The following is a 72089-nucleotide window of genomic DNA, read 5'->3' as shown; positions in this document are numbered from 1 at the left end:
GGTAGAACATGAAAAGTTCGAATTGCTTGGGGAACCCAGAATGAAGACAGTCAGCAAAAAATGAAGAAAATGGCAAACCAACCCTTAGGATGGGATATTGCTCGAGGGGATTGATAATGATAGAGCCAAATGGATCTAAGATGGTCTAAGATCACCTAGGGAACCGTCTGGCAAATTTGACTTCTTTGTAAAAATACTCAGTGTCCCTTGGAGCAAGTGACCATTCATGGGGATACCAATGGGCTGGGATGTAGGCCCCGACGGCCTACTGTTACTGCCATTAATGACATCAAAAAAATAACACAGAGCTTTCTTCAAAAATAAAAGCAGCTAAAGGCTTAGGTAGGTTCGTTTACATCGCCTGGCATGTGCTACTTCTAAAATGGGAGTCGTGAGCACAAGAAAGTTCCCAGCTTCCTTAATGAGAACCCAAAAGTGACATCTTTAACAAAAATGAGCTACATAGAGGTACCTTGAACAGTAAAAAATTGAGGTATAAGATAGCCCCGATATTCAACAGGAGGCTAGCAAGTTCAAGAAGGAAATCCATTGAGGATCAGGACGAAGGAAGCAAGGCTAAAAATTAGAAAAATGGGACCATTCACATTGGAGAGATACCACTCAACTTCTACTGTGTGGTCTCATTAACATTACCTTCTCAATTTCGGTCCACTACTGGTGGTACCTAAGGCCAATAGAAATAAAACTTCTGGGGCCGACACAAATGGGCCCTTATCAGTATTACCCAATAGAGCCAAAAGAAGAAGAAGGGTATGAACCTATAAGCACGCAAGAGTAGAAAGAAGAGATTGCAAACCCCGTCTGCCAAATCACTTTGCAAGCAATACAAGGAAAACCAAAAACGAGCTATCTTGGAGAAACCCAGTATGAAGATGACTTAGTACCTGAAGCCTTTATACATCAAGGCACATTTCGATAAGAGGCCAATGACTAGGGTCCTCGTGGATAATGGCTCGGCAGTGAACATTCTGCCAACCCACATGATGATCAAGATGAGACGAGAGGAGCATGGTTTGATGCCAACCGAGGTATCAATTGTAGGGTTCACTAGGACCGCATCTAAGGTCCTCAGTGTACTACTATTATAGGTTAATGTCGGGACCAAGTCATCATTGACGGCCTTTTTCATTATCAGCATCACAGCACAATACCAAGCCCTCTTAGGTCTGGATTGGATCCATGCTAATGAGTGTATACTATCTTTACTATACCAGATGCTCCTTATGTGGAAAGGAGAGGAGGTAAAAGTAGTCTGGGCTAAAGACAAGCCATTCATAGCAGCCACTGACTTCATGAATATGAGGTATTACAATGCTGATGTAGGACCATTTATGTTTCGAAAGGCTCAAGGAATCCTTTCATCCATTTACGCTATAGTGTCTCTAACCTCACAGAGGCACGAGCCCATCACAGAACTAGTTGAGGATTGAAACAAACAGAGAAAAGGCTATAGCAACCACGACCATTCAAAAGCTATGGTTGCACAATATACAAAAAAAACTAAAAGACTATAGACTCGAGATCTGTGGGACCAAAGTCATATATGAAAATGAAACCCAAAGGTAGCACAACTGTATGAGTTAGACCCTGCACCTTTGAAATTTGAAGACATAGCCCTAAAAGTCCTGGATCCACTAGAAGAAGTAAACCTCGAATCCTTAAAAGAGCTGAGGATCACATTTATTAGCTCACTACTAGATAAAGAACAAAAGAACGCCATCAAGCTAACACTGTTGGAATTCAAGGACTGCTTTGCATGGGACTATGATGAAATGTCAGGGCTACCTAAACAGCTAGTCAAACACAGGCTTCTTATAAAGCCAAATTATAGACTGCACCAACAACCTACCAAGAGAATGTCAGTCAGAGTGGAACTACAAGTAAAGGAGGAAATCAAACGCACCCTACGGGCTGGATTCATATGGCCCTACAGGTATGCTCAGTAGCTCTCAAACATAGTCCTAGTAATCAAGAAGAACGGGAAGCTGCGAGCTTGTGTAGATTTTTGAAACATAAACATGACCACACCTAAAGACGTGTATACAATGCCTATTGTAGACAGGTTAATAGATGCTGTGGTCAGAAATGATTTATTGTCATTTATGGATTGCTTTTTCAGATACAATCAAATATTTATCGCAAAAGAAGACATTCACAAGACCACTTTCAGGTGCCTGGGCTCCATTAGAACATTCAAATTGGTAGTTATGACTTTCGGTCTGAAATATACTAAGGCCACCTATCAGCGGGCTTTGAATGCCGTCTTCCACGATATAATAGGGAAGCATCTAGAAGTATACATAGATGACATAATGATAAAATCTAAGAAGACACATGATCATATTGAGCATTTAAAGACGAGTTTCCTCCAAATGAGGGATGTTAGCCTTAAGTTAAACCCATTTAAGTGTGTTTTCGGTGTAACTGCAGGTAACTTCCTTGGATTCTTGGTCCACCAAAAGGGGATTGAAGTAAATTAGAACAAAGCATGGCTATCTTAGAGGCAAAGGCGTTGAGCAATAAGAAAGAACTTTAAAGGTTCTTGGGGTAGGTCAATTATCTTAGGTATTTCATCCCGAACATTACAAGGAAGACGACAGAGTTTTCTAAACTCTTGAAACTTAAAAGTGCCAAGGAATTTACCTGGACTGAACATCATCAGGCAGCCTTTGACAAGATTAAAGAACACTTGACAAAACCTCCGATCTTAACAACCTTGAGGGAGAACACCTCATTTTTTTTGTATTTAGCTTCTACCGCCACATCTATAAGTTGTACGTTAGCCTAAAATGTTGATGAGGGATGTGAACAGGTAGTCTATTATTTAAGTAGGTGTTTAACTCCCACAGAGGCTAGATACTCAGTTGTGGAAATAGCTTGCTTGGTACTATATTATGCTTGTACTAAGTTAAGGCATTATATAATAAACGTAATTATGCATGTGGTTTTCCATTTTGATTTAATTAAATACATGCTTGATTGGCCAATCATGACGGGCCATATAGGGAAATGAAGCTTGGCCTTGACAGAATTTTCTTTAATATTTTTGTCTTAAAAATTAGTGAAGGGCTAAGCATTAGCAGACTTCTTGGCTGATCATCCCTCAGCCAGGTTCCCTGAAGATGATCAGGAACTACCTATGTTTTCAATAGATTTGGGGCCCTGGGTACTTAAGTTTGATGAATCTAGTACTGAACAAGTATCTAGGGTCGGTATAGTGATAACCTCTCCTACAGGAATAAAATGATACTATCTCTTCAATTAAATTTTGAGTGTACTAACAACCAAGCAGAATACGAAGCACTACTCACAAGGCTCGAGATTCTTCAAGAAATGAAAGCCCATGATATGGTCATAGAAGAAGATTCTCAGTTAATCATCAAACAATTAACTAGTGAGTATAAGTGTACGAGCCCAGCTCTAATGATATATTATGCTGGGGCTTCCTATATTCTAGAAGAGTTCGAAACTGTAATGTTGGCTCATGTTCCTCGAGCTTAAAACTGGGAAGCTAATGAACTGGCTCAAATAGCATCAGGGCTAAGCTGTCACCCAAACTCACTAAAAAGATAATTGTGGTGGAACAGAAAGAACATCCCTTAGTTGCACAACATGGTTTGACAGTACAATGCAGTATGGTCTCACAAGGGTCAGTCAGGGATTGGTGAGATGATTTTAAAAGTTATTTACAAGATCCCAATCAATAATACCCTTACAAAACAAGGATATGTGCTCAACACTTCATTTTAATTAGAGATGAGTTATACAAAAAGGGCCTCAATGGGCTATTACTAAGTTGTTTAGCCTTCACTGATTATATGGAGGTTTTAAGATAGGTATATGAGGGAGTCTATGGGGCTCATTAGTCAAGGCTAAAGATGTAATGGTTAGTGCGTAGGCATGGATACTATTGGCCATTAATGATAAGAGACAACATCAAATACGTTAGGAAGTGCAAGAAATGTCAGACTCACAGGCCAACATAAAAAGTGCCAACATCAGACATGCATCCAATCATCAAACCATGGCCTTTTTGAGGATGAGCTATAGATGTAATAGAAAAAATCTATTCAGCCTCATCTAAGGGCCACTCATTCATCTTAGTGGCCACAGATTATTTCACTAAGTAGGTCGAGGCCGTCCCTATGAAGGAAGTAGAATAGGACGATGTTATTAACTTTATACGTGAACAAATCATATTTTGATTTGGGATTCCTTAAATGATTACAACAGACCAAGGGACAATGTTCACCAAAAGTGAATTTAAGGCCTTCGCCGAGAAAAGTAGGATTAAGTTGGTGGCATCCTTGCCATACTACCTTTAAGCAAATAGACAGGTTGAAGCTTCCAACAAGACCATCCTCGGAATTCTAAAGAAGACAATTGAAGAGAATCCTCGAGAATGGCACGTACAATTGCCCAAGATACTATAGGCATACCGAACATCTAAGAGAGAAGCTATGAGCACAAGCTTGTTTGTGTTAACATATAGGCATGAGGCCATTTTGCCTATGGAAATAGCAGTCCCTTCACTATGAGTTGCGAGAAATCTAGGAAGACCGTCTGATGACTACGATGAAGCTATGATGAATGAGTTAATTCAATTAGATGAAATTTGCTTATAAGCACTCGATCATATGATCGCCCAGAAGAAGGAAGTTTCAAGAATATATAATAAGTGGATAAGAAGGAAACACTTTTAGGCGAGCGAGATCGTGTGGAAACTTGTGTTACCACCTGGTTCTAAAGATCAAACACTTAGTAAGTTTTCACCTAATTGGGAAGGATTGTTTAAGGTTAACGAACTACTTAGAGGGAACATATACATGTTAGCTAGCGTCAACGGGATTTCACATAGACAGGCCATAAATAGGAAGTATTTGAAGAAACATTGGCTGTCATTATAATAAGAAGCAATAAAGGACCCGAGGCTTATAATGGCCTCCAGACATACGAAAGTCACACAATGAGAAAAATTATTTGTTTTTATTATGTTTGAATCGTGTTACAGCAGATATGGAGTACAAGAATAAAGAATGAACAACAAAAAAAATATATGCATATCTATACACAGATACACTATTTACAACGACTGCATATGGTCTCCTATATCACTAAAGTCAAGTCCAGATCCGTAGAAAGGGTCTGATAGCAAGCAAGGGCTGTCTCGAACTCAAGCATAGACCGAAGCTTAACATTTAAAATGGCCCATGCACTGTCTAAAACCTTAGTGGTGATCTCTAGCTTGGGTTTAGCTAGATCATCTTCAGCTTCAGCCCTTGCTAACTCTTCTTCGACTGTTGTGAGTTGGCGCCTCAAGTCTGCCACCTTAACTCGTAGCGCCCGGAGGTAATCTACGCGAGGGGCAATCTCCTAGACTCTATCAGTAGCAGTAATCGTCTGGGTCTTGACGGTCAAATACTCGTTCCTCACTTACCAATTATTCTTCAAATACTCTGACATGAGGGAGAGTTCTTTATGACACTGGCTGATAATGCCATTACACGCCAAGACTTGAGCTCACAGAAGTGCCAACTCAGATATGGAGATCACCTTCTCTATAGCTTAGAGAGCTTGGATCATCTCCTCAAAATTTATTCAGGGATGAGGAATAGATTACGGCTAAGTTGGAACTATACAACCCTCAAAGCATCTAACATAACGTCCATTTCAGGGATATGAATGTGGGATAGTAGGGCGTTAGTAGGAATCGCCTCCAGTACAGCCAGCTAAAGAAAATAAAATAATGTCAGCAACAAAAGATCAAGAAGAAACTGGAAGGACTAGAAAGAAAAAAGAAAAACACGACTATACCTAAATTAGGTCCACGAGTGCTTTGTCTTTGCTCGTAGAAGGGAGAGAAGTACGTGTAGATCGCATTATCGAGTGTAGAGCCTTCTCCACATGACCCATAAGAGTAGACGAGTCAGTTTGACCGTGCACTGAGCTACCTTGGGTAAGGACTAAAGTGACCAAAGCGTTATTCACATACGTCATTTAGAATCCCTCTAGGGATCTCTTAGAGCTCCTAACTTCTTGAATACTTGACAAGTAGAAGGGAAGGATCAAACTAATTGGGGAGACCATCTGGGGGCCCTCGGTAGTAGTAGGACCCTAGACCCCAAACTCCAACTTATCACTCGGGGCTGTGGTGAAAGTCTCTCTCAAATTAAGTGCAGCCCCAATGTCTTTTGAACCGCTTGGGGCTGCAGTAGACAGGGTAGCCCCCATACCTCCATCATGTTCTATCACCTCCTGAGTGACTTTAATCGGGTCCATGGATGTTGGCTCAGGAGTAGCAGCAGCATGGAAAGTGACCATTTGGAGATCTAGGAGCTAAGTCTCTTTCTCCCCTTGTTGAACATGACTCACTTTACCATCGTCAGAATATGCTGATAGGATCATTGTCCGTTGATGCTTATGCGTGTACTTTCCTTTTAAGGCCTGGGGCCGGTCAGGAGAGGGGTAGAAGAAGGTTGGTCGAGTGGAAGGGATGTCGTCTTCTTCCTCTCTTAGCTTCAGGTTAGAGCCAGGAATAAAGGCTGAGTTTTAAGGCCCTGTTTAAATAAGGGTTCGGGCTTTGAAAATGAAATTTTTTTAAAGTAATTGGGCTTGAGGGTTTAGCCTTGATAAGCCTTGTAAAAAAGGGCTAGGCTCGAGCAGCCCTTCAAGGTCTATTATATTATTATTACTATTTTTTCTTTGATGGAACACATGTTTGAAGCTAGTGACCTGCTCACCTGATCTTACATGAATTATATTATTATTAATTTTAATTTATTCTAAAATTAATTTAATATAATTTAATAAATATCAATGTATAGTATAAAATTTTTTATACTTTTTATTTTCTATAATTATTATATTTGTGTATTTATAAAAAATAAACTATTTTTTAACTAAGATTTGAATTTTATTACTAAACTTCTAAATGTGTATTGTTTAATTTTTTAAAAATTATGGAAATTTTATTTTTTTTAATTTTAAAATATTTTAATTAATTTATAATATTTTATTTTATTTAAAAAGGGCTTATGGGCCCGACCCTAAGCCCTTTACATAAGGGCCAAGCTTGAGAAATGGGGCTAAAAATAAAAAATCAGGCTTTAGGGCTCAGGCCCTTAAGGGCCGGGCCCACCCGTATTCCCAACTCTACTTCAAGTGATGGAGATGGAGTCCTTTTCCTCTTATCAGGAATATCTCCTTTGTCGAGACGACTATAGGAGCTCTTCTTAGCCCCAAGCTTTTTGAAGACCGAGGAAGCAAAAACTTAGGAGGAAGCGTCGTCTTGCTCCATCCCCTAGACCACGATCCTCAATGAGGGGGTCGTCTAGGTCTTAGAAGTAATAGGAGCATCAATGTTTCCCCTCAAGAATGTCATTAGCACGTGCGATTGTGTCCAATTATGGCCTACAAAAAATAAAACAAGTTTAGTTTGGGTACCAAGTAAGAAGGATAAAACTAAGACAAATGCGAGAGGTAATACTTACTGGTGTGGCTCTTTATTATGTGCCTAAAGCGTTGGGGCCACCATTTGTTAAAGTGAAGGCTAGTGTCTCTATCTACAAGTTCCACCTTACATTACCTTTGAGTAGTGAGTAGAACAGCTATCTAGTCGATAACCTCCTTGTCCAACAGCTCCACACTAATTTGGCTCAGTCCAAAATAGCTTACCACCAGTTGAGGATGATAAGACTCCAAGTATACCTTAAGAGACTTGGAGGAGGAGCCACTATATAGCAGCCATATCTTCCAGGGAGTGGTGGCTGAAAGGAAGATCTCATCCCTTAAAGGCTTGGTGGGCTTGTTCTTCTTCTCTACCATACACTTATACCAGGTAGGAAAGCGGTGATCTAGGATGTTAAAAGCTTTTAAGGTCCTCCCCAAAGACCAGCTTTGCTGACAGAACTTGAAGAAGTTCTTTGACTCGACTAGTGGATGACCACCCAGGAGACAGGTAAAGGGGTGGTTGGCGTGTGAATTATTTGGGAATGGCTCCCGCCAAAGATTTAGGAAATAGGCCGTCATCCATAGCTTCAAAAACTAGATGGGCCTATGGAAATTGCTGAAGGGCTTCTTGGTCAGCAACTCCCTCATGCCGTCATAGAGACGGCATAAAAATATAGTCCCCAGGGCTATTTGATTGTCGCAGAGTAGGATCCTCAGGTACAGTTGCTTGGGCTTTCTTCCCCCCGGGGTTAGGATCTATTAGCTCAATAGGATCTATATGAAGACCAGATGCTCCGTAGTAGTGACGAGCTCGGAGGCTGGTTTCTCAGAGAACAGCTCTATAATCTTTACGTAGGAGCCTACACTCCTGATTTTGCTCTCCAAATCAGTGGGGAAGGTGGTGTAGGAATTATGCTTCTCGAGGATTATGTAAAAGTTCTCCTCACTAGTGATGGGCAACCCCAGGAACATAAAGACGTCCTATAACGTGAGGGACATCGGGCTGAGCTTAAAAATAAAGGCGTTGCATCCCAGAGACTAAAAGCTAAGGAGGGCCATTAGAAGCTCCATAGGGATGTAGACATTGGCCAGAGATAACTGGATCAGGTCATATAGACCCATCTCCTTCTACTGAGTCACATGTTCTGACTTCAAACACCTCACCCAATTAACCCAAGCATGGGAAGACTGGGGCCAGTTCCTAAGCTTTTTATAAGATGACTCAAGGAAGGGTGAGGTCGTCTGAGCCAAGACCAAGTTACGAATAGAGGTTAGTGGCCATAGGTTTGTTTGAGTGGGAGTGGTGACTTTGGACAAGTCAGAAGATATTGTCAGATACACAATGTCGCTCTTGTTAGAGATTTGGAAAGTCCAAGGTGGAGTGCTAAAAAAATGAAGCACTGTTTGAATACTTTTCAATAAAATAGAAGGGCTAAACACGAGAAGCGAGAAACTCACTAAAAAGCCACTGATTTGTGGAATGATGAATCCTCCTAAAAAGAAATGAATGACTATTAGAATGGAAACCAATCTAATAGAAAAAAGGATTTTTTAGACCACTAAATACATACAGTCACGAGCCTATCAAGTGGGTTAATTGGGTTTCGGATAGTCACTACAGAATCTGGCAGACTACTAGTAGAAGTAGAAGAAAGAGCAGTGGCAAAAGAAACGGCAGGAATGGAGGAAGCCATTTGAAAGTTAGGGTAAGAGAAATGCAGTGGATTGAAAACTTGAAGTTCAAGAAATAGCAAAGAGGGCAAGAGAAGTAACCACAGCAAAGAAATGAGTTTATATCAGCAAAGGGCGTTCAGAAACGAAGCAACATTTTAGTTTTTTCAAATGTGCCACGTGGCTTATGTTACCAGCCATTGGCACGCGGGAGGCATTGTTTGGGCTAAATATGAAACGTCACTCAAATAGGTCATAAGGCTAGTTGGGCTGAGTAATTAAAGCGTCAGGCCCAGTATAAATAAAAGGGGCCAGCCTTGAAGCTCAATAAAGGCCACAACAAGTAAACATGCTGAAATCACATTAGCTGTAAATATTAGACCATTGGCACGACGACACGATCCTAAGTAATGCCGAAATCTATGCCCAATAGTTCAGTGAAATGGGCTGGTTAACAAAATGGAGAGACTATGCTATAAATTTCACGAGATTCCTGATTCTTCAGCAACATATGCTAAGTTCTAAGGAAAAGGCTTTCGCTATTTTGACACTATAAATAAAAAGAAGAAAATATAGAAAAAACTAGTCAACACTCCATCAAGACTCACACATTTTACATTCGTTAGCCCTTTTTTAGTTTTTAGCTTTTAGTTTGTGATATTTTTACAATTCAATAAAATCATACACTTGTTCTACCAAAGTCTTACATCTTTTTACATCCGAGTGAACTATGATAAGGGAACTTTGGACCCTTTTTGTTATCTATTGAGACTTAGCGTCTCTGGCACGCCTGGTATTTATTGTTCAACCACGAACAAATGGCTAATAAATCATATCACTCTTAGTTTTGTCATTAAGTGGCTAAGCATTTTGATTTTTTTTCATGGTACCAATCATTAGTACATATTTTTTTTACAGAATAAACTAGATTCTAAAAAGTAAAAACTATCAAGAAATCACATTCTAATAAAAATTTGATTAGTAATTAATAATACTATTAATGTTTGGTGAATTGAAAAATATTAGCACCATGTTACTATAACATAAGTAAATATTACTCACACTTAGGGGTGTGCAATTTACCTATAAACTCGTATACCTGCCTGACCCATATTTAAATGGCTCAACCCATACCTGTTATCTAAGGAAAATAAATGAGTATGGACGGGTATATACCTGCATATCAATAAATGAGTGGGTAACGAGTTAGGCTACAGGTGGCCCGTACCTGCCCGTTTATAATTATTATTTAAAAAAATCTTTAGTTCTTCTTTAGCAAGGGTTTGGGCTTGGGGTATCATTTAAAAAAAAATAAAATGACAAAACTAAGCCCCTAAAGTAAAGCCTTCGACCTGTGGCTTGGTGGCTCTGTCATCCATGACTCCATGTGCCTTAAACTAGTCTTAAGTAGAGTATCAAGTTAGCTCTCATCCTTTGGTCCTCTCTACTTTGCTTCTCATTTCTTTAGGGTTTTCCTTCACCAATCGCTAGCCACAGCTAGTCACCTATAATATCCTCTACCTTTTAGTCTCATAATTAAACCTAAATCCCAATCAATTAGGAAAATGAGACAATAATACTCATTAAATACAGAATTCTCATTGGTTAATAAAATGGAAACCCCAAGTTTATAAAATTAAACTCATTTCAAGTCTTTTAAAGAGACAAATCAAAGTTCACAAATACGCGAAAGCAAGAGATCATTATATAAGTGAGAGCATTTATTTAAGAATTTAAAACAAAAAAATTCTAAAAAATTTTAAGGTGTGCACTGCGGCTGGTTAAACATGTGCTGCGGCGTGCTTGCTTTTGTGATATGTGCCGTGGTGCAATTACATAAATTTTAACAGTGAATTCTACTATCAATTTGATAGCATTAGGGCTAATTTTCGACGCGCCCTAAATCTTTGTCCGATGTCCGAATGACATGAGTTAGGTGTTTACAGAAAGCTCTTTCCGGACTCTAACTAATGGCATTAGTCTAAAACTCAAATTCTATTTAAAACAAAATTTGAAAACCTTTTCAAAACTTATACTATTACCACAAATTTCATATTCTCAAATGTTCAAAACAAATACCAAGGACCATAAGCCACCAACAACAATATGACCACATACAAATCATCAAAACCAACTCATGCAATGTACCATAACACAAGAAATATTTTTAGATTAAATTTTCAATACTCAATTCCTTAACTCAAAATTATAGGAAGGGGGAGTTTGCTATAATTTTTATCAAGATTTCCCAGATCATCACATAATATTCACTACTCTCGCTTGCATTAGTATTTTGGCCCTATCATCAGAACATATAATAATAAACTCTCTCCCTAAGGCCCAAAATACCATTACAATTTACATTTCACTTAATGCAAGTAAGTAACAAAAAGGAAAATCCTAGTTGGCAATCGAAATTGTCATAAGCATAAGTTACCCAAAATAAAGAGGCCTATTACAAATGGATTGTGATCCTAAGCCTCAAGATGTTTTCGTTTGTCCACACTTCTTGAGCTATTCCCTGTAATATTAAAGATAATGGGGTAAGTATAACTACTCAGTAACCAAGGTCCGACTAGCCCATACTAATGCATATCAATTAGTTTAAATGTAAGTGGCAGTTAATATTAATACTTTAACCCATGTGAGACATTTGAAATTAAAAATTCACAATTCAGCTTACATAATGGCAACTATTTGGAAAACATTGCTTTTAGCGCTTTCCATATAAATAGAGTTGATCACGCAAATCATTGACAAGCATAATAGCAAAAATTAATACTCAACTCAAAATGTTACCATTATCGACTCAATATAGACAACAAGTGCTTTTACTCACTATGTGCATGATCACACCTCCCTCGTATTCTCTTTATTTCTCTGACACAAAACCATGGGCTATAACTCAATGGGATAGTCTATATTCCTTGACTTCCCTAGCCTAAACACTTGTGAGGGGATTGCCTGGCTAAGGTGTACCTAACTCACTTATGGATCATGTTTTACCCTATTTCTCACATCATGGGGTGTCATACGCTCTAAACTAGCTTCCTCATTGAACCGGTGGATAGGTAGTTAGGTTCGAGTCCCTCATCAAACCAGTGGGACACTCCCTCATTAAACAAGTGGGACAATATGAATAGAATCAATTTAGGCAAACCATCACACGTATGGGACCTTACCACATGGATTTTATCGTCTACTCCACTTCCTAGGCAAGCTCCCGCCTCTCAAGATCATGCAATACACATTCATGCCATAATTCACAAATATACAATTCATAGAACTTCAAATTACATATTCATTAAACTTCACAAACGCATTTTATGGAACTTCAAAGCCAAACAAGTCATTGAACTCCCAATTCACAATCATTATACCTCATACTTTTAAAATCATTGAACTTCCTTATTTTCAAATATCATTGAACTTTTCTTAAATAAAGATTCATTTTACTTCTCAATTTGCCAAATCATTGAACTCTCAATAAACAATCATGTACCTCACACTTTTAAAATCATTGAACTTCCCTATTTTCAAACATAATTGAACTTCTCTTAAACAAAGATTCATTTTACCTCTCAATTTACAAAATCATTGAACTTCTAATAAACATTAATACAAAAATCCACCACTATTATTCTCAAGAAAAATTTTGCATTACAAGGCATAAAACTCACAAATTTGGTCTAATGGATTTCTTCACAATTTAAGCCACACTTGCATTTTTTTTATACATTCCTATAATAAATCATAAATTAATAAACCAATAGACACACACAAATATAAGATAGAATTCCCTTGGTTACCTCAAACTTTTAAGAGGTTAAAAGTTTTACCCCTCAACTATTCACTCGAAGCTTCTAAGAAGCTTGAATAGTGCCAATGGGAGTTACACTACAAGTATTTACCATTTAAAATATCAATATCTATTTTGAGCTATTTTTCACTAACATTTCACCATTTCTTAATATTCAAGATTTATTCTAGAGTTATGTAGAAGTGCTCATAAGGCTTCTTAGCTTCCTTTAACTCTTATTAATAACATTGAGCTCCTAAACGAGCATTAATGAAGCCACATTATTCCCAACCACTAAATTTATGAGAATTTCGAACATTTAATGTCCTTCGACTACCAATCATCATAAAATCATAAATATTAAGTTTACTTAGCTCAATTTACTCCCATTAACTCTATTTAAGTCAATAGGTTCTGGCCTATAACTTTTATAGACTGAAAATTACTATTAACAATCAAACCTTAACCTCTATCATCAAGAAAATGGAAGAAGAGAAGAAGATTAAATCAAGAAAGTTTATCTTTGGTGTTTATGAGCTCCAATTTACTCTCAATAATCAGTTCCTTCAAGCACTAACTCAGCTTTTTCGCTACTCTCTTGTTTTCTTTTGTTTTTCTCTTCTTTTTCACTTCAGATTTGTGACTTAATATTATAAAAATCTGATCATTTGCCACAGTGCATGGCACAGAGAGCTTCTCCCAAGCGTGTTGTCACGCATGCACTGCGAAGGACCAACCACAAGCCGCGACGCGTGCCATAGAATTACTCCTTTTAGAAATTCTTCCTCTTCCATTCCCGGATGACTCGATTCTCCTTTGAACTTGTGTTTAGAACCGAGACTAAGACTAAACACGCCTGTTAGACCTTTCTGGCCACACACCTCGTAGATACACTTTATTAGTCTATTTAAGCTTAATTAATCTAGATTTAAAATTGAGGATGTTACGTCACCCTTACCTAGTGCTCCCTTCAGCTGTTTCCCTCCTCTATTCGTGTGAGTGTGGTGGCTTAAGTTGAGCAACATTTATTTGTTTGGGATTTGTTCAGGATTTCAGCTTCTCATTTGTTAGGGATTTCAACTTCTCATGAGTCACACTTTTTATCTCATTTTTCTCTCCCTAAACTTGGTATAGTATAATCATTGAACAAATTTGTATATTTGAAATGACCTCACAAACATTTCAAAAGAAGAGTCAAGTTACAACTATAACTCATGCATGACATAACAATTGGTCCTATTTTAACAGTAACAAAACATGATCACTATAATCTTTTAACATTCACTCTTACAATCCCTTCAACATAATCTGTAATGCCCTATCTGACATTACCATTCAACCTTTCACACAAACACATAATGCAATATAAAATCATTTTCTTTAAAGGGTTGTGATCCCAATATAAATCTTTTGCAAATAAAACCTTCAAAATGATTTCTGTCACACATAATAGCACATAGCGAAAGTAGTCAATTAGGTATATATAAATCTAAAAAGAAACCACTTCAAAATTAATAAAATTTAGACAAAATAAGAGCCATACATTGAAGCTCGTGTCATATACATCGTGGCATATACACAGAATCACAATCTTCACGCTCTGTGTCATGCGCTGCAGCGTATACACTAGATTCTACTATCAAATAGTAGTTTCTGGTGTGAACTTCGGACGTGCACTATTTTCTCATCTGATGTTCGATTGAGGTGATTTAAGTATCCACACGAAGCTTGTTTCACACTTTAACCAATGACATTGGTTTCATTCAAATCTAATACTCCATTTAAAAGTTGTACACCCAAGTGCATTTTGACCATTTCAAGTCAAAATTCACCACTTAAGCATCTCCATTTGAAACCATAAATTATTGACTACTTTTAAGGCCTTGACCACATCCAAAAGGACAACTTACACCTGATTGAACAATTATATATGTCATATTAAAAATATACACACATTTGGCTTGTAAACCACCCATTTCACATATTTAGGGCATAAATTTCATTTCTCATTTTCTTTCCATAAAGTTGGCCAAGTTTTACCCGAAGCATATACAATTCATTTCTACACATTCATATATTCATCAACTAGCCCATACAATCATTTTCACCACATACACACATGTACACACAATAGGCTAGGATACCAAAACTACAATCGCATTTACAGCAAAAAATGTTTATGCACAATTATAACAATCTATATGGCAACTTATATATACATTCATAGCTATTAATGTATGGATTCATTACACTATCTTACAATGGCATTTTAAAGAAATCTCTATTCCTAGCCCAAATCCTTTTCCTTTGCATCACTAGTACCAGAACTTGAAAAATAAAAATAACTACGGGTGAGATTAAAATCTCATTAACCAAGATAGCTCATTTAATGTCCATTAACACAAATAACCACAAAAAAGTAAACAAAATCAAATAATATATATTAACTATAATATAGCTTTTCTCCTAGCTTTTTTAAACATTTCACTCCATTGCATTCACTAGTATGATCATCTATCCATCCATCGATCCTCCAAAGCTCCCGGACATAAAGCTATAGACTCTAATATATCAATCATATATTGATTTGAGCATACCTTTAGTGGTAGAAACACCCAACCAAAGATAATCTGTCCCACCAACGGATTATGGTTGCCCTCATTTCACACATTAATGATAAAGGCGTTATTGACTCCTAATCACATCTTAGTGGGTACTAGGGAGTTGCTAGACTACTCGAATGTCTCATGGTAACAGTTCCAATATAATAATATTGTATCGGATGTCCCATGGTATTAGCCTAAATATAATGTTGCATCGGATGTTCTATAGTGCCAGCTCGACCATATGGATTTGTTTACACCCATCTCTACACACGTACATCCACACATACCTTGGGTGAACTTCTACCCCCTATATCATACTTTTCACACATATTTTACTACTTTTCCACATTTACACACTTTACACACATAAGTACACATACATACATTTTCATTTCATTCAAAGGTAGTAGTTATTCAACAAACTTATTACAATCACTTTTCATGCCAAAACTATTTGCAAAACCATGCACAAGATATGAACAAACATCAAACTAAAATCACACACTTAATTCTACACATTTATAACAGTTAAAAAACATAACAAGTTATATGGTTACCTCAACCTTTCTATTCATAAGAAAGGGTTACCCATGTTCCTGAACTTCCTTAAAGTTTCTTTTGCTATTTAATATGTCACACCCAAGAATCTACATAAAATTGTTAACCATAGTCAATTACCTTATTAACTAAAAGTGCTAATTAGAGCAATTTAGGCCTTTAATTACTATCATTTGCTTTATGTAGGTCCATTCCTACCTTTTACGCATAATCACCCCTCAATTTAGGTATAAACACACCCACTATCAAATTTCTCCCATTACTCTCTCTAAATTAGGTTAATTCAAGCCCATAACTTCAAAACTTTATCATTTTCACTTAACGTAATCACAAAACTCTAATTTAACTTTAGAGATCCTTTCTATTATTATAGGGTAAGAAATCATCTCCTTAAAAACTTCTGAATTCATTTTTCAATAGTTTAAACTAAGAGAAAATAGGGTAAAATTGAAGGTTAAGGTAGTACAAGATTTACTTGATAAGTAATATGTCAGAAACATCATCCTTGCTCCCAAAATTTGTTGCCCCAGTAAAGCTTCCCTTCTTTTCCATGTTCGAGCTCCTTTTTTTCCTTTTGTTTCATGAGCTTAAAACCAAAATTTTGTGCCATGCACCACAGCGCATCCAGCTCTAGCTGCAGCACGTGGCACAGTGAGGGAATTCCTTTCCACACTCATATGCTTTGCTTCGCAATGTCGTTCTCTTACTCTAATATGTTAATATAACATCTTAAAGAATCAAAATGACATTCCATCATCCAAAACCCTAATCTCACATTAAATTACTAATTCATCCCTTAATTAGCATTAACAAAAGAATTAAAAATTCAGGATGTTACATAATCACCACACAATGGTAACTTTGAAAGGCTATATATCTTGAGTTTTTCTTATAAACAAAGGAAACTAATTTAACATGGCATTAAAAGAAATGTCATCATATTGCACAACAAAAGGGCACCTTTGGTGACTTTATTAGAAAATCATCACACTATATTAATAACCTTACAAAAGAAAACATGAAAGACTTGACTAACCATCGTTGCTAAAGATTGATCACGTATAAGGGAAGTTCTTTCAAAGCTGAAGGGGGCACTCTAACACTATCATGGCAGATTATATATTGTCATATTGCAACTGACATAAGAAATGAACCAATAAATGACAACTAATAAAACAAAAAGTGAAGAAGTTTAGCTAAAAGTAACTCAAGGTAAAACCAAAGTTAATTGCTATAAACTCACACAAAATTGACATATAAGTGTAGGTTATGCAAATTAGGTTTGGACCATTTGAATGAAAAGTACTTTAAATATATTCAACCTCACAACAATAAGGTTTGATAATAAATACATTCAAAGTTAAACAACATATTGTTATTGTTCGCGAGTCACGTGAAAGTTTATAGCATACTAATAAAAGGAAAAACAATAACTATAAGCTACATCTTTACTTTCAAGTACTAGAAAATCATCACACCATATTGATAACCTTGCAAAAGAAAACATAATGGACTTGGCTATCAATTAATGTTGAAGATTGATCACATATAGGGAAGTATTTTCAAAGCTAGGGGGCATTCTAACACTATCATGGTAGATTGTTTGTTGCCATATTGCAGCTGACATAGGAAAATGAACCAACAAATGACAATTAATGAAATAAAAAGTAAAAAAGTTTAGCTAAAAGTAATTTAAGGTAAAACCAAAGTCAAGTGCTATAAACTCCTACAAAGTTGATATGTAAGTTTAAGTTGTACAAAAAGTAAAATGGATCACATGAGATTTACAAACTACAATATTTTCACAAAACTAACATAACAGTAGGCATGTAGAAGATATATCAAAGGATTTGCAAAATATTTGAAAAACTATGAGCAATGGGAGGGAAGTTGAAAATTTAAAATAACATACTTCTAAGACTTAGAAATGCATAGGGGTGAGTGAAGCATAGGGAAAAGCCAAAATACATTAATACGGTAATAGCTAAGCATTATACTCTAACCTAGGTACAAATTGACAAAAAGGCAATTCCTTCTACTAAAACTGTTTAAATAGTTAATAGGCCATCAATTACAAGCAATTGTTGCTGATTTTTTTTAATTAAATCAAATAGTAACTATTGTTTTAAATTTGTTAAAGTTTTAATTTTTTTTATATACATAACCTAAATCTTCAAACATGTTTTATATTGACATATGCAATTGACTATAAAACAAATGTTAACTGTAACATCCTAAATTTCTTAATTCTAAGTTTAGAGGTTTATCAAGGGTGAAGTGGAAATTAAAGTAGGATTAGAGATTTAGAGGACTAATTGATATTTTAACTAATTTGTGTGTTGTGTGAATAGATATGGGTAATAGGAGTGTATTTTGGGTCGAAGCAAGTGGCATGGTGAGAAAAAGTCTCATTGTGCCACACGCCGTAACTCGTGCTTCGTGTGCTGTAGCGCCTGGACCAGAATTTACCTTTATAAGTCGTAGAATTTCAAAAATTTCATAAGAGAGAATTTGAGAAACATACAAAATAGAGAGAGGAGAAAGGCTGAGAAGATAGGTTAAGTCATTTTAGAGTGGTAGAAGGTGATTCAGATCGGTAACTTGCTAGGTAAGCTATGTATAACTCTTACCTTCCATTCTACACAAATTTTTTTGAAAATAAGTTATAAAAAATTGAATTGGTAGAATTTGATAGGTTTAATTTTTGTCCAATAGTAATAAAAAGGTTTTTAAAATTTAAATTAGAGCTTTGTGACTGGTTTAGAGCTGAACAGTAGAGCTTTGAATCCGGAGGCTCAATTTTAGCCTTTAGAGAGAGAAAGTTAGGGAAAAATCTAATCTAAGTAAAATAAGATTGGTTGAGGTAATGTAAAGTAGTAATTGTATAGTTATGAACTTAGAATGGATAAATGAAAAAGAGTTTATGAATGAATATAGTCCTGAATAGTAAAAATGAGTTTTTGGTCAAAATGTGCCAAATCACTAAAGTGCCAAAATGTGTTTAGATTGGCATATTAGATGAGTGAGTAGAGAAAGGAAGCTTGAGATAAGCTTGTGTGATAGTAAAATCCACGGGTAACCTTTCTTTTGATAAAAGGGTTGAGATAACAGAATAACTTTCTTTGTTGTAATTGTATGCTAGTATGCTATGTAATGCATGAATTGGTTTTGAATTGAGTATCTTTTGTGGCATTGAGTGATTGTGTGTGTAAAATGAATTTTGGTTGAAATGAGCATTGAAATTGTGTTTTGTAATCTAAAGTGATATATATATATATATATATATGTTATGTATAAGAAAAAGTAAATTGTGAAAAGAAAACCTTAAATGGTTCGAGAAAACATGATCTGAGTGGTGGGAGTTCACCTAAGTATAGGGAATGATAAAGACCATATGGCGAGATTTCCTTAGTACCCTGTTAGGGTGCAGTGTTGGAAACAATTCTCCTTAGTGCCTTGAAAGGTGTTATGTTAAAGAAGATCTCTTGAGTGCCTATTAAAATACTGTGTTGGAGAGGAGAGATTCCTTAGTCTCTATTGTGTGTATTGGGGAAAAACTATAGTCCATATAGTGCGTTAGAACATCTTTGGCTAGGTGATTTTACCACTGTAGGTGAGCTCAAAACTAATGAGAGTGTATATTAGTCTGAGATGAGCCTATGGTTTCATGTCGGGGTAATTTAGAGGACTGGTTGGTAGAGATCATGTTAGTATTTTATGATATGATAAAATATCTTGAGATAGCACGGAATCCTTTGGGATTGATAAAAAGTGAAATATGAAATGTGATATGATATAAATACTACTTTATAAGGTTTTAATGGTATAATATGTTTACTTTCATATTATTGCATGTGATAGTCAATAGGAGTAAGTTAGTCTATTATTGAGATTTTTATCTCACCCCTGTGGTTACATGTTTACAGGATCAGGAAGTGATCAGGCCAAAGGGTGAGAGTTTGGACCGATATGAATTGTGAAGTTGTGTACCCTGAGATTGTGTAATGAACTAAAATAAAATATTGTATATATAAGTATATATAGATTGCCATAGGTTGCATGCATATATTGAATTGAGTTCTTGTGAAATCAAGCCCAAATTATGTGTATATGTGTTGAATGAGACAAAACGAGATTTGATTTGAGTATGTTTGTGTTGCAATGATTATGTATTGGTAAATCTTAAGCCAAAAGATAAATTATGAGAAAATGAGTAATTTGGGGGCTAAAATTATATTGTGATCATGTGTTGGTGAATCTTAAGCTAAAGGACAAATTATTATGAAATGAGTAATTTAGGGTTGAGATTGTATTATCGATATGATTGCATATGTATGAGTTGAGAAATAGCCGAGTGGGCTAAGTTATGCCAAGAAATGGCATAGTATGTTAAGTTAGTGAATTGTGAAAATTAGCCGTAGAAGGGTCAAATTTTGATATATGATTATGATTGTGATTAATTGTGGTCAATTAGGTGTATTAGATCCTTTTAGACTTAGTTCAAGGCCTAGTATGGTCTAATGAAAGAAAGGGATCGATTTAAGTGCTTGGGTGCGCAAAATTTTCAGAAAAAGTGCCTTTTTGCACTTGGGTATCTAAATTTTGATCGGATCGTTAGATCGTGTCCAAACTAGTCTCATTATTTAGTATACAAGCTAAGTTTCACGTGAGTGCTTGAATCACTCCAATCAGATGTCGTATGAGAAATTGGCGCACGCTGGAAGTTCATCATTTTTGTTGTCAAAATGACAGCAGAAATTTAGGCAGGCATGCCGCGGCACATTAAGGCACATGCCGTGGCACACTAACCGTCCACTGCGACACACAAACTAAAACTTTAGTTTTATTTTGTGTGCTAAAATATATGCATTTGAGTTAGGAATGCTGGTGGGTTATGTCCACCATGTATTTGGAAAGTGTATGATTTATTTCTGCTGTATTTTCTTTGATTGAATTGAGATTTAATTGATCTTATTCGGCTGAAGCTTTTGAAATGAATTTGATTATTGTGAATGATGTGAGTTAATAACAACACCGTAGTCTTCTTTTATATTAAGTGGATATATGAGAGGAGGTTACATTGACTAATGAGACAAAAACTAAGACTCTAACTATTTATCTTTGAAAAAAAGATTTACTTATGGACTTAAACATATAAGAATGCAATCAACAAAAAGGAAAAGATTCATATGAGGGAGAAGCATTACGATAGTTATCACAATAGTAATACTTCTTATAAAATAAGTGGTATATAATAATAAGTTAGAAAGTGTAGTTAGACACTAAAGACAATGAATAGATACCATGAAAAGTAATATATTCATGTGAAATCATCTTAATTAATTAAAATCATCACAACTATGCACTTCCTATAAGATTACAGGCTTTTGAGATTTGTGTATTTCAATTTTTTAATTGACAAAAGTTGCCACAAAAATGAGCACACAAAAATAGATAATATTATCACACACCTCAACTAGAGAAGAAACACATACAAGAATAGTCTTGATTACATAAGTTTTAGAAAGCTTTCCCAAGACGGATAAAGTGTCTCAACAGAATGCAACTAACATACAAAAATAAAGCAACAAATGCCAATTAATAAAAAAATTGAGATGATAAATAAAATTAAAACCAATAAAATAAAGAAAATAACTACACACTTGGCAAGTGATAGAAATCCGTGCATTCTAATATCTAGCAATTTAAATATTTGAACAATGAAACAACTTAGTATATAGCACTTGTATTAAAAAAAAAGCTTCAAAATTTTAAGAAAACATAAAGCAGTAGTAAAAAGGAAGCCTTGTACATAAGCTAAACTTATGAAATATAAATTTTTTATTTTACATAAAAAGTAAAATTAATTGACAAATATTGCAAGGATCATGCTAAAATTTGAAATTTTGCACACAAAGCATGTAACATCTAAGAAAAATTTAATTCTGGTTTATTAACCTAATGAGGGTGATTAATTAGTTAATAAGGTGTGTGGCCGGAGGGGCTTAACTTGGCATAATTGTTGTGATTTCAACCCTAGAAGTGGGTATGGATCGATAACAGGCCACTTGGGCAAGGAAAGAGGAAGAAAAAGTGAAGATCTACTCTTTGTGCCACATGCCACAGCACATGGTCAGTCTGCGGTGATGCACAGAGATAAATTTGAAAGTAACGGGTTCCTCTATGCCATGCGCTATGACGCACGACCAAAAATTTGATAAATCAGATACGTTCTATGTGCGAAAACAGAAGAAGAGGAGAAGAGGAAAACAAAGAAAATGCTAGAGCTCTGCTAGGCACATACATTAGCTCCCATTATTGATGTTTTAAATCTCTCAAACACCCAAGATAAGTTTATCATACCTTCTTCTTCCTTTCTCTCCCTCATTTATGATGAGTTATGGTAAGGTTTGAGTTGAAAGATGAATTTTCAGTCCATAGGGATATGGGTCTGATTTCATTGATTAAAATGAGTAAAATGGGAGTTGTTTAAGGTATTAGAACACCACATTAATGATGTTAAAATTGGGTTATCCATGGTAGCATTAAATACCCAAAAATTGATATTTATGAGGTAGTTGGAGAGGTTTTTGTGAATTAATGATGGTTTGAAGTGTTATTAAGGATAATGTGCATTAATGGAACCTAATGAGCCTATTAAATAGGAATGGGTAGTAATTATAGGTTGGTAGAATAGAGTGTATAGAATCATGTGTTGATAAATTCTCAAGATTGGGACAATAATAATATTCTTGTGGTATGAATGTAGTGAGGTTCACTTTTGACACACCATTCAAGCTTGGCAGAAGCTTGAGAAGTTGGCATTGTGAGGGGTAAACCTTTAACTTCTCAAAGGTTTGAGGTAACTAGGGGAAATTTAATCTTTATAGCTGAATGTTAATTGTGTTTTGTGAAATGTGCATTATGATTTAAATTAATGATGTATATTAGCAAAGTGTTTGATTTGTGAAATGGTTTTGGAAAGGAAACCTTGATTATGCCACCCTTTGTATTTTACGAAATTAATTGATTTGTTATTATGAGTAGAGAATTGTGATGTATTATGTGTTAATTATGTGGCATAATTGAATATGGTTATATGAAATTATTTACCCTGAATTAATTCTTGAAATGCATAATATGTGATAAATGTGCATAGTATGATCATTGGTGGGAGTTTGCTTAGGGAGAGGAGTAGATTGGTTAAAATCCACGTGGTACTGGCAGTGACCGTTAGAATTAAAAACTAACCGCAGCACCAACCATTAGAATTGGAAGGTAGCCTTTGTCCCATGGTTGATTTAGGACTTTCCTAATTGTTCTATGAGGAACTCGAACCTAATTAGTCTCTACTGATTCATGAGGAGGCTAGATTAGGGGTATGACACCTCATTGTTGTTAATATTTAGGGAAATTAGATTACATAAGTGAGTAAGTTCATCCTAGCCCAGTAGCTCCTCACAAGTAAAAGGCTAGGTTAATCCATGAAGGATGTAGTCACGTGATAGCCACCAATTTTGTGTTGGAGGTAACAATAAAATATAAGGTTGGCATATGATTATGCATATAAGTCCGGCCACATAGTTGTTAGTTTTGTAGTCTAGCTAGTGTTAAGAGTATATAGTTGTTATTTTTGCGACCCTATATTGTACTTTGTGAAATATCATGATAAAGTGTGTTGTGGTAAAACCGGTCACATGGTTGTTAATTGTTGTTAGTTTTGTGAACCGTGGCTGAGTGTTTATTCATGATATCTGTGCTTATTTGCCTTTTTGCATCTATTTACAATTGATATGCCATTATATGGGTTAGGTGAAACTTGGTTACTGAGTAGTTGTACTTACCCCTTAATTCTCAATATTTTCAAGACCTAGCTCATTAGATCTAAGTTAAGAAAAACACACAGAGGCCTAGGATTGTAGAGTAATCCTTTATATGCCTCTTTTTAGTTGTTTCATGTGTATTTGTTGATGTAATTGCCAACTAGAATTATTTAACATGATATATGCACTACTCGTATTACTTTCTATATAACTCGTATTTTATGCCTTAGGTTAGTGAGTTTTGATTGTAAACTCGTGGATAGGGCCAAAATACTTGTGTAAGTAGAAACATAAGTATTTTAAAAGATTTAGGATGAAATTGATGATTTAGTGCAACATTTCCTCCCCCTTTGTGTTTTGTGAAAAATAGGGTTGAGTAGTGATTTTATGATATAAGTATTTTTGATTGTGTGTAGTGCATTGCATAGGTTCATATGAGTCTGTTGGGTGTGGTCAAATGATTTGTGTGAGCTATTTCACACGTGTGGTTGAGTTAGGACATCCATTTGTAAAATTTTGTGAAAAAATAGCCAAATGAGTTTTAGTGTCTAACTTTTTATAGAGTGACAGTTAAAGTGTGAAACTAGTGCCATTAGCTAGAGTTAGGAGAAAGCTCCATATAGACACCAAAACTATCCTAATCAAATGTCAAATAAAGATTTGGAATGCGTTGGAAGTTCTCTCCTGGTGTTGTCAAATAACAGCACTAATGCTATCAAATTTGTGCAATGCACTACGGTGCATGGCGCCTCACGTCGCGGCACATGGCACAGAGAAGACAAGCCGTGGCGCATATGCCGTAAGCCGCTGTGCACATGTCATTTTCTGCATAAAAATCTATTTTTAAGTTTTAAAACTCATTTTAGGTTCCAATTAATTTTCAAGCTTCCGCATTACTTTTGAGACTTTGATATGAATTTATTAAATAATGTTTGAGATTTTGAATTGTGAAATTTGGATTTCTTTGAAAGAATTTGAAAAAATTTCCTCTATAAATATTTACAATTTGGTAATCCTTTAAGGGTTAAACTCTAGATTACCATGATTTGAAGTTAAATATGGTTCAGTGTTGCTAACCACAAGTGCACGGGTTGTAACAAGTAATATAATGAAAGTAAAGTATCGTTCCCTCGAGGATTTGTTCAAAAACAATGATCAAGCAAAAGACTAAACAAATTCGATCAAGTTGAGCTACACATAGTTAGGTGAAAATGATTTTATAAATGAAACTAACATTAGAAAATAAAGAAAGCGATTGATTCACAAACTTCAAACACAAAATGAAACCTAAGATTATTTATCCCCTTTGCATTTCATAACACTAAAATCACCTCCTCTCATAAATTCTTTTGATAAAAATAAGTGCTAACCTAGGGTTCTAAAAATACTTGGACAAGCTCTCTCAAGTCATGAACAAGTATTTAGTTAAATTAATTGCTTAATCTCTTGTTACAATTAATAAAACTCAATTTTAAACATCGACCCTAATGTGGCTATGCAAGGCTAGCAAGTATATTTCTATCTTACTAGCAAAACCATTTATTCATCACGCAAATATCAAGTCCTTACATAATTTTACACAAGTTCTACACTCAACCTAACCCTCTCAAGCATCAATTAAGTGAACCTAACATCTAAATGGTGGCCAATCACTTAGAAGCATTAAGGAAAGAGTAAAATAAACACATATATATTATTAATCACAAAAGAGGGGAGGAACATAGTGTTAATCCATACAAGGGTTCTAAATAATCCTAGAACAGGTTTAACTACTCATAATCATCCATAAACTATAAATATACAAAATAAGTGGACCAATTTCAGATTACAAGATAGGAAAGAGAAAAAGAATAGAAAAACCAAAGAAGAAGAGCACCAAATGTCTTCAAAGTTTCAATCTCTTGATTCTAACTCTTCTAATGCCCAAACCTTAGTACAACCAAGCTCTAAATGTGTCTAAAAGTCAGAAGAATCTGTTCTAGGTCGAGCTCTCAGCATATATATGTCTTAGCCATCCAATTTTTGATAAATAAAATGCAGCATTTTTTTGACAGCAGTAAAAGTCACGAACGAAAGTCATAACTTTAGGATGACTTTAGCAGTTTTGCACTGTTTTTGCAACTAACAAAAATTATTCATTTTGTGCTTGATTTTTTCATCCAAAAGCCTTCCAAAAACATTCATAAAGCCCTATAAATGCTTCTAATTAAAACTTCAACTAAAATAACATAAAATTAGGCCAAAAATATCAAATCAAAGCTAAAAATACAAACCCAAAATAAAATGCACATTTTCCTAATATAGGCAATAAAAACATATACAATTGAGCCAAAATGGATTAGAATCTAAGAAAAATATGATGAAATAACATGAAATTCTAGATGTTAACATTTAGTAAGTGAGACCTTACAAAGCATGGTAGAAACCTTCTAGTTTTTAAAGAGCTTCAAGTTGGAGGACAGGAATAGAAATGAGGCCTAAGCTTAATTATAATAATTAAAGCATAATTATTCATCAAATCCCATTTCCTTAACACCTTATCCTATATGTTTAAGGTATCTTTGCCACTATGATTGTCTTTAATGAGTACAAGCTACTTGTTAAACATGGTGAAAGAAAGCAAAACAATGTAGATTTCTTCAGACAAAAAAATTATAAGTTGAAACAGAACATGTATAGCAGTATATAGGATGCAAATGGTAGGAAATGTTACTTTTAGTTTAAATACGTGACCTAGGATGGCATAATATGATATATGTAACAAAAGCATTAATCTAGGTTATACTTGAGTAAATTCACATAAATATAAAAATTAAGGTGTTTTAATATCTTAAATATTTGACCTTGATTAATTGATCTAAATGACAATAATTGAGAGAATTTATGTAGGGTGTGTAATTATAAAGCACTATTGAATTTGTTAGCTTGTGATTTCAGCCCTAGGTTTGGGTATAAAGTGAAGCTGGGTCACTTGGACCTCAAAAAGGGAGAAAAATAAGGAAGTGTGGCTTTGTGCCAGATGCCACAATGTAACATCCTGAGTTTTAACCCTTTAGCTGAGTAAAGTAATAGTCAAGTTTGATTAAGTAAAATTGACTTAAAGGACATTTAGAAAGGATTAAAAGACCTTCTAGACTTGTGTATTACCTTAAGAAGGGATTCGAGATGGAATTCATACTATAAGCCTAAGAGAGGGAGAAAATATGAAGTAGGAGTTTTATGCTAAGTCGCGGCATATAAATGGTTCATAATGGTACAATAGGCTAAGAAAGAGAGGGAGAGCCTTTATGTGCCATTTGCTACAATGTAGCAAGTGTCTATCACCATGCACGGTCATAAAACGGTGTAGCTGGGGCACTTAGTGCCACACGCTGTGATGCATGACTAGATTCTTGTAGAAATAAGACACAAACATGTTGAAAAATTAGAAGAGAAAGAAGGAGAAAAATAGATAGCACAGCTTTGCTTTGATAGGGCTTCAAGCTTAAGGAGCTTGGAGTTGTTTTTTTGTAATGCCCTCATTAATATTACCATACGATCCTCTACTCAATCTATTAATTAATTCAAAGTCTTTTATTTTGAAAACCTTAGGATCCTATATAAAATATTTTCAAATTCATATAATAATAAAATTGATTTGTAAAATAATACATAGTGGAAGCACTATACAATAGCACCTAAAGGTCAACAAGAAAACATATGCAATTCCATCAAACTAAGCTAACATAAGGGCAACACATCGTGATTTGTGCCACATGCGCTGCGGCATGTGACATAAAGACCACAGCTATCTGCTCTGTGTTATGCGTCACGACCACACCTAATTTAACTGTCATATAGCAATTTCTAGTGTGAAATTCAGATATGTTCTGTTTTCACATTCGATGTCCGATTGGGGTGGTTCAAGGGCTCACAAAAAGCTTATTTTATAATCTAACTAATAACACTAGTTTCATTTCAGTCTGATACCTTATTTATAAATTGGATGCCCAAGTACATTTTAATTGTTTTATATCAAATTTTGCCACTTGAGCATCATTAATTGAAATTGTATGTCATCATTCGCTTTTAAGGCATTGCCTACATCTAAATGAATAACATACACCTAATTGACCAATCACATATACAATATCATACACATACACACAATTGACCTGTAAACCTCTTATATCACATATTCGAGCAAAGTTTCATTTCTTCATATTCATTCTCACACATATGGCCAATTCCACATACACATCCCACATTCATTATTTCCACACCCAATACCATCCATCCACTATCGCACACTTTTGTTTTCATCATATATATATATATATATAGGGTTAAGGAATCAAAATGACCAAAACTTACTACAATCACAAATTTATGCACATGCATTAAATCCTATGGCAACTTATATACACATTTATAACTACTTATACACAAATTCATTACACCACTTTTTACAAGGCTCTATTGAGAAATCTCTATTCTCGATCCAATTCCTTTCCTTTTGTACTACTATCATCAGAACCTGAAAAATATAAATAGCCACGGGTGAGATAAAATCTTAGTAACCAATATAGTTCATTTAATGTCTATTACCATAGATAACCATGCCAAAGTAACAAAACTAGTGTAATAGCAATTATATAATAAAATATGTAAGAATTTCCTCTTTTCAAACATTTCCACATAGTTTTCCACAATAGCATGATCATCTAGCCACCGAACCTCCAATGCTCCTTGACACGAAACCATAGGCTCTACTGGATTAATCACATATTAACTCGAGCTCACTTTTGATGGTAGAAACACCCAACCAAAGGTAATCTATCTCACCTATGGATTATGGTTTTGCTCTTTTTACACACTTGTGATAAAGGCGTCGTTGACTCCTAACTGCACCCTAACAGGCACTAGGGAATTGTCAAACTACCTAAATGTCCCATGGTAACAATCCTAATATATGCTATATCATATTACCTATGGTGCTAGCCCGTATAATGCTGCATCGAATGTCCTATGGTAACAACCCGACCGTATGAATTTTTCATTCACATCCCCACACACACATGTCTTCACATATCCTGGGTGAACTCCCACCCCCTATGATCATACTTTTCCACATTTCATAACATATAAATCAATACTTTCATAATTTCCATTATATATTCATATATAAATAAATTCATTATAAAATTTGAAATCTAATAAAAGTTCTGTAAACATTCCAAATCATATTGCATGCCAAAATCATTTATGATGCAAAATCATGTAGTAAAGGCAAACTCATCAAAATCATAACTTTAAAACATTCATATTCAATATTCACCTCTACACAATTATAATAGCTAATAAACTTGACAAACTATATAATTACCTCAATCTTTCTGCCCAATAAAAAGGGTTGCCTATGTACTCAAAACCTTACTTTACTCCTTTCCACAATTTTAACACATCATATACAATAATCTACATAATTGGGCACCTAAAGTCAATTTCACCATTGTCAAAAAGCGCCAATTATAGCAATCAAGTACCTAATCACTTTTGTTTCCTTTATTCGCATTCACTTACGCACATTATAGCTAATTTTCATTCACAACATGCATTAACTTCCTCACAATCAAATTCTCTCTCATTACTCTTTCTCAAAATTAGGTCAAATTGTGCCTGTAGCTTTAAAGTTTTATCAATTTTGACTCAAATTAATCACAAAATATTAGTTTAGTATAGGGTAAGAAATAATTTTCTTAAAACTTCTGAATTCAATTTCTCACTAGTTAAAACTAAGAGAAAAAATGATAGAATCAAAGGTTAAGATAGTATGAGACTTACTCAATAAGTAACAGATTAGAAATGTCATTCTTTTTATCGAACTTGCTTACCCTAGCAAAGGTCCCTTCTTTTCTCCAAGCCAAACCTTCCTTTTCTCCTTTTTGCTCCTATTTCACAACTTGTCACACGAACTTATTAGTTAGAATTCTGCACCATGCGCTGTGACACATCCATATTCTACCACGGCGCGTGGCACAGCGAGGGAAATCCTCACTGCATTCACATACTTTGCTTCGGGAATCCACTCTTTCGCTCATATTTGTTCATATAACATCCCAATGAGTCAACATAATACTTCACTGTCTAGAATCCTAATCCCATATTAAAACACTAATTCATTCTGTAATCAATATTGATATAGAAATCAAAATTCAGGATGTTACATTTTTAAGCCATTAAGCCCTAAGAGGAAGTTCCTTAACCCTTTCCTTCTTCCTTCCCAACTCATTTTCTTAAGCTTATGGTTAGGGTTTATTAAAGAAAGATGATTTTCGATCCATAAAGGCTATGGGCCCAAACACCCATTGACTTAAATAAAGTTAACAGCAGTTACTTGAGTTGTTGAAACCATTAATGGAGAGTTTTATGCATTAATAGTGGTGGATAGACATTTATGTTTGAAAATGAGTAATAAAGAGGGGTTGTAGAAGTGGTTTGAAGCTATTAATGGTGAGTTAAACATTTAATAAAGCTAATAGGAGCTAAAGAGAGTTAATATACCCAAAGGTAAGCCTAAATGTGAGAACTAAGGGCTTTGGATATTTTAAAGATTTAAGAAAAGAAGCTAAGTATGTGAATAATGATATTGATAATTGTGTATTTGATTAATTATATATTAATCACCCCGTGCACCATATTGGGTTTGAAGAGCAAGTTTGGAAGCAAGCTTATTAAAGGGTAAACTTTTAACCTCTCAAAGACTTGAGGTAACTGGAGAGATTTTCTTTTGTGTAGTTGTCTGTTAATTGATTTATACCTTTGAAAATGAAATGGTTGATGTGAATGATTGAATCTGTGAATGTAGAGTGTGCCAATAATCATATGAGCTTTATCAAATCTAAATTGGCTATAATTGTAATGACAGCATCGTGGCACATGGTTTTGTCATGACAGTACCATGGGACAAACTTTTGGAGCATGCCATTTTGCCATTTGATGTTCGATTCGAGCAATTTAAACTTTCACACATAGCTCTTAGAGCCATATAGCTATTGGCACTAGTCTCACACCCAACCACTAAACCAATTGAAAGTTGAACACCTATACATAAAATGGTACATTTTCTTTTCAAAACAACAACCAAAGTGTCCAAATTCACATACCAAGTACCAATAATCGTGGAATTACTTAGATAAACTCAAATAGATCACAAACAACTTGTTTGCATATTTAAATAACAACAACATCATTTCATACAAAATTTGGCTATCCAAACCCCAATTTAGACTAAATCCAAAAAAGGGTAATCACATTTCAATAATCATTCATATAGCCATTTATACACAAATCAACATAAAATAATACTTGCACTAGTATCTTGAACTCTCTCAACCATTGTATCACAATTATAATATTCCAGGCTGAGATATCTACAGTCTACAACAAAATTCATGTAAGTGACAGCAAAAATGGCTATATGATCCTTGTTGGATAGGGAGGCATAGCTAAATATTAAACTTATTAAAATCCTTATTCTGATGTGAACTAAACGAACTCATTTAAGTTAAGGTAGAAAGAAGAGTTACCTTTTATTTTGTGCTTCATGTGCATTCTCTTTAAAAGTCTAGATCTTAGAAGCTAACAACATAAATCTACTTCCTCTATTGGTATCTACACAAACAGTTCTAACTTGAATAGTATACTAATGCTCCCAACATTCGTTCATCTTTAAATGTCAGTTTATTTTTTTTAGGGTGTTTCATAATTCTCAAAATTTTTGGCTATCAAAACTTTTCAAACTATCTAAAAACTCTTAGAGCATGTCCCTTTTTCTACCTTATTTATAGATTAGAGTTTTGCTTTCCTTTAATGAGCCAACAAAATATTAGATTAAATTTATCTTATAAATAAAATTTATAATATTATATCTAATTTAAATTTATCTTATAAATTTAAACTATAGAATTAATATGATATTCTCTCATATCATGTTAGTTATTAAATTTAAAACTAACATAACATAACATAACATAACATAACATAATATAATATAATATATCAAATATACATATTATATTTTATATACATATGTCTACACAAAAATAGACACATATAATATATATATATATATATATTATTTTGAATTTTATATATCATATGCATATATATATATATATATATATCATATATAGACACACACACATATGAATATACATATATATTGCAAAATATATATATATATATATATAATTATATTTTGAATTTTATATTTCATATAAGTAGATATATATTTATCAAATAATTATTCAAATATATATATATGTAATTCGTTCACCCTATATTATATTCATTAAATCTAGACATATTTTAGATTCAATAAACTTAAATATTATAGCTCAAGTTAGGCTATTCTTGTGTGCCCTGTAAGCCCATATGAAGTCAGCAATAGGCTAACTATGATATTAACCCATAAGTCACAAGTGACCTCTAGTAAGACATTGCAACTACCCAATTCATATAGGGATAAATGATTCAATGCAAATTATCATATAACTATATCAAATCCCTTTTATCACGCAATATTTTGATTAAGTGTGAGACATGAAACTGTCATTCTCCTTTACCTAACCATTACTTTCTCGATCTTTGAGTGTACTGATATAACAATAGAAAAACTCTTTCCATTGTAGTATGGCCATACATTTTCTCAGTTTTACTCATCGAGGGCCTTAGTAATATCTCTCAATTAACATAAGGGATAAATTTCATCTTGACCACTCGTATTCCTTTGCATGAATATCACTAACTCAATCATAGCCTTTATGATCATCCGATCAAAGGTGACTTTTGACTAGTTCAAAGTTCAGTGGTCATCATGTAAGAATTTATGATAATCTTAATTTAAAGGGCTTAGTGATATGGTTACATATGAGATAAGTTTATGACTTGTACTATACAATTTTCCTATAGCGGGTTGGTCCAACACCTTGTATTCTTTCAAGTGCCTATGACTTGATTTATATCTCTATAATCAATTAAAATCATACTAGTCATGTTTCACCTATGATCCCTCATAGATGACTGACTAAAGACATTTAAGATAATCACAATAGTTTATCCAAGGATATAGTTATCATAGTGAATATGCAATTGATATGATAATAAAAGAGAAATTCATTAAATAACAATGTACATAGTACAATGATTGGCCTTAGGGCATAATTTTCAACAATCCTAAGTTGGCATAAACATTTATAATTCATTATAAAATCAAAAGAAAGAGAAAGGACTATACAAACACAATTCTCTTCAATGCTTAGTAGCACATTCCTTCCCTTTACCCTTATTGAAATATGTAACCACACAGTGATCCTAAGTTGGCATAAACATATATAATTCATTATAAAACCAAAAGAAAGAGAAAGGACTATACAAACACAATTCTCTTCAATGCTCAGTAGCACATTCTTTCCCTTTACCCTTATTGGAGCCTTTAGTTAAAATATGTAACCATGCAGTGAATCAAGGATTCAATAACCAAAAGTCTAATTAAACTACTTATGTGTAAGAACAGATAGTAAGTATGTGAAGTGGTGTATAAAAACACATAGAGCAAGTTACATACTCATACATATAGCTATAGAATGATATGTATGATCAACACATCATCTTATATCCTTCTTATATCTTTTGACTAAATCTATAGGTTGACAACTCAATAAAATCAAATTCATGTAATTAGATTGGCTCAAGCTCACCAATCGTGGGAGGCAACCCTAGCCAAGAGCACCTTCACCCACTATAGATCACAGATTTCCCCTGTCCATGAATACTAGGGGTATTGATGCCTAATTTATCTCACACAGTACTAGGACTTCTAAACAAATATAGAACTGTGCACTGGGACCTTCATGGTGCCAATGTACTATATGGATTTCTAAACAATGTTTCCAACACCACACTAAGGTGAACTCCTACCCACTTATAATAATCATGCCAAACATATGCTTAATGAATTCACACATAACTATAACATATAATTTTCATTAAGAGGATCATTTCCACAAAAATCATAAAATTTCAAATACTTATGCTTGAATATAAGTTTTAGTCTTTAAAACCAATATGTTTAAAACATAATATTTCATTCCACTTCACAAAAAGCTTCTAAATTCATATTCATTTCATAGTAATACTATACTAATATAATTCAACTTTAATAACTACCACATAACCAGTTAAACATGCAAATAGAGAGTTTAGACAATCCGATTATCTCAATCCTTTTATCATCGTGGTCAAACAATGGCCCCTCACGTGTCTACTAGCATAAAAATACATGATCAATATTTAATCTACATGATTAAACATTTAATTATCAATCCACACATTAATAAACCCTTTTTAACATATTTTTGGGTACCTACTATATCCAAAACCTTACTTTAATAATATCAACTCTCCCAACACACTTCATTAATCCCTTTTGGCACCTAAACACTTTAATAACCTTAACTTTCTACTCATATTGCTTTCCATAAACCTAGGTTTAAAGACTTGATTTAACGCCCCAGATCTTAACTAAGGCAATGGGTTCAGTTTTAACCAAAGAAAAATGGAATTTAAGCCCCATATTACCCTAAACCTTTAGAAATTTGTATAAAGGACGAGAGAGTGATATAGGAAGCTTATCTAAAGATGAATCTTGCTCTAAATAGCTCCTAATGTCAAGCCTTAAAAGCCACGAGCATGTCCTTCGTCACTCCTTTTATTTTCTTTCTTTCTCTTGTCTGATTTCAGACGCATTTCTCGTTTGGTTTATGCCAAAATTTGGCCATGCGTAGTGGCACAAGATGCTTGCACCGTGATACATGGCACAATAAGTGCCACATGCCAAAATGGCCTCTCACTTGAGCTCGGTTAACTCATAGCTTATTTCCAGAGCTATTCAAAGGTCCAAAAACCTTATTAGTATTCCAAAAACATTATTAATTCATAAATCACTTATCTTGACCAAATTACCCTTGTAAACACTAAAATTTCAAGGTCTGAAATCTAGGATATTATAGAGAATGTGTATTATAAGTGATATAATGATTGCGTGTTATAAAAAGCATGTGTTTGAGTTTTGAAAGAAAAAGTATTTATGAAAGTATTAATATGCCCACAGGGGTTAGTATTACTATAACTCAATGAGTTATTTGAGTTATGAATTTGTGAAAATGAGTGAGTATTATACATTGTATGATCGCTTGGTAGGAGTTTGCCTATAAAGAGGATTAGAAAAATCCATATGGTATTATATCCTTTCGATGCATGAAGGCCAGCCTTGTCCCACTATTTGTTGAAGAATTTTTGCACAGTTTGTCAAGGGATTTGAACCTATCTATCTCTACTTGTTTGTCGAGGATACTAATTTAACATTTACGACACCCTAGGGATTCAAAAATGGGAGAAATCGTGGTTTAAGAGTGAGTTTAGGGATCTTTAGTGGGGTCACATAGTTGTTTGTACTGTAACAATGTGCCTTGTGATTTGATTTGTGGAAAATAAGAATAGGAAAAATTGTGAAATTATGACTTGTGTTACGTGTGACCACAAAATTTTGAGTAATCAACTCTTATCTAAATGTTGTGTCAATTAATATGAAACTACATGTGATAGATGTACCTTGGTTACTTAATGGTTATACTCACCCCTCTCTTTCAATATTTTACAAGCTCTAGTTTGAGCATGGAAAGGGAAAAAGCTTAAGAGATTTAGGAATTTCCATATTCTAATTGTAATACTCCTAATCTTATTTATTTTTGTGTAATAGATAGAATATTGCCATTTAGATGATGTTTTGTTTACACTTATACTATATTGTTGTTTATAATTTTGGGATGTATTTTGGGCTATAAAATGTTGTACGTAAGTTTGACTAGTGTTAATAGGATCAAAATACTAGTGCAAGTGTAGGAATGTTGAAATAATTCTAATTATTATGATAATATATGGTATTATAGTTAAATTGTTGGAGTTAATTAAATGATATTACAAAACGCTAGATACCCAAGCAGATTTTAAAACCAACGATCTATTTAGTATGACTATCTTTATAAGAATTATTACTGTCTAAATGATTTTCATTTTCAACAAGTCAAAACCAATTATGATGTATGTTACGAGAATGATTAGAAAGAGTCATAGGAGATTTAAAATTATTCAAATCAGCCCCTACCCTCCTTAGAATTTCTATGCCAAAGCAAACTCTCTCATTAGAGAACAATTTTTTGCATCTAGAATATCATCATGTATCCTAACAAACATAGCTAAATAAGATATCCATTTGAATCTTTGCTTTACCTCACACACTTAATCGAATTTTAATAACTTTATTTTTTCCCTTTTTTAATTTTCCATTACTTTTTCTTTTTTATTGGGTTGAATGTGATAGAATTAAGGTAAAAAAATAAAATTTTTTGCATGGACCTGATGTACCACTTCGTCCTAACTTTGTTTGATAAAAACATATTATATTAGGCAAATGTAAATATAAATTGAGTTTGTGATTAATGATGATAGACATAGAAAATATAAAAAAATAAAGAGTCGTTTTATTTTTAAAATAAAGTCATTACAAATAATAACACGAAATATTTTAGGGTTAATGAACAAAATGTTGAAGTATTATGCAAAATAAACTCTGAATCTTGAACTCTTACAATGTGCAAAATGGATCCTTTTAAATTCATAACAAATTAAACCTTACCTTCAACCTTTTATTGATGCCATTACTGTTCACAGTATTATTCATCGTGGGCCTTTGTCAAATGATGATGTGGCAGTTCCTTGTTGATGTGTTATTTGTTAATTAGCCACAGACCGTAAACTATTATTGCATGAGTAGCATTTTAGGCCTTGAACTTTAAAATTTTAAGCAAAGTATCCCATCATTTATGTATAAAACATTGACTATCATGTAGATTAAATTAGCCTCAGCATGCTCCGTTGCGTTGAACGCATCGTTGGTCGTGGTGAATGACGCATAATTTTGTGAAATGACATTTTTTACCTTTTTTGTAATGTTTTCCAAACGATTGATATCTCATGTTTTTATATACTTTATAATTCTAATTTAATCTTATTTTGAATAATGTTTATTTATTTAATGGTAAAAACTTGAAATTCTATTTGAAAAGAAATTTAAACATCATAGAATTTTACAGATGATGAATGCAAAAGTCGACAATTTTATCAACAAATTTAATATTCAAATTAACCGATTAATTAAAATCCTTTGATATTTAAACTTCTTTTTTATTGGGATCCCAAGTTTTTACCATTAAATAAATAAACATTATTCAAAATAAGGCTAAATTAGAGTTGTAGAGTACATGAAAGTATGAGATACTAATTATTTAAAAAACATTAAAAAAAGAAAAAAAATATCATTTCACAAAATTATGGTCATTCACTATGGCCAATGATGAATTCACTACCGCGAGCCACGCTAAGACCAATTTAGTCTATATAATAGTTAATGTTTTATACATAAATGATAGAGCTAATTTACTCAAAATTTTAAAGTTCAAGGTCTAGGACATTATTTATGTAATAGTTTAGAGTCTGTGACACATAAGCAAGGGACTATCACATTAGAATTTAAATGGGGCCTATGGTGAACAATAATGGCATTAACAAAAAGTTAACGATAGATTTAATTTTCTATGAATTTAAAAGTTTAGAATTTATTTTGCACATTTTAAAAGTTCAAGGTTCAAGGTGCTTTTTGTATAATACTTCAGGATCCATTTTACTTATTAATCTAATATTTTGTTTGAATGAACAGCTAAGAAATTCTTGCATAGATTCAATACACTACATCATTCATATTCTATCTAATGAAATTACACCAATTCAATTAAATAAAATTTTATGTGTCATTATTTTTAATGACTTTATTTTTAGAATAGAATGATTATTTAATTTCTTGCATTTTCTCTTTCTATTATCATTAATGATAAATTAATTTATATTTAAGGTATGTGAATGACATGTTTTATTGAATGAAACGTGGATGACGTGGCACATTAGGTTTATACAAGAATTTTTCTAAAGTGGTACAATAGAAAATGTTTTTATTAGACAAAGTATAAATGATGTGATGTATCATGTCTATGGAAGAATTTCTTAAAAAAAATCTTATTAAATAAGATCATGAGTTCAAATTATGTGCATAGCCAAAAAAATGTGTTAAAAATATTACTCTACTTCCTATAATATTTGGCTTTAGATAAATAATTTTGGATGTTGGATACGTGAGAGTTTTACAAATAAATAAATAAATTTGTTAAAACATATTCTTGATCCTTTAATTTTTATATGAGATTTTAGTTTATTTTCTTAATTTTATAAAGTATATTTTGAGTCCTTTAATCTTAACACCGTACTTTCAAAAGATTATTTTTGTGTCATCATTATTATTTTTAAAAAATTAAATTTAATATATTAATATTTGATAATACTTTGTCATATTTAAAAGTTTATTGTAGAAATTTTTTATTGATAAAACTAGCTATCTTGGAATTAAATATTCAAAAAATATTTTATAAAATTAAAAGACTAAAATAAGATCTCATATAAAATTAGAAGATTAAAAGAAAAATTTAGTCTAAATAAATCCATTTTATATAAATAGAAAAATAAAAATAAAATCTCCTGAATTATATAAATGATAATTTTATCTCTTAAAATGTTATAATTTAACTAAAATTTTAATAAATTTTGTATTAATAAATTTTAAAATAAAAATATCATTTTATCCTTATTGATAATTTTTAATTTTTTATTTAATTTTTATAATTTTTAAATAAAAGTTGTTATTCCTTAAAAAAATATTGTGATTTAGGCTTGTTGTTTTGAAAACTTGTTTTTAAATAATAAAAATTACATTTAACAAGTTGTGATTTCTTATTTAAACTATTGTGATTCACATAAAAAAATTTATTATTCGTTAAGTAAAAGTTTTGATTCAGATTTGTTTTCAATAACAAAAATTACATTTGATAAGTTATAATTTTTTATTCAACTATTGTGATTTATGTAATAAAAGTTATTATTTCTTAAGTAAAAGTTGTGATTGCTTATTATTTTTATCAAAGATAAAATGATTTTTTGACTTTAAAATTTATTGATATATAACTCTTTAAACATTTTAATAAAATTATAATATTTTAAAAATTAAATTATTATTTATATAACTCAATGATGCTTTATTGTCATTTTTTCTCTACAAATTTTCTGTTTGTCGTGTATAATTTGGACTTGGATTCTCTCCTTTGAGAGAAACCTCCTCTGCCTCTTCTTTGAAGCAGAGGTTAATCTGAATCATCCAAATTGGTCTAGATTTAATATTTTTATTTTTTATATTTTTAAAATAAAAAATAAATAAAAATTATAAAAAAATTTAATAAATATACTTATTAATCTGATAGTCCATATTTAATATATATGGTCTAAAATTAATATTAAAATTTTTAATAAGTTTAATGTTCTGTTCAAAATATATTTACACTATTCAAAATATATTTGAAAAGTTAATTTAAATTTTTTATATTAAATTTAAATCATCTATATTAAATTTAAATTTTAAATTGATAAGTATATTTATTAAAATTAAAAATTTTTATACAACTTTTATTTTAAAAATATAAATAAAAAATATAAAATAAAAATATTAAATTTTTTTTTCGGTATAAACCATCTGGTATCCTGGGTTCATTACTGATGGGACAACCTCTTTGAGGTTGCGTTAATTATCGTGTTAGTCACTCCTCAAAATTCGAACCTCGCCTTGAGAAATACTAATAGTAGTTCTTTCCAACTCTATCAAGCATCCATTGGTTAAAAAAATATTAAATTTAAACTGTTTGAATTAAATTTAAATGGTCTAAGTCTTAGGCAGAGGAGATTTTTCTTAAAGAAGAGAAGCCAACTTCATATAATTCTTGGAAAGATGAGAAGTTACTGATTGAAAGCAAGATGACAAGGTATTGATGGCCCAAAACAGAAAAAAAAAAAAAAAGGATGAGAAGTTATACATGCTGTCTCGTTCTATTGGCCAAACAGCATCATAATCTCATTTTTATTTGTTATTAAAAATTAAAAATATCTTTTTGACCAACAAAATTAAAAATATCCGAATAAAAGGAAAAACCTCCGCAAGCAACCGGTAAAACTTAAAGCTTGTCACGCGCCTCTCTCTCTCTCGCACGCACACAGCTATTGCCGTTGCGAATCCCGAACCCCTGCTTTCTCATACTGACCAGGACCACCTGCTCCGACGACGATCTGCGCTACAGTTCGGTGACTATACGGCAACAGGTGAGCTCTCGCTCTACTGCTTTCTTAGTTTCTTTCTCCATGTGAATCTTAATCGTGATCATATTTCTTCTGGTGCAGATAAGATTTAAGATCCAAACGGTTTAGTTACCTTCACCTTGGTTTAACTGTTCAATAGTCGTTTCAGGCGTTGGTAATTTTGATTAGGGAACTTTCTCCCATCGTTTATATTGTTCAACTGGATTTTTGTCATTTCATTTTATGAGGTTTGTTTGTTTTGTTGAGGAAAAAGGGATAGAAAACTCTTTGAGAACGTTATATGTGATGTGCAGTAGTTTGAATCAGTTTGGTAGATCTATTGTTTTGTACTACATTAATTTCCATCAATTTTTAGGAATCAATTCCGAATTTATAGGATTGCCCATTTTCTTGAAGAACCACCCCGGGGGGAGGATAAAGGGGCTTAGCTATCAATTTTTAGGATGGCCACTTGTTAATTTGCATATGAGTATTTGCTTTAAATTTGGGCATTTTCAGTCTTGACGTGTTTATGTTCATTCTAGGCCTCAAAATTATAATTAGAAAATATACTAACTACAAGTTATTAATGCCATTCCAAAGTGTACGGAAACCTGAAACTATTCCTATAGAATGCACTAACTCAAGAGAATTGTCTATGCATCATTTGTCTGTCATGTTCGATGTGGCTGGTTGACTATGGGCTTATTGCATTTTGAAATAGGTGGTCATTTGTTACTTTAATAGGTTAAATTTTGTGGGACTTGGCTGTTGTATTCCAGCAATATGTGTGCATGGAGTGACTTTGGCTTTTCTTATTAAGTTTCTTGATATTGTTGGATGTACTTTTGCTTTGCAAGCATGAACCATAACCTGTTGAAATCTATTTATGGATTTGAAAATTATTTGGTGTTATATGGAAGGATGAACTGAAAAATTGACTTCATTTGTTCATTCAGAATATTTACATTTTTCTCTTTATCATTGTAATTGTTGGTTTTTCCATGATTATTTCTGGATTGAGATTGTATCTGCTGGTCATAATGCTCTATGACATTTGATTAGCTGTCCGAGTTGAATATCAAGTTATTAACTCATGTTCATACTTTAACTGAATTTTATTCTTTTGTTATGTGTTTGTGAAGGAGAAGCATTTGAACATCTGAATCATTGACAAAATGGTTACCTTTGAGATGAATGATCGAAAGAGTAAGTGGAATTTCATTGTTTTTTTTTTTTGGGTGTCAATGTTAAGTGAATTTGATATCTGTGCTGTCTCGGGACTTGTGGTCATAGAGCTTGCAATAGCCAATGGTTTAGCATTTACACATTACCTTGGGGAAGTGTAATGGAACTTTGATTTACATGGGAAAAGTTATCTAAATCCTGACCTAGATTGTTATGTAATTGTAATAAATAAGAAAATAATTAATATTTAATTAGGGCTTAAATAGATTTAGATATGATCTATGATTTAAAGAGAATTTAGATCGGATTTGATATTTAAATATATTGTTATTATATTAGTAGGTTTTGGATAGATTAGGATATATATTCATATGATAATAATGCCTATAAATAAGAGGCAATAGAGTACCTAATTTCAAACTTTGATTTCCAATGAGAATTACATATTGGGATTTGCTCTCTTTATCTCTCTCTTTCATTTCTCTATTTCCCCTCTCTCTTTTTCCAATCTAAATTCTATAACAGCTGATATAGAAAATAGGAAAGAAAGTAGAAGAGAGATAGAGAAGTAGAATAGAATTGGGAAAGAATGAGGAAGAACAGAAGAGATAGAGAGAACCAGAGAGAGAGAGAGAGACTAGAGAGACAGATTCTGAGCAATAGACTTCCATTATGTCAATGGGCTTCCTAATACTTATAGGAATGCTGAGTAAAATCATTAATCAAAAGACAACTAAATGACCTAACTAGCCTCAACAGTCAATAACCATCTAAATGGCATATGCTTTTATTATTTTTGTATCATAAATCTTTTGTTTTTATGATGTTTGTATTCCCAAATAACTGTAAATAGCTATCCTACAGAAATCTTAATATTCTTGCATTCAGAAGCATATTGATTTAGTATTAAGATTCTAGGATCTAATTGATCCTGTGACATTTTGGACTTCAGGCTTTTGTTTTCCCTGATTTTAAGGTTTATATCCTCTTGGGTCAAATGAAATGGAAAGAAAATCATAAAATCAGCTATATAAAGTCTCCTTTTTCCTAATTAGTTTGATTTTTTAGTTTTGACTTTATTTGTTGAAGACTGATGGTGAGATGTCATAGCATCAAATGTGTTTTTCTCAAAGAAGGCAAAGTTTTTAAAATTATGTGAAGTGGGATTTGACTCTTATCTTTCTTTTGGTTTTGTTTATTTAATTTTTTGTATGGGCCTGAACAAGTGAAGCATGATCTGTTGCCCCAATCAATTCAACATCCAACATGGCTTATAGCTTAAGCTACTCGGTTAGTGCTGTCACAAGCTCATAGGCCCTTCATTTTCTTGTCACTTTTAGATGTGGGACTTCCTTCAAGGTTTATATCCAACATTCCCCTTCTTAATTGGGTGGCTCACTCTTTTTTTGGTCATGTTCAGATATCATTTGCCTCAACACTTTGGTCTGGTTCTTCATTGTTCAATCCTTTCATTGGAATTGGAACTTTCATTAACTAGCCCATAATTTCTTAGTGGGTCTAGCTTCCAAATGTTCCTGCCAATTCTAATTACCTGGGCATATGTTCTCTGAGTTTTATAGGCTTCAGGTCAGAGCCTTTATTTATCCTCACTGCTTGGTCTTGTACTCTTGAACCTCAGTGGTCTAAAGTCCAACAATTTATTGTTTATTATGGGGCCCTGGATCTAGCAGGGGTTAGCTTTTGATTTTTATTTTTGATACTATGTTAGTATGGGCATGAAGTAAGGAAGTGAAGTCTGGTCTGTCATCACCATTTGTTTACCATCCAAAATGGGTTTTAGGGGTGCCACAAGCTTACAACTTATAAGCCTTTTTTTTATCTTATCACTTTTAGATGTGGGATTTCTTTCAAGGCTTATCTCTTTGTAATTTCTAGTGCATTTTGATATGTTAGTAAATGTATGTTTGATTGCATTACACTTATTCGTTACATGCACTTTTGGACGTGCACATTAAGTGTTATAGTTTAGAAGATTGGGTATTTTGATCTCAATCTGATCTAGTGATCTTTCAAGTTAATTTAGTACCTCAATCTTCACAAGCTTGTATGTGATTATATTCAATTGGCCTTTGCTTATGTTTTTTCTCTACATTCATATTTCTTAGATTTCTTGCTGGGTTAACATGAGGATTGGAAATGACCATGCATGAGTCCCAATTATACAAATATTTTATTTTTTTGTCATTGATGCTTTAGTTCAAAAAATGCTTTTACCTAATGCTGTCAACCATCGTCTATTTTCAACATTATTATAGTTACAAGGCTTGGTGTATGCCATGTGCATCGAGCAAGGGTACAGTTTACAGCCCCTTAGACCTCAGCTTAAATAAAAGCAGTGGGAAATAAGAGGAAAAGAAGAGGAGATAATTTCTGAACTAACTCTTATATGAATAAATTGACTACAGCAGACATCTCAGTTATTTCAACAACTTGATGATAACTGTTTACTTCTGTAGCCAATAATGACGAATGTGGTGGGTTTCAAGACAGCAATTCCAGAAATAGATACAGAGATGAATTCCAATATAAACGACTTCTAGTCAGCTTTGGCCCATCCGAATGCAATTATGCTAGAATGGTTTTAGTAATGTTTACATAATATGATTGACATTCATCATTTAGAAGTTACTGAAGCATATGAGGATCTATCTGCAAATATGCCCATGAACTAAATGCTCATTGTGTATATATAGGTATTTCAGGGCTTCATATTGATTTTCTACAAGTTCTTGGAGGCAGAAAACTGTTCAGATTTATTCGCTTTAGAATGATTGAAGGATAACTTCGAATTATTTTTGAAGCATACACTAGGACCAATGTTTTTGTTCTTTCTTCTTTGCTGGTTGAAGTATATGATATTATCTGTACATTAGTTATTTTTCTACTTTGTTTAGCTGGTATTACATCAGTTTCACATGTAGAATTTTTACAATTCTAACATTTATGCCATTTGATGTATGAAATTGGCACATGAAACAGAGATTGGATTAGGGTTAACTGGCTTTGGTGTATTTTTTTCGTTCCTTGGGATTGTTTTCTTCTTTGACAAGGGACTACTTGCCATGGGAAATGTGAGTTTCCTGATATTACAAGTTTCTCGTTTATGTTGATCTCTTTTCTTTTGTTTAGTGATGCCTTTTCTAATGCTTTGTTATTTTTTGTAACTCAAATTAGATCCTCTTTATTTCTGGTGTGTCCTTAACCATTGGACTAAAATCAACTTTGCAATTCTTCATGAAACGGAGTAATTTCAAGGTACTTATCTGTTGTAATTGCCTATCTTCCCTTAGTGTTTCTTGCCCGCTTCATGGAATTTTTTTATCCTTTCCTATGAATTTTGTTTTGCTGATTTTGCAGGGAACAATTTCATTTGGTACTGGATTCTTTATTCTCATATTCGGGTGGCCTATTCTGGGCATGATTTTGGAGGCTTATGGGTTCATAGTACTCTTCAGGTTTGCTGGAATTTGAAAGAAACTTTATGCTGTAATGAGTTTGTTTGCATGCTTAAAGCTAATGATTGATGATTGATTACACTTTGCAGTGGTTTCTGGCCTACATTAGCTGTCTTCTTGCAAAAGATTCCCATTCTTGGTTGGTTGCTTCAACAACCATTTGTTAGATCGGTATGTTTATGTGGTGAAGTGTCTTATCATTTTTAAGCCTGCATAGAAGTATTTTGTTATGACACTGTATTGTTGATGTTATACTGTTATCGTGTATGGGTGTTACTTTGACAATCATGGCCTTATCATAAAACTCACATAGAAATATATAGTTGCCATAGATTAAAGTAAGTATCTTAATTTCCATTCAAAGTAATGACTTAGACCTCAAATTTGAAAAACAAGTTAACCCTCTAGTTTCACAATATTGGAGCTGGAGATCTCAAGTTTGCCATTACTTCTGTGATAAGAATTCAATTAAGAAAACTTTGTGGTTGGTCATTTGTCATGACTTCTTGTCGTTGGTCTTTTGTTAGCACCAAAGCGATTAGTTTTGTCAGCGTAATTAGTTGTTGTCCAGTGTGCTCGCTCTTCACAATGTTCGAGTCAGTGAACCATATGGGGTCAGATAATATTTATGTAGGATTCATCTTTGGAAACTTCTGCTGCCAAGCTGAAGTTCCTCACGACACAGGAAGCTAAATATGCTTTCCTGTTTTACTAAGCTTGCCACTTCCTCACGCTACAGGAAGCTAAAATATGCTTTCCTCATGACGATCCTTTTTTTTGCTAGTGTTATACCATTTTTGTCTTGATTGCAGAAACCAGAAGAAAACTATGATGTTAATAATTGTCAGAACTTTTAAGTGTGTATAGATTGTTGAATGATATGTGAATGTGGAAGTTTTTCCACAATATGACATCAAGTTGAGACCTTTGGATTTTCGTGCATGATGTTTGTATTGTTCTTACTGAGGTTTCTCATTTTCTGTCAACTTCCAGTTGTTTGATCGCTACCGAGGCAGACGAGTGCCAGTGTAAGACAGGATCCTCTTAATCATAATGTAGCAGCGAGTAAGTGCACTTGTAATTGAATGTAAAGAAAATACACTGAAGGAGGCCTAACTCTTTAAGTACGCACCATGATGGAAGAAAATGATTGTCACTTCTATGATAATAGTGCAAACAAAGGAAATAGAGAGAAAGAAGTTTTGGTTTTGGTTTTGCTAGTTTCCTTGTTCGGGTCTCTCCTTTTGTATTTCATGCCTAGTTGGAAATTGAATTCATTTGATCAGGTCAGTTGCCAGATGTGCGACTCCTATTACCATACCATTTCAACTGGACAAACTTTGGGAAGCATCTAATTTGTACGCAGTATTCTATTGGCATTTGTATTGCATTCATTATAGGAATATAACGACGAATTTAAATGTTTTCATGTGAAACTTACTGTACTAGTTGGTATTGCCCGTCAAATGGTAAAATCAATAAGGATGTTGTTACATTCATATTACACTTTCAAGTTCCAACTGCGACAAAGTCTTTGTTAGGAACAATGATGAATTCATGCAATACCTTGTTCATTACGGCTAGTCTTGTCCAAAATATCGGGTATGATTGGACAAATTTCGAGTAAACTTCTGATTCTGATACTTGGAATCTTATAATTTTTATGGACAAAGTCCCAAACGGTGTGTTTGTGTGTGTGTGTGTGTGTGTGTTTTTTTTTTTTTTGGGTGATACAATTAAATGGATATAACAAAGGGGCCAACACGTTCTCTTACAGCTGATTTGATAGCGTATGATATGATATTCCACATGACTGTCTCAAGATAAAAATTTGTTTTGATGGCTTAATTAAGAGCCTGCTCTTAGCGTATCCGATTGGCCATGTTGACTTAGTGCGAGAATTGCAAGAATAAACTTCAATCGCATAACTAATGACAGCGCCATATATATATTTGAAGTTGTACAAGTATATTAGAAAAAAATAAAACTTGATCCGATTGATTGATAGAAAGAAATAGAATGAGTTAATGGAAAATAAAATAGATTAAAATAAAATTATGAATTTGATAGAAATGAGAACTGGCAAGAATAGTAATAAATTCCTGTTTCTCTGTGTCACTCCATGGCCCTAATATCTGTCATTCGCACTCTTCTATAAATCTATGATCTTATTTTAAATTATTTTATTCTCTATCAATTTATTTCATTTCTTTCTAACAATCAATCGGCTGTTGTTTATTTTTCTTGTTGGAAAACCTTTTTTCATAGCGAGTGCCTCCTGCGTTAAAGATTAATATTCATAGCATGTTAGCCTTTGTTTTCTTTGACATAGATAACCTGTCCATTATTTTCAGGCCTGCTTGCTCGTTTCTAAACTATAGGCCTGTTTGGATTCTCATTTCATTTGGAATAAATTCTGGAAGTGGAATCAAAACCAGAGTTTTGCAAATACTAATCCCAACATTCTCAATTTTGCATAACCCCATATAACTTGTGAAACTTCTTTTTGAAGGTGGTTCAAGCCTATTTGGATGCACACCCAAAATCAATTTTGGATCCAAAAATCATAGTTTCGAAAAATCTTATAACAATCTTGATTTTCCTTTTAAAACTTCATCTGATATAAACTATTTTTCTTCTCTATTAGAGAATCAATTCTCAACATTTTTCATTTTCCACCATTTTTATAATTGATTTTTTAAAAAAATCCAAACATTTTCAATTATCAAAATCAATTTTAAAAAACTATTATCTATACATCATCATGTTTTGTTAATCAATTTTTTCTATAATTAATTTTTGTCAATTGAAATCCACACACTGATATGTGGATGAAACGGATTAAAAATCCATCTCAAGAAAATATTCTAAATTATAGTCAAATCAATGCCTGAGTTTAACCTATTAGCTTGAAATTGGTCTTGAAATAGTATTAGAATCTCAGCACATAAGTGATCAAAAGGCCACAATTTTCATGATTTTGCAACATCGCAGATAAGCAAAATGAGACTTACCAACTCCAAGATAAGTGGGGTCACCTAGTCATTGGATCCTTGTTGACAACCCAATGGCTTAACAAATACGTTCAGACAACTACACAAACTATGTACAAAGAAATCTGCTGCAACTTGAGTGAAAATTTACTCACAATAGATGTTTCATTCAATAAGATGCCACCCAACAAATAATTACACCAACCTCCAACCCCTTTCCCTAATGATACAAGGAATTAATAAGAAAAGAAATAAACTAACAATAAAGAGTAATAGCCTGATGACCAAGAGAAAAAGGTTTCCTCATCCAAACACCAATGTCCTTTTCACTAGCCAAAGAGAAAAAACGAAAACAGAACAAGAAATATGAGACACAGGACCACAAATAATAAACATGTACGCAGAGTCAGAATATACAAAAAAGGTCAGCACAATTCTTCCCAGATGATTTGATGAAGCATCAATTTGACAGGTCTACTCCATGACAGTGATGATGCAATGAAGACATCTGGGGAAGTTGTCTAACCATAGTTCAAGTCAAGGTTATGGAGCTGTTCCATCAACTGAGAACGCCTTTCCTTGAAGAAATCAAGACGTGTAGTTAATTCTACCAAGGTTGAGGATGCAACAGATGGATGTCTTCCGTATTCCATAACCTGGAAACGAAATCATCGACATTACCATTTGTAAGCAGAAAAATATCTAGCAGGTTGTATTATTGGGTAATGGTTTCCATGACCAGAACACTTACCAAGAATTTCTTTTTTTGTTTTTTGTTTTTTGTTTTTCTTTGTTTTTGAAGTACAAAAGAGAGATTCATTATAGTTACAAATCCCATTCAATGAAGACGTTAAATCAATAAAATTTGGGTTGGTCTCTGTATTTTGATTTTGTTTTGTTTTTAGTCCCAAAACTAACGGAGTTAATTTTGTTGCAACTATACTAACTCCTTTGCTCACATAGTAAAAATATACTAACATGGAAATAGTCAAATAGATATGATTAAAGATAAAAGGCAAGGGGGCAAAAAAACTTTCTTGTGCATGTAGATCAAACAGAATGTGGGAGACGAAGACAAGATTAAGTATATGTCAAAAATGGGTTAAACAGATTTAAATATACATCAGCAAAATTAATTCCATTGATGCCAACTAATAGTCCTTTTGTCCGCTTTTAAAACTATAGGACTAACATTGTAGACAGATCAAACTAAAGCAATTGAGAACAATGAAATAAAACCATAGGGACTAAAAACAAAACACAATCAAAATATAGAAACCTACTTTGTATTTTCCCTAAAATTTGCAACGGTCATATTTGCTGAATCTTTAACTCTTACCTCTGCTGCTCTTGATGTGGAGGGTAATGAGGTAGAATCAACAGCGCAGAGCTCATCGACAGACATGCTTGTTGATGCCTCAGTACTTTTAGAATCACATGGACTAGTTGAGTCTACCGGTTGCTTCCAAGAAGGCTGCTTACAACCATTACTGGATGCCAATGCTTGTCCTTTTACAGCTCTCAATTCTGCACCGAACAAATTCTCCTGTTGAAATGAAATCAAGGTTCTAACATTAGTTGCTTCAATGTGAGCACTCAAAACAATTAAAATAAGTTAATGAGCTAAGAGCAATGGAGCAGTGAATGGCATAAATTCCTGTCTTTAAAAAATTGAAGACCATTAATGTCTCACTGAATATAGCATGGGGATATGTGCCACGTGGATTTTTCCATGTTAATGAAATTATTCTAATCTTATTGGACTAGAAAGAGGAAGAACTATGTACCATTACTAATCTCAACTCAGTTGAAATAAGGTTTGGATAATAAACTTTATGTCTAGTTACTAACTTGTTAGCCTCAAAGCGAAATTGTCCATTAAGGGCAAGCACAGCTTAACAGTTAATTTCATAAAATAATCAAAAAATAGTTGATGATGTAAATTGAGATCCTTTACAATTTGAGTAAATTGAACTAGATATTCCTATATTGCAGCTTCATAATTTGACCAAAAATTGGGAGAATGGCAGAAGGGCCTCCAGAGAAGAAAATAACAATGAGGGCCCCATACATTTGAAGGTTCATCTATGCACAACAAAAGGTTCATCGATTCACTTGTGCATAAATTAACCTCCAGTTGTGCAGGGCCCTCATTGCTTTTTTTCTCCTCTGGGAGACCTCACTACCATCGTCCCAGTAATAATTTTTCTTCTTCCATTAAAAATCAGAGGGTGGTGATGGAAAACAAGCTGTTATTTTTTCCATAAACAAGATAACTTACGGCCAATTCTAGTTGAATGATTAACCTCAGCTGTCACAAATAAGTTACATTGTATGAGGAATGGAACAAAGGTATTATTCACACTAACAAAAAAGTTGACTAGAGAAAGATAGACTAGAAAATGTTTTAGGTAAGAAAAAGGAATGGAGCGATAGAATGGAAGAATATAAATTAAGAGGAAAAGCAATTGATCAGGCATGCATACTCCGTGCTTCTTTTTTTTTTTTTTTTGCCAAAAACATATTTTGAATGTTATGAAACATACCTCAGCCCTTTGTTTCCTTTCATTATTACAAAAGGCAAGGGTTGTATCAAAATCTTGCTGAAGAAATCTCCTGCATGAGTCAGACATGTAATTACAAAAGGATGTGGTAACTAACTAGTTTATATAGTTTTCATTTATAGAGAACCAAGAGAAACTGCAGCAGGAGACTAGATTTCAGTCGAGAAATGACAGATTCAATTAGAAAAAGCGCCATGAGATTTAACCCATGTTTTTTTTTTTTTTTGGCCGAGGGATTTAACCCATGCTGGCAAGTGAAGTAAACAAAGAAGCATTTCATGAGAAACCAAGAAAGCTCAAATAATTCAACAAAACAAGAAAAGGAGTCAATGTTTTATTCCTCTTTCCCCTTTTTTCAAGCAATTTTTTCTGATACGAAGTGCAACATTTCCAGTATCAATGCCATGAGTTAACAGTGGCTATTGCCAAGTTCATGTGCAACTGAAACTAATTTAAAGTTCCTCAGCAAATTCAGCTAACAATATCTCCACCAGAAAAAAAAAAAAACTTGGGAAATAGAATCCTGTCGTACAATGTTTTTTTTTTTTTTGTCAACATGGAGTTGGAAAAAGCTGGGTTCAGACATTATTCAATTCAGTTAATTTCTCATCATAGTCAGCAATAGTAAGCAAACTTCAAAGTTAGCACAACTCTAAATACTTACTGCTGAGGAGGATTTTGGATGTGTTGGTATCGCTCAGATGCATCAAGCAGCGAACCATAGTGATGCTGTCTTTGCTGATTCAGCTGATGGTGGAGTTCTGCAACTTTCTGCTTCAACCTGGCCACGTCAGCTTCAGCAAGTGCAATCTCCTCAAGTTCAGCTCTTGTCTTTACATAAATAAATTTGATAAGATTATGTGTACTGAAAATGTAATTAAACAGAAAAAGTAGTAACATCTGCATTAAATTTCCAAACCTTGGAATCCATTCCACGTGAGCCTGAAAACTGTCCTGAAGATATGCTCAAACCAACTTCTAATGCAGCTCTAAGATCCCTCTCAGCTTGCAACTGCTCTTGCAATCTTGAAACCTTTATTGTCACAATCAATCAGATCTTACATGGATAAAAAACAAGAAACACGTAGTAGTATGCATCCACAGAAAACAAAAAAGAAAGGAAGGCTCAAAATGACAGCATGATGGTGGGAGAAAACAGGAAATAGAAATAGGAAGAAATCAAAAGAAGGATATGGGGAAAAAAATAAGCAGTTGCAGGTGACTCTGATAGGGACTAGGTAGCATGGGATCCCTGTTGAGGGGGAAGAACCACTTTCATTGAGAACCATAAACAAACATTTCAAACTACTCGTAATGAGACTTAGGCATCCCATATTGCCTAATCTCTGACAAACTCCCTTAATGAAGAGCAAAATTGGAGAATAAAGAAATTGGTTAGGAAAAGAAAATAAAAGACTAGATTCTTAAGGTAAGTATAGAACTTCCATCTATCCTGCATTCCTGCCAAAAGTGATTTCTACAGAAGGGGGAACGAGGACTAGAACAAATTTGGACAAATAAGTAGCACACCGGAACTTTACTAAACAAAAAAGACAGATTTTGTCAGAAAAGTCAAGGGCATCAAACATATGCCAGCAAAGCGCAGAAAAGCCAGCACAAATCATACTAAAGCAGTCAAAATTCACCAGACAGCATAGATATATCAGTGGAGAAGAGTACATCTTGTTCAAGTGCCAAACGCCGCTCATGCAAAGCTTGCTTTCTTCTCTCTAAGCTTGCTTGTAAAATTGCATTTCCTCTAGCCTAAATAAAAACATGACCAAGTCCATAAATTAATAACACACATTCGATAATCTATATTTCTGGCATAAATGAGTTAAACAATAGTAATATACCTCCTTTGCAATTCTGTGTTGCAAATCACTTTTTGCAATCTCTAGTCTTTGAATAGCAAGCCTACAGACAAATAGATAAGAAAGCAACATTTATATGTCTATTTCTTTCTAGGAGGAAAAAAAGAGAGAACTGAAGCAAGTCATTTTTTGCAATCTCTGGTCTTTGAAAAGAGCAAGCCTACAATCAAATAGAAAAGAAATAAATATTTATGTCTATTTCTTTCCAGGAGAAAAGGAGAGAACGTGTATGAAGCAAATCACAAAATATACTTCTATAGCTTCAGAAAAAGCCAACAAGACATGCAACCAGTCCACAATCCTACCAGGTTGTGGGGACGGAGACAGGAGAAAAATTACTGTGAATTTGGGGAAAAAAACATACTAATGCCATAGTCCAAGGAGAGCGAGTAACCACTATAAAGAAACAGCAACAATAACAATATCAATCAACCAAAAAGAGGCCCTAAAAGCCAAGGATTTGATTGTGTTAAATCTGGAAAGTGGCACACATTATAAGCTTTTCACTCTGCAGTAAAAATAAACATAAAAATCTTGCTGGATAGCATTTTCTATTTAAAAAATAATAAAACAATAACCATAAGCTTCTTACTCTTCTTCTCCAGAAGAATCAACAGACTCCACTGAGGGTGTCCTTTTCACCTGCATAAATCATCAGATCACATTAACAGATGCATAGAACATCAAGTTTAAGGACACAATTACACAAAATGCATAGGAAATTGTACAGTGGCATTGTTGCACTCGTGAAATTAATTTATATCAGCTGCTGCCATATCAAGTTGACATGTTTAAATTGACAACTCATTTAAATTTATTATGACATGACTATATGTGAAGTATAGATTGCATTCGATTAAATATAACATAATAACATCATCCCATGATTTAGCTTCTAAAACTGTGAACATTTTGTAGTATAGTCTAGATTAGCAGTTTAAAGATATAGAATTCTTATATATTGTAGATAAGATGTTCTAAATAGTCAGATCTTTAGATAAAGCACCATAAACAAAATAATGAGATAAAGAATAAAATGATGATATTGACAACATAATGCAGAACAAAACAGAAATATAGAGGAAAAGGGGGAGAAGGAGAAATAGGAGGGAGATGTAGAAAGAAATAGAGGGGGAGGAGCCCCCAAAAAAAAAAAAAAAATTCAATGATCAATAAAAGGCTAACTGACCCAAGTAGGCCTTCATAAAGAGCCCAAGAGATAATTCCTAACAAGATAAAATATGATAAAAAAAAAAGACAATTTACAAAAGGATATCACATAACAGAAGAACAATTAAATCCAAAATAAAACTAATTAAATAATTTCTAGTTCCCATCTTTATACCAAACCCCTATTACAAATATTATTAACATCACGCCTAAGATTCTTTTCCCAGATTTCCTTACAGTGACCAGCCATAAATTTGACTGCTGCATAATATGCAGTAGTAGCTCTGAAATAGGAAATAGGAGCTACTTTTGTTAATCATTTATGCATTACAATTGTACTCCATGAAGTCAACTGCTGCATGATTTGCCAGATTTCATTTATAAAATTGCTCACCTGCCAAGTACGTTAGGTTTGGAGCTACTTTTTTTTTGGGGGGGGGGGGGTTTAGCACCTTTGATTGAAGCCTAACACAAGAATCTCTACAAATTTTCTGTCTTCACCTTTTTTGTTAGTAAAACTAGCCTCACAGCTTCAGACTACAACAATAAGAAGAAATCTAATCCCATTAGGCATGATTAGTTACATGGATTGAATGATGTCATTGTGCTCAATCAACAATCAAATCTTTGGATATGTTAAGTAACCAAAAGGCCTCATTTAATATCTTCATTGAGTATTCTCTTAGATCTTCTTATGCCCCTCTTTGCAAGACTTAAAACTATCTAATTCACCCTCCTCACCAGCACCTCCTATGGCCTTCCTTGTACATGTTTAAACCATCTCAAATGATTTTCTACCTTTTATCCTTAATATATGCCACAACAACTCTTCCTCATATATAATCATTATGAATCTTATCTTTTCTTGTATGCTTACACATCCATTTCACATCTTCATCTCCACTACGCCAACTTTATGTTCTTGTCACTCTAACACATCACATAACGAGTTTTATAACAGTTGGATAAAACTTCCTTTTAAGCTTTTTAGATACTTCTCAGTCATAAATAGTTCCTGTAGCCTTTCTCCATTTGAATCACCTTGCTTGTATGCTATGTGCAACATCCCCATCAATTTCACCATCATTTTTGTATAATTGCTCCAAATATCTAAACTTTGCCACTTGTGGTATGATCTGATCCCTAATTTTAGCCTCCAAATTATTGCTACCTACTCTCTTATCAAATTTGCAGTGCATTTATATTCCATCCTTTTGGATCCTTAACAGTCTAAAAATTCACAACCTTTTTAAGGGGTTCACCATGTCAAGAATGCAGTGCAAATCAGAGGCTTTATTTCATTAATGTGTTTTTTATGTTCCTATAGTGTTTTTTGTTTGAGGATGACATTCCTATACAACTGCATGTTGTTTGAACTCCTGGAAAAATTTCCTCGTTTTGCTTAGAAAAAAGGGGTAACATGAACAGGGAGTTGTGTTCAATCTGTAATGAGTTAAGGAATTATTATTTGAGGCTTTGGTTTATTAAAGTTTCCTGTGAAGATTAGGAACACCTGATAATCATGTTAAGATTTATTATCCTAGTAGCATTAAGTGGATACACAGGTTATTATGTATCCAATTTAAAGACATAAACGGTGATTGGTTACTTTGAAATATTTGAGCTATACCATCTCTACCTTCGCTCCCCTACACTCCTCTTTGATCAACATTTACCTTCTGAAATATGAAAAATGATAGAAATTAAAGAACAGTGCAAGACAGTGCACACAGCCCATATTGGTAAGTTGTTAAGAGCAGCGATGGTCAGGGAAACAAAAAAACAAAAAAACAAAAAATAACTCACATTGCTCCTTCCCCAGAATGCTGATCGTTTAGAACTGACATTGGTGTTACTAGATCTACCAGTTTGCTTCCCAGAACCTGGTTCATTTCCAGGCACAGAAAAGTGATTACCAGGATCCATTGAAGATAATATTTCACCCATAGAACGATAAGACTCAGGGCCAGGCAACATATTTGTAGCATCCTTCTCATCAGCTGAATTTTCGTTTCCCTTCTGCTTGTTTGGATCTGTAGAATGTTTGGCATCAGTATCAGCATTGGAATTTGCAATCTCAGCCTTAGCATGGTAACCATTGGAGGATCCAGCATCAGAATCGTCACCACCAAATACCTGCTGATAAAAAGAGAAGGCTGATGATTACGGTATGATTATTCTCCACACCTCAGTCATTTCATCTTGATTAAAAATACTAATCAAAGCATTTAATTTGAATCATGACCAGGAAAAAAATGGAAGCTTGAAATTCTTTAAATATTATTCCCCTCTTTTGTACTTTATTTAAGAAGAATGAGTTCGAAGGAAAATAGTGATAATAAATAGGGGGACTAAATGAGAGAGAACCTTGTAATCGTACAGATCACTGCCAGCATAACCACTACTTTCACTCATTTTTCCACTTTGCACACGAACAGCATCATCATCTGTCTCTTGATCAACTTCATTCTCTGCATCATGGTAACCATTGTCTTTCACATCGACATTATTATCGTCAGTGGAATCCTCAGTCTCACTGTTTTCAACCCTAGAGTCTGCCGAAATGGAGCATCTCTGTATAATTTCATCCTGAAACAACAGCAAGAAGCTAAGCGCCTGATTCAAATTGGAAAATATATATATATATATATATTAAACAGGCACTAGGTTAGCAAATTTAAATTTTTATCAATTCAAATTACGATCTGATCTTAAAAATGCAATAACAACACGCAGTCACACGCTAGTATTGAAGATAAACAAACCCTAAGGCTATCAATCACCATTTCTTTTTAACAAGCAATAAAAGGTTGACTGAGAGTATCTTACATAAAAAATACTATCATACTCTTCCAACAAAGTCGTAATGATTGCTTGAGCATTATTAGCAGCATTAGCAGCTGCAAGAAGCTGAGCTGAACTATCACCACTAGTATCAAATTCATCCTCCAGTTCACATTCTCCAGCTAGTAAAGGTCTTAAGAGCAATGGTGCCATGCAAGCAGCAATAGCAGATGGAGTCATTCGGTTCTCAAGAGAATAAGAAGCAATTTTATGCATCATCTTCAGAATTCTGCATAGGTAGAGATATCAACATTTATTACATTCCAAGACATGTCATTATTAACATTTAAATATTTTAATAAACAACAATTATTTTATCTCTCAAGGGACATCACAATGAATAACCAACAAGTAGTATTTCTAGTTCATTTCTTATAAATGACACGTTACATGAAAATCAGTGATTTACTAGGAATGACTGTTGGTTAGGACTTAGGAAGCTCCTATTAGTTAGTATAAATAGGAGGAGGTGTTAATGTAATGAGCATCTAATGAATGAATAATACTCTTTACACTCACAATGGAATAATGATTGACCTCCAGAGAAAAATTAAGAAGCTTTCTCCTCAGATCCAGTTGTTTTAACAATTCTACCATTGTCTTTAATCAATATCAATATAAGCTTATAAATTCAAGACAGTATTCTTCTGAAAATTTCCAAAACCTAAAATAATAATCTCTCAGATGGAATTACAAATTTGGCACACAATAGAATGACATCATGCACATGGATATTTGTGGAACATATCATCAATCAGAGTCTAGAGGGGAGCCACAAAAGCGAGGGTTACCTCTGTAATAAACGTCGATTAGGCTCTGGAAAGGTTTCCAGTATAGCAGAGCGCATCGCGCTGATCCTAGCTTCCCTCCTATCAATTTCTTGCCAAGTAAAAAAGTACAGAACATCATTAGTGTTACATGTAAAATGTAAAGGTGGTATTATTCAACCAACAGACACATTCTACATACCTCCTATTCATACTAATAGGAGAGTCCCCTCATACCTCCTATTCATGTCCCTTTACTGCCTAACATCACTATCATATAACATTGCTTTGCTAGTCTTATAGCCGTTCAACAAAACTTCTCTTTTAATTTATTTAGTATCTTCTGATCACAAAGAACCCCCAATACCCTTCTCCATTTTAACCATCCAGCTTGTATTCTATGTATGACATCCCTATCAATTTGTATGATTGATCCTAGATAGCTGAACTTTGTCACTTGTGGTATGAATGAATCCCCAATTTTTACCTCCAGATCATTTCTAACTTGCCACTTATTGAACTTACAATGCATATATTCTGAGTTTAAGATCTGGTTTTTCACAAAATCATTTGCATTCCAAACACAGCATAATTCAGTGCTTCTAGATTTGCAACAAACAACATTGCATGTCACCATGTGGCATTTTCTCACTAGATCAGAAGTATCTGCATCTTCTCATATGTATTATATCATGAATTCAATAAACAAATTTGAAATACTTGTATACAAATTCGAACATAAGACCTAATGCATTGATCAGCAATTATCAACAAAATTGGATGATCCATTCAAATTTTCAAGCATTCTTGACATGAAAGAGAAACAATATTCAAAATGTAAAACTATCCAGTACAACAAAAAATGAGAAAAATAATAAAAATTTTGATGCAAAACAGTGAAGGAATGGGAAGGAGAAAATGGAGAAAGATTCGGAGGATGATAGAAATTTAGGGGACGATACAGTGTTGAGGGAAAGGTATAATAATGACAAAATTCTCAATCTTTATTCAGGTCACAAGAAAGTCTAACATCAAAATAACCTTAGCACTATTTATGAAGCCCAATATAATCTATTATCTATATCTATATATAATACAAAAAACTCTAACAACTACTGTTCATGAGCCATGAACAGTGTGATTCATTTTTTAGACTCCATGCAATGTAACTCATACTAGCTATTCAAATGACAATAATCTAAACCTAATATAATCCTAAAACATAAGATAAAAGATAAATTCTATCCTAATTTGAAATTCAAAATAAATTAAATCCTGAGTTTTAAAATGAGGATAATGACAATTCTAACTAGGTTTTTCCATATATTTCTAGCATCACATTTTTTAATGTATTAAAATCCTTTCTCAATTCAAGTTTCATACAAAGCATTCAGGATTTTAGAAGAACACATGGCATCTATTGTTAAAAGCATGGCAAGAAAAGAAATAAAGCACAAAACAAAACTTACTATAAGCCTCTAACAAAGCAGTGCAGCATGATGCTGGAACTGGAGATGAAGGTAGCTCCCTTAATACATGCTGTGAATAAAGCAAGAAAGTTACGATACAAAATGCTTAAAAAACAGACTTTTTTCATAGTCCAGGATTCATATTTTATCAGTTGAATAAAAAAATACTAACTATTTCCTGATTAAATTCATTAACCCTCAAAGTTAATGAAATGATGCACGATTGATCTACAGCCTCAAGTTAGTAAGGACCGAAAACTAATTGAGAAGCAATAGGCCAAATATCTGAATAGTTCACGTAGTTAATGAACTTATTAAGTGTTTGGACAGGGGAAAGGGTAAGGAAAAAACAGCTGAGGAAAATCGTACATTCAGCAATTAAGACTTACTAAATAAATTCCAGTTGTTTAGCAGTTCTTTATGGTCTACTATATGCTACTTCAAGAAGTTTTTGGAACCTTAGGGCACACAACACAATTTTTATATTGATGTCATTGTCTGCTCTTGCTTTTACAGTTTCTGTCACATGCCCTTCTGTGGTGCTTGAGATAAATATCTTAGGCTTTGTAATCTTCTTTGACTCTAATTAAATTTCTTCTTTCATTTAAAAAGGGAAAGAAAAAGAAGTCCTCACAAACTTAAAATCTCCTATACAAAAAATTGACCCTACTAAATTCAATTTTCATGGTTGAGGGATTTGTAGCTTACATAACATTCACAGGCAATCCTACAGCACATGTAGAATATTACATAGTATGCTACAGTGTGTTCAACAAATAATTTGGTTCTGCATTCATGTACTTAAACTGGATAAAAATTCAATCAGCAAAAGAGATTTTTCTCCTCAATGCTATAGTATGTTCACACACAATTTGGTTCAGATTACATTTACTTAAGCTAATAAAATCAACAAAATATAAATACCTTAACACAGTCACCAATAACATGAGCATCCTCATCAGAAGAAAATTCATTCTTGCCTGAAAAAATGAGTAAAAATAAGGAATTTGGAATCCATGCTTGAAAAGAAAAATAAAAATAACTAAGAATCTAAGGTCGAATAGCATTTTTGCTGGTCTTTCATCTGCAACAAGGTTGAACCACGGAAAAAACCTCAAATGGTGATTCTGATTTGGCTATACATACACCAACAGGATCAACAGGCAGTGAACCATTATTAGTACCTTGCTCATATTCTTGAACTCTCCGATCTACCTCCTCAACATCTGCAGATTGCCGCAAAATTCCTTCAACTTTAGTTCCTGCAAAAAGACATGATAAAATGAACAAAACCTCTTAACTAAAGAATAAGTATAACACGTTCCATGCATTATAATTCTTTTGCCCTCCATTGTACAATTGGATGTATTTCCAATATGCTTAGCAACACAAAGTGAAAGGCATTTAAAACTTAAAGCAAATCAAATGATAAACAATTCAAAGTTATAAGCTGAGGCACAACTGTAAGGATTTAGATGTAGACCAACAACAAAATTAAGAACTGCGTTTCACAACCCCATTCAAGAAAGCCCAACTCAATTCTGTCAACACAAATCTGAACAAATTATTGTAAAACAATATAGTTTCTACTTTCTAGCCAACAAACCTCATATTGTGCAGACAACTCGTGCAATTTAAAAAAAAAATGGTTGACAAACTCAAGTTTCTTAATAACCAGGTGGTTAAATTTTATTTTTTTTTCAATCAAGAGACCTGAAATAATGACTAAAAGCTGAACTAACTGATGAATTTTTACCTTGAATTACAGATTGCAAACTGTTATTATGTTGCTGACATAAAAAAAGCCTTGACTTCTGTCTTAACTATCAATGCAAGCATTGACTAAAATAATTTAAAGTTAAACTCATGACTTCTTTCATTGAATCTCCTTGTTAGACATGCAGAGAAACTTGATATCTTGCGTGCTCTATTATTTTGACATCCTTTTTTTTTTCCAAATAAAAATGTCTATTATTGTAGCTTTCCTAGGGTTAACACCTTATTTTCTCCTCCCAGTAGAATTCCACTAATATCAAAAGAATGTCTTAAAATGTCAAACTCATCCCATAACGCACAGGAAGCTACTTAGTTTATGTTTTCTTCTGTTTATCAAGCATAACATTAGCGTAAATTTAAGTTGATAACATAAAACTGGAAATATGGTAATTGGCAAATGAAGATGTTTGCACACACGCACAACTCTCAGACACATTATGGCAGCCCCTCTCCTCTTTACCTATGGTAATAAAAAGATAGAGATCAACTAGAACATAAACTTACAATGAACAACACATAATTAAGACTCCTACTCCTAGCAAACTCTCAGACTCCAAACAATGATAAACTTGAAAATTAACCCTCTCCGAAAAACTCTCCCTGGAAAAAGCGCGGCAGAAAAAAAAAATGGAAATGCGCAAATGAAAATTGAGGCTCTCATTATTAATCAGACGCTCCAATGCCATGTGAAATGAAGTGATGATTTCTTGTAGATCACAGTGAGCGTATTTATAATAATAAGAGGCTCCAGCACAATTAATACTAATAAATACATACATTGGAAAATCCCTACAAATCTGCCTATGTAATGATTCTATACTCATTGTAAATAATTTCTTTAATTACATGAATATTCTCTAGCAATAAATCTATCTACATTAGGACACCTAGACACCTCATCCAATTTAATAGTTGAATAATATCTACACTAGGACATTTAGACATTGCACTGTACTTCAAGAATTTCACAGCAACTAATAATTCATCTACTGACATCCTTTGTACACATAGCTCTCAGAATTCTTGACTTGCTTCCCTTGAGCTGCCTCCTAGACATTCTCCCCGTCATACTCCTTGGCTACATCTAATCACAACAACACAATAACACAACTACCAGATATCTTCAAGCTACTTCTCTTGAGTAGTCTGCTTGACCTTCTTTAGCTAATCTTCACTACTTGAATACCCATGAATCTTGAATGAGCATAGGCTAGAGCTATTACAGAGAAGGGAGGATTATAGCTGCCTTTTGGGGAGTTAATAAGAGCTCCAACCCTAAAAAACACTCAAGTAATTACACATAATCATACACATATACCTGCTCCCCTATTAGTTTTCGCTTTTAAACAAACCACATACGAAGGGGATAAATACATATCTCCAAATGATTACACAGGGAACAATAGGTGAAAAGAAATGCATTTGCACCACAAGGTTATGGCAATCAAGCCCTATTTTAAAATCATAACTTACCATGCTTCTCTAAAAACTGAAGAGCTTTTTCAAGGAAGGATGGACCACCGTCAATATCTTCAAGTGCAAGTAGAATTGGTCTTCCAACAACCAATGACTTAACTGGACGCTTATCTCTCCCTAAAGGCACAATATAAATTCAAGTGACAATAAGAATGACAACAACCTTGACAAAACAACAAATAAAATAGTATAAAAAATAAAAAAACAATCAAAACCAACAAAGAAAAACACAGGGAAGAACAACCAACATGATTATAGAAATCAGTTATTACTTTAAAAAAAAGAAAAAAATGTAATGAAGAATTAGAACAAACATTGATGGAAAGACCCTTCAACAGAATCACTCGCATCACTACGAAAGATCCCATTTTGTCCCATGACAAGAGCAGCACTTGGTGCTTGAGCAAGAGCTTCCTCAAGTGCTGTCTTCCATTCATACAAGTCTTCTGATGTCTCAGCCTGATGTTTGACAAGAGAATGGTGGAGAAATTTATATAAAAAGACAATTTTAAAATGGCTATTACATATCACAAATAATTATAATTGAAGCTCATTTTGTCACTTAAAAATTTTATTGTAAATAGAGCACCTTAAGAGTGAATGCTCGACCATCACGTCCATCCGGAAACAGTACTGTGAGAAGCTTTTTATCTTCTCTAACAACAACACTGGAAGATGTATAACTCAAGTTATTATTAGAAAACAGATAACCATAATGTTAAATAAAAAATATGTTAATTATCTTACGTACCTCCCTGAATTGTTTAAGTCAATACCACCCAGTGTTAGATTAACTTCACCACCTCTCTGAGGAAGCGCGCTCTGCATAATCAATTAAAATAAAAACAATTACAAATACTAACATCAAAGTTGTAACTCCCATATATTTCAGTTGGAAGGAGTCACACAAGTGAAGACTGAAGATTGTCATAAAGCAATCCAGCCACTCCGACCTTATGATAACAACTATTAACTAAATGAAATGTCATTTACCAAAAATAAATTGCACAATGCATATTCATATTCTGATGTTGATAGGTGGGCATGGTTTAGGCAATCGCACCTTACTTTTCATGTGCAAGTTCATTGTACATACCCAAATATCTGCTTATTTTAGAGCAGAAGCATACAGAAAGAAAAGAAATAATTTGACACGAGAAAAACAAAATCCATGTTGAGACAATCAAATAACTTGAAACGACTTAGCCATTTATGTGACACTAACAGGGTCGTTTTTGAAAAAAACCAATGATGTCCGTGTAAGTATGAACCAACGCTTCTTCCAAGACTTCCAGCCTATTCCTACAAAAATTCAGAACAGTACAACAAAGATAAATATTTGTATGATTCAATACATTTGGATATGTAGTCTAATAAAAAAACATTAAGAACAGAAGAGCCACCTCAGAAAATAACCCCTTTGTCCTTATAAGAGAGAAAGGAAAGTAAGCGAGGAAAATCTGTAGAATAACCAACCTTTAGAAGATATGAAAAGTGGGCCACTTTTAAAAACCTGTCACAAATCACCAAAATGTTAGAAAGCCAAACAAATAACCACTTGATCACTTCTAACTAAAACGCATTTAAAATCAAGCAGCTATTACTTGTGATGGAAATATTTTAAGAATTTCCACCAGCTTTATCTTGAAAAGTAGCACCAAATTTGGAGAATAAAAATGCCATTATAATCCAGCAGAAGAAAGACAACACAAAAGTAAGATGGAAAAAAATAAACTCAAAATTATCAATATTAAAGAACAACATGGCTTATTTACCTCTTTTTGGATAAATAAACAAGCAAAAGTTTCATAATAGGATGGTAAATTATATGATAAAAAAGAACAAGAGAAGAAGCTGTATGAGGCCTCTGATCAGCAGAAAGTCAAAAGTGCTAATCTACAGTGTCCAGATAAACAGCTTGACCTTTGAAGGAGCTTTTGATTTCCAAATTGCCTTGTTAAATCTTTCCCTAGCACAAGAGTGCATACAATAGATAATGTAAGGTTTGCTTACTACACGCTGCAAAGATCATTATTCCAAACTCTCACCCAGAGTGAAAGAAAAGATGGTCTCAAAAGGAAGCAAAAGGATTATCATTCTATACTCAACCTAATGAATCCCTATTAAAATGAAAGTTCAACAAAAGAGAATATTCCCTCTGGTCCTTAATTTAAACAGAAAATCACATAGAAGCCACATGTAAGGAATTTAATTACTAATAGGTCCCCTTTACATGTCAACATGTGTTATAGTGTTATTTACATGTCATCCTGTGACATTTTGCACAGAATGGGACCTATTGATAATTAAGTTCCTCAACGGGACTTTCGATTTTCCCTTATATAAATCACTTTTCAATACCTCACCAAAACAAAGAAATAGATTGAGGGCATTTTTGGAATAAAGCAAGTAATGCTCCAGAAACTATTTCAAAATGATTTACATTTTGGACCATAAAACTCTTCTGGAAAGTGACTTGTATAAAGAACCAGAGGGAGGAATCCTGAAAAGACCAAAGTTTTTGTACAAAAGAATTACGCAAAGATGAAATTTGATAGTCTCAAAAAGGCATAAAAAAAACGAACATTTCCCGCCCAACTACTCTCCCAAAATCTAATAAGAAGGCTATCACTCACCCTAATAGATATTTCTGAAAAAGACAAACCCTTGAGATATAAATCTCCATAGAGCGCATTAGTAGCATTGATGGTCAGGTTAGTATCCTACCCGTTCCAATTTAAGCCACTCTCACTCTAAATGACCTAATGCCATAGACTAAAGTATCAATGGCCATGGACTACAAATTGTCCAGAAGAATTTGAAAACTAGAGAACAAAACAATCAAACAGTAAAAACTAAAATATTCAATGAATACCAATACAATTTCAGATAAACAAGAAAATGGAGTTATAATAGTGAATAGTAAAACTTAAAAACAAAAGTATAATGCTTAAGTGGGTATAAGTATACAGATAAATAATGGATCTATGGATATATAATTAGTTCTCTAAATGATGTTTTGCCAAAATAAAATTGAAAAAGGATGAATAAAGAAAACAAGATGACCAAGTTCTAACTTCAAAATATCAAACCATCTCTGAGGGAGAATGAGGGATAGACACATATTAAGTTATAAAATATTTAACCATGCACAAATAGAAGATCGCTGCATAAATAGAAACCCCACAATAAAAATCCAGAAGACAATCATCTACCATGATATATCATTTAACTAACCATCAATGAAGGAAATCAACACAGTCCAACTGACTGGACTAGGTCCCTTCTCAATGGGCTGTGACAGAAAGGACAGTAGAATAGATTCACTTTACCCTCTACATTATTCTTCTTTGCAATTCAAGCTTATAGTTAGGTCATGCAGCACCCTTTAGTTCTTTTTCCAAATACTGCAAATAAAATTCCTCTAAATTCAACTGCTTCAGTCATGAAGTTCCTTTTTATGCCAATGCACTTACTTGTTACCATCATCTATCAAGGACGCTCTCATCTGTTAACAGACACCCCTCTTTTCAAAGCCATCACCATTTATATATGTAGGCAATAAGACTAGTGGCCCCAAGAAAACGGTCCAAACTTTTGGAAACAGGTATTCATAGGAAATTTAAAAAGTACACTAGAAGGAAAATTCTTTTCCACCCCTCGCCAGAATTTGAAATTTCAGAAATCACTAAGGGGTAAATACATCTTGCACAGAATTCCTCGTCAAATTCAACAGTTAAACGCAACGAAAACTCAGCAAGGCCTTACTTAACTTTCTTGAATATTGTCTTCTGTGACTACATTTTGAAGGCACATAAACGCTATATAATCAAATACGTTCACTTTAAAATCGCAACCGTTCCGGCATGTGATTCAACTCTAATTAAAATCCATAAAGAAAACTCCTTCCCAGCTGGTATATATCCTTCATACCAAGAAGAAACATACCGTGTTGGAAGCGGCAGGTCGCGGCCGCTCAAAAGAAGCCGAAGAGGCCGACATTTCCACAGGGTATCACAGAAGAATCAACTTCATTGTGACTGAGTCTGAATCCGACCATAACCATCATCCAAAATTATCAGCATTTCAAATCCGCGAGTGAGCTCCGACTCCAACAGCGACAAAGACAAATCAGAGAGATTTGACTTCAAATTTCCAGACTTTCAAACCTTCGACTGAGATGCGAACATGGGATTCATCCGTCACTTCAACCTCCCAACCAGTTCCCCAGATGTCATTTACTCCAAAGACAAAAAAATTGAACGAATGAACTATCCACAGAAACCCCACGAGACAAATTCTTCTCCACCGGAAATGAAGGGTATCTCTATTTTCTCTTGTCTCACTTTTTCCGGTGAAACTCTCTCACTTTTCTATTAGATTAGGTAAAGGGAGCTATAGTGGTTGTCACGGAAATGCGAAAATCTGAAATTGTGCTTTGCTTTTCACCTACTTCTGGTCTCTTTGCGCCAAGGAGAGAGAGGGAGGGAAACAGAAGAGGAGGAATAGAGTGAGGGTGAGAGACCGGGTTGGGTTGGGTCCTCTATAGTCAACGTTGAATCTGTTGAAGTCAGGATCCAGTAATAACAGGACACGTCAGCAACATAATTAGTATGAGCCTCTAGATTTCATGAATGGATATTACTTCCCTTAAGAAGTGAGATTTTGAGGAAATATAGAATATTAAGGTAAAAAAAAACAGGGAAAAACAATATAGGAATATAGGAACTAGGTAGCTAGCATCTCTATATCATTCCGTGAACAAATCGTCCCTGTTCTGCACATGACTAGATGCTTGGTAATTGTTATGATTAACCTCACTTCCATCGCACAACCTTGTTGATTGAATCATTCCTTCCTGTTCAAGGTGTAAGCTTCTTCTTTCTTCTTTTTTTTTTTTTTTAATTTTGAAGTTAATTTTGATCCAAGATATAATAAACTTAATATTTAAAAAATTATTTTTTATTTTATTCATGGTATTTGTTAACCCAATTTCTTGATTTTTGCCATCATCATTCTTAATCTATGTTTAATTTAATTTATTATTAGTAGTTGGGTTAAGGGCAAAATAAATCACAATATATTTTCATGAAAATAAGAATATAAATATCTTTTTATTTATACTTGAATTATAGTTGAAAATTGTTTACATTGTAGATTGAAAGGAGTATATTTTTTGCATATTTATTGATTTATTGATACTGATATGTTTTTTACTTTCTCTAAATCACAAGTCATACCTAATCATATTTCACATGCTGGATGAAAAAAATGTTTCTTTATTCACAAAAGAAAGACATTTTTTGTCTAAATATATTTTTTCTTTTTACCTTTAAACCTTTACTATAAGAAGTGAAAAGAAATGTTTAGTGAGATTATGTGAGTATTTTCTATACTCACATTAATTAATATATAAGGATAAATTTTAAAAATTAATTTTAAAAATATTTCTTACATTTTGGACCAAATTTAATTTTACAAAATGTTATATAATTTGAACCGGAATGAGTATGTTAATGCATAAAGTTTGATGAATGGGTTACATATAGTGTTTTTATTTTGAATGGTAAAACTCAGTATGAATTTTATGGTATATTTGTAGAACTTAAAATTCTTTTTCAAAAAAAAAATCTAACTTTATGTGTGCAATATCTTGTGGCATTTAAGTAAGTCTAACAACGATATTTATGGTTATTAATGAATATATAACAAAGATCCGACAACGTAGGGAACATATAGATAATAAATTATGGTAATGTTTATTGAGTTAGATATTCTGACCAAATAAAGTAAATGATATATTGACCAATTTGCTTGTTGTTAATGAAATATTATGATATTGAAACTTGCATCATTTTCATAACAAACTTTTAATAAAATATAATATATTCCATCTAGTTACTCAGGCAAACTGAGATAGTAGTTGCACCCTTAAAAATATTTTAAAAATATGTAACTTTTCAATTTTGTCTTTCTTTACAATTAATAATTATAATAAATTGTTATCTAGGAATTTAAATAATAATAAATAAAGAGTAAAATTTAAAAATAAATTAATTACTCTAACTTTATCTATATTCCCTTCATTTTTAAATATAAGATAAACTACCATGAATTTATTTGTTTTTATTTATAAGAAAAACTATAAATTTTAACAAGATATTTATTACATTTTTCTCAAATTGTCTCTTATAAAGTCAATGTTTATTTTCACTAGATAAATTTATTTTATTAATTACAGGGTTAATTTAGTCTAACTTTTTTAATTTTAAATATAATTATTATACTTAACCAAACTTTTTGAATTGATTTTTTTCTATATTTGAAAATGGAAGGAGTATTAAAAATTAACAAGGCTTTTGAAATTTACCTTATAGTATTAAAGACAGGGAGGAGGAGGAGTACATTTGTTTTTACTACAATTAGAAATTAGAAATTTAGAATTATTGAACATGCAACAAAGGTCCGGCAATGTGGGGAACAATAAATATTAAATTTATTGTAATATTTAATGTGTTAGATATCCTGACCAAATAAAGTAAATTACAGACAAACAAACAGCAAGTGATGGCATACCATTTGTAAATGAAATATTATGATTTATAACTTTTTCAAAATAAATTTTCAATAAAAATCAAGAACATTCACAAAAATATAATAATTAACTTCTTTCTTGTCTAGGGGCAAAACTCAAATAGAATGAAATATAGTTTTTTCCAACCATTGACACTACTAATTTGGATTGATCACGAGTCTTAATTAGAGTCTTTTCAGTCAATTGAATTGAAATATAAAATAATTAATTTTAATTATTATTTTGTAGCCGATATCATCTGATGGAATAAAGATTAATGTTGTCGTTTGGCATGCATAAACACTTATATAAATTATTTCTATAATATATATTAAATGAACATCAATCCTTATTCATATCAAAGGGTCATAAAATACTAATCTCAATGAAGTTTTTAAAAATTATAACTCAGCATCGCGCATGCTTCTTAGGATTCAGTGTATGGTAGTTTAACTGCTCCCTTGGACTTTCGTATAACAGTTTATAAAAGGAATCTTACTTGGAACTATTTTAATGCATACACGTGTGTGTGTGTGTGTGTGATGAGAATAATAGTATTCAATCACAGCATTTTCAATTTTCATGCATGCTAAACTTAAGAAAAAAAGTAGAGACTATATGACAAATAAAAGAAAGGAAAATAATGCGCCTATTGCTAGTTAATTTATGTACGAGAAGTGAGAACAAGTGACAATTATTGGATAATTTCATACCTAGTAAATTAATTAAATTAGGTTATATAATTAGAAAAAAGTTAGTATATACATGAATTCAAACAAAACAATATCATCCTTGAATTTTGTATGAAAAAAGTATTAATTTCACCTAATTTAATTAATTTACTAGGCATGAAATTATAAAAATAATTTATTTTTAATGTAAAATAACTTATAAAAAGAACTAAAAGGCAACTTATAATACACATAAACACACATATAAAACCGATAGGTGTGTTTTGTTTTTTGTAAAGGGGGAATGGCATTAAAGAACTAAGAGATGGAATTAAATTTAAATAGAGATTAAAAGAATTGGAAATCAGAAATGAGGACTAAAGATCCTTTAATGAATTGGTTTAAATCTTCTTTACTCTCATTACATGATTCGTAACCATCAAAATAAGAATTTGTAAGTAAGATTCACTAATTTTAAAAGGCAAAATTTTTCAAACATAACACCATTTTCATTGTGAAAATTGGTACATGTGATATATTTGACAAGTTAAATGCCCTATTTTCATATATTAAAACAAGAATCTAACTTGCAAGTTATTTGTGAACGAAGTGTAGATTAACAAATGTCACTTACAAATTCGTTTTCTGAGAGTTACAAATTGTAAGATCCTACATATTTTGAATTGACAAATTAAAGATGAATAATTTACAAAGAGTGACTATTGAGCCTACTAGATATGTTTTTATTTTTTTTTTAGCCTACATTGGATATGTTGGTAGGTTTAGAATTAGACCAAAAGGGATCTTGGGCCACTTGAGTCCAAGATGAATTGGGGAGTTTTGGAATCAGATTCTCTGTGTCATTTGTCACGATAAATACTTGAATTTTGTTGTAATCATTTCTTAGCCGATAGTCGAAAAAAGACAAGAAAGAAAGGACAATGTAGTCACCTACGAATTATTTTTATGACTAATTAATGAAGGCTAAGTTAAGTCAAATGATGTTGGAGTTATGAAGAATTAGAGTTAACACTGAGTTTAGGAAATTTAGGTTGTTATAAAGAGTCAAAACTTACCGTATTGGATATATATTAATGAAGGAATGTTGTGGTAATTTGTAGATTAACGTTGTGTTAAAATTCTTGGGTGAGAGGAAGTCTTAGTGTAAATTGTGGTGTGTTGAAGAGTTGAGGCCGGTAAGTGGAAATAAATTCTCTTATCTTGTTTGTTTGTATTTATGAGTTTATATTAAATGATGATTATACTAATGATTATGAAACATAACATGTTTTGGTTTATAAATATTTTGTGAAATGGGTTTATGGAAAAATTTGTGTGAAAAGCATAATAATGATGAATTATGTTTTATATTGAGAATTTATATGAATATGGGTGCTTTGTATGTATGATTTCATGATCATATATGTCACGAGGAGAGTTCACTCTTAGAGGAGGTTTATTATTAAATTCCACATGATATGCCACTACTTATGGATGCTACAATGATTGGCTCTTCTTGTCTGGTGCATCAGTGTCACCCTTTTTCTTTGGTCAAGCATGACACCCATATTCAAGCAAAGGGAATTCATATAGTCTAGTCATATGGACTAGTCACTAAAATTTATAATCCATGAATTTAGTCAAAAGTTTCCAACAAGATATAAGGGAAGCATTATAAAGGTCATGAATGATTTCATGTGTTTATCACATGATTGATTGAATATGTTTATTATAATACACACATTTTGGGTGTTCAAACATCTTAATTGACTTGCATGTAACTAAATTGAGTTTCTAGTTATTGAGACTTTATGTCTCATCTAGTCATCATTATGGATTAACATTTTTTTAGGTGAGGGATCGATTAGAGGCAAAGGGCTCGATGTTTTTGTTAATGGTTTGTAATGCCTCTATTTTAAATACTTGTGTTAGGAGTAGTATATTACCAAACTTGAGATAATATTTTGTTTGCACTTGCATTATGTGTTGAATGCCTCATTCACTCTTATAATTTTAGCCTATTGGGTATGTCTCATGTGTTGATTTTTGCAAGGCCTTAAATGTAACATCCTGATTTTTATATAATAAAGAAATTGTGGAATTTAGGTTTTGAGGAAAAAAATGATAATAATAGGAATTTATATTATTTGAGGTTATTTAGAAATGATATTATGGTTAGGTATTTAATTATAAATTTAAAAATTTAAATTTAAAATCACATAAGCAATATTTAGTTAAGATATAATATATAAATAATTTTTTATTGTGTGTTAAAAAAAAGAGAGAAGGTAGAAGGAACAAAAAAAAGGGGGTGAAAGGTTGTTGTTTCTAAGTCCCACATTAGTTAGATGAGGGAAGAGAAGAGGTGCCTTCATGTATAAAAAGGAGGGGGTGTGTGCATTAGGAAGCATGAGAGGCTAAGATACAATTTAGAGAAAATTGCAATTTTTGGCCCAAAGGTTTGAATAATTAAATTCGAACCTATAGTTTTTTTTAATATAATTTTGGGACCACAATCCCATTTTTATATTATTTTTCTCTCTTCCTCTCACGTTGCTCGACGTTTTTCTCGTAAGGGGGGATTATTTTCTTTTTCTTCAAGTATGTTCTAACTTTCTTGTTTAGATTAGCATTTAAAAATTTATTTAATTACAAAATTAATTTTATAGTTATTTTTTAAATAATATTAGCTTTCTAGTGATATGATTATTTTATAGGATAGAGTAAATATTCTGATTAGAATTTTTTTTTTCTATAGGATAGTTAATCTGATGATATGATGGATTAAAAATATAGGTTAAAACTCTTAGGGATATAATAAATATTATAGAATATTTTCTTGAGGTTGAAACTCATGTTTAAGAATTTTTGAGTTAAAATCTAGATCTATATGGTTAAATTTATGTAGAATCTGAGACGTAGGGATGAACCTCTAATTATTAAATATTTATTTAAGTATGAATAGGTATTTTTGAGGATATAGAAAGGTGATTT

The 72089-nt window shown here is 33.1% G+C and overlaps 2 protein-coding genes across 4 annotated transcripts; one reads left to right on the top strand and one right to left on the bottom strand.

Moving 5' to 3' along the window:
* Positions 1-40134: 40134 nt before the first annotated feature.
* Positions 40135-46353, top strand: LOC129303125 (vesicle transport protein GOT1-like). The gene is made up of 7 exons (XM_054942200.1): positions 40135-40277; positions 41399-41462; positions 44442-44533; positions 44637-44717; positions 44820-44917; positions 45007-45088; positions 45911-46353. The coding sequence occupies exons 2-7, from the start codon at positions 41432-41434 to the stop codon at positions 45947-45949; spliced, it is 423 nt and encodes a 140-aa protein (XP_054798175.1). The 5' UTR covers positions 40135-40277; positions 41399-41431; the 3' UTR covers positions 45950-46353.
* Positions 46354-48056: 1703 nt separating this feature from the next.
* LOC129303123 (rho GTPase-activating protein 7-like) lies at positions 48057-66341 on the bottom strand. Of its 3 annotated transcripts, none has more exons than XM_054942197.1 (22): positions 65799-66335; positions 63327-63363; positions 63076-63152; positions 62602-62672; positions 62440-62518; positions 62165-62309; positions 61848-61967; positions 59783-59860; positions 59523-59578; positions 58599-58668; positions 57154-57241; positions 56348-56591; positions 55886-56107; positions 55325-55657; positions 52941-52990; positions 52331-52391; positions 52155-52238; positions 51394-51507; positions 51139-51305; positions 50457-50526; positions 49250-49456; positions 48057-48566 (listed from the first exon to the last, which is right to left on the bottom strand). In XM_054942197.1, the coding sequence occupies exons 1-22, from the start codon at positions 65850-65852 to the stop codon at positions 48432-48434; spliced, it is 2562 nt and encodes an 853-aa protein (XP_054798172.1). In that variant the 5' UTR covers positions 65853-66335; the 3' UTR covers positions 48057-48431. The 3 variants fall into 3 exon arrangements, with proteins under 3 accessions (XP_054798172.1, XP_054798173.1, XP_054798174.1); XM_054942198.1 differs by having other exon boundaries at positions 55325-55654; positions 65799-66334; XM_054942199.1 differs by lacking the exons at positions 48057-48566; positions 50457-50526 and having other exon boundaries at positions 49286-49456; positions 65799-66341.
* Between the last annotated feature and the right edge of the window lie 5748 nt (positions 66342-72089).

The sequence above is a fragment of the Prosopis cineraria genome, unplaced genomic scaffold, assembly GCF_029017545.1.
Source record: "Prosopis cineraria cultivar Desert tree isolate PC_DT_omini unplaced genomic scaffold, ASM2901754v1 PC2, whole genome shotgun sequence".
NCBI lineage: Eukaryota > Viridiplantae > Streptophyta > Magnoliopsida > Fabales > Fabaceae > Prosopis > Prosopis cineraria.
The sequence above is the reverse complement of the archived record's forward strand: the minus strand, read 5'-3'. Positions and strand labels throughout refer to the sequence as shown.

Coding starts and splice junctions, on each gene's coding strand:
- LOC129303125 (XM_054942200.1), top strand. CDS start 41,432: ATGGTTACCTTTGAGATGAATGATCGAAAGA. Junction 44,534..44,636: donor GACTACTTGCCATGGGAAAT/GTGAGTTTCCTG, acceptor AACTCAAATTAG/ATCCTCTTTATTTCTGGTGT. Junction 45,089..45,910: donor AACAACCATTTGTTAGATCG/GTATGTTTATGT, acceptor GTCAACTTCCAG/TTGTTTGATCGCTACCGAGG.
- LOC129303123 (XM_054942197.1), bottom strand. CDS start 65,852: ATGTCGGCCTCTTCGGCTTCTTTTGAGCGGCCGCGACCTGCCGCTTCC. Junction 63,153..63,326: donor ACTTTTCATATCTTCTAAAG/GTTGGTTATTCT, acceptor GAATTTTTGTAG/GAATAGGCTGGAAGTCTTGG. Junction 49,457..50,456: donor AAAGGAAACAAAGGGCTGAG/GTATGTTTCATA, acceptor TCATTTCAACAG/GAGAATTTGTTCGGTGCAGA.